The 58,319-nt window shown below is 36.2% G+C and overlaps 6 protein-coding genes and 1 long non-coding RNA gene across 9 annotated transcripts; 3 read left to right on the plus strand and 4 right to left on the minus strand.

The window, feature by feature from the left end:
* Nucleotides 1-6,053: 6,053 nt before the first annotated feature.
* On the minus strand, nucleotides 6,054-10,112 carry LOC130728564 (uncharacterized). The gene is made up of 3 exons (XR_009015705.1): nucleotides 9,399-10,112; nucleotides 7,433-8,334; nucleotides 6,054-7,236 (listed from the first exon to the last, which is right to left on the minus strand). It is a non-coding gene; the product is annotated as an uncharacterized LOC130728564 (long non-coding RNA).
* Nucleotides 10,113-10,184: 72 nt separating this feature from the next.
* On the minus strand, nucleotides 10,185-11,895 carry LOC130728566 (uncharacterized). The gene is made up of 3 exons (XM_057580071.1): nucleotides 11,241-11,895; nucleotides 10,895-11,010; nucleotides 10,185-10,593 (listed from the first exon to the last, which is right to left on the minus strand). Exons 1-3 carry the CDS (start codon nucleotides 11,305-11,307, stop codon nucleotides 10,438-10,440), a joined length of 339 nt encoding a protein of 112 aa, XP_057436054.1. The 5' UTR covers nucleotides 11,308-11,895; the 3' UTR covers nucleotides 10,185-10,437.
* Nucleotides 11,896-12,374: 479 nt separating this feature from the next.
* On the minus strand, nucleotides 12,375-15,018 carry LOC130728565 (protein STABILIZED1-like). Its single transcript, XM_057580070.1, has one exon. It carries the CDS (start codon nucleotides 14,774-14,776, stop codon nucleotides 12,602-12,604), a length of 2,175 nt encoding a protein of 724 aa, XP_057436053.1. The 5' UTR covers nucleotides 14,777-15,018; the 3' UTR covers nucleotides 12,375-12,601.
* A 3,430-nt stretch (nucleotides 15,019-18,448) lies between these two features.
* LOC130728567 (uncharacterized) lies at nucleotides 18,449-22,894 on the plus strand. 2 transcript variants are annotated; one of them, XM_057580072.1, is made up of 12 exons: nucleotides 18,449-18,800; nucleotides 18,921-19,571; nucleotides 20,186-20,287; nucleotides 20,373-20,492; nucleotides 20,589-20,654; nucleotides 21,276-21,430; nucleotides 21,567-21,657; nucleotides 21,747-21,805; nucleotides 21,905-21,953; nucleotides 22,053-22,147; nucleotides 22,264-22,333; nucleotides 22,429-22,894. In XM_057580072.1, exons 1-12 carry the CDS (start codon nucleotides 18,642-18,644, stop codon nucleotides 22,495-22,497), a joined length of 1,686 nt encoding a protein of 561 aa, XP_057436055.1. In that variant the 5' UTR covers nucleotides 18,449-18,641; the 3' UTR covers nucleotides 22,498-22,894. The 2 variants fall into 2 exon arrangements, with proteins under 2 accessions (XP_057436055.1, XP_057436056.1); XM_057580073.1 differs by having other exon boundaries at nucleotides 18,451-18,800; nucleotides 20,592-20,654.
* Nucleotides 22,895-28,330: 5,436 nt separating this feature from the next.
* On the plus strand, nucleotides 28,331-33,956 carry LOC130728568 (uncharacterized). Of its 2 annotated transcripts, none has more exons than XM_057580075.1 (11): nucleotides 28,331-28,510; nucleotides 29,004-29,081; nucleotides 29,195-29,248; nucleotides 29,364-29,471; nucleotides 30,538-30,615; nucleotides 31,048-31,140; nucleotides 31,252-31,338; nucleotides 32,076-32,165; nucleotides 33,151-33,248; nucleotides 33,486-33,549; nucleotides 33,627-33,956. In XM_057580075.1, the coding sequence occupies exons 1-11, from the start codon at nucleotides 28,439-28,441 to the stop codon at nucleotides 33,696-33,698; spliced, it is 894 nt and encodes a 297-aa protein (XP_057436058.1). In that variant the 5' UTR covers nucleotides 28,331-28,438; the 3' UTR covers nucleotides 33,699-33,956. The 2 variants fall into 2 exon arrangements, with proteins under 2 accessions (XP_057436058.1, XP_057436057.1); XM_057580074.1 differs by having other exon boundaries at nucleotides 28,333-28,510; nucleotides 29,186-29,248.
* Nucleotides 33,957-42,225: 8,269 nt separating this feature from the next.
* LOC130728575 (60S ribosomal protein L9-like) lies at nucleotides 42,226-45,078 on the minus strand. The gene is made up of 5 exons (XM_057580082.1): nucleotides 44,778-45,078; nucleotides 44,359-44,481; nucleotides 44,165-44,233; nucleotides 42,857-42,923; nucleotides 42,226-42,689 (listed from the first exon to the last, which is right to left on the minus strand). The coding sequence occupies exons 1-4, from the start codon at nucleotides 45,009-45,011 to the stop codon at nucleotides 42,876-42,878; spliced, it is 474 nt and encodes a 157-aa protein (XP_057436065.1). The 5' UTR covers nucleotides 45,012-45,078; the 3' UTR covers nucleotides 42,226-42,689; nucleotides 42,857-42,875.
* A 1,939-nt stretch (nucleotides 45,079-47,017) lies between these two features.
* Nucleotides 47,018-47,680, plus strand: LOC130715717 (uncharacterized). The gene has a single exon (XM_057565839.1). It carries the CDS (start codon nucleotides 47,018-47,020, stop codon nucleotides 47,678-47,680), a length of 663 nt encoding a protein of 220 aa, XP_057421822.1.
* The last annotated feature ends 10,639 nt before the right edge of the window (nucleotides 47,681-58,319 follow it).

Below are 58,319 nucleotides of genomic sequence, written 5' to 3' on the forward strand. Positions count from 1 at the left end.
CATTTCTAGTTTCATATTCACAGAATCCCAAACAATACAGTATTCAGAACTGCACCAAGGCAAACCATAAAGACTTAAAATTCTATGTTAAAAGTTTCAAAAGCTCAAAGAGTACATTTCTAGTTTCATATTCACAGAATCCCAAACAATACATAGAGTCATTCTCCAATACTGCAGCTCAAATTGGGTAGCTTTCAATATTGCAGGACTCTTCGTGAACTACACTACACCACCTGATAAGATGTCAAAAGTTGTCAGAGATAGAACAATAACTTTAAGCTTCATTTTTCATACCAAAGTGCAGAGAAGTTTATTTTTAACAGCATTTGTTCACAAAAAATTGGATATAGAATAAAGAAAGAGTCAATGCTCAATTTATTGCTTCAGTAATCATATCCGTATGTTGTTGTGGGCTCGTACTATCACATGTGTTTAAGCAACTCTCAATCAATTTTACTCAACCATGAGTTCTTAGTTCTTAGCACTATTCATTTGGTCTCACCAACCACATTATTTATACTTTTTTATTTTCATAAAGTTATAAAACAAAACTCATGAAGTAATAAAACAATTTGGATGAGAGAGAAAAAATATTTTTTTATGCTAAAAGCATCTCCAATGCAAAGTTGCTAGTTGGTTTGCTTAAACACTATTATGGTGGATCCTAATTGCCACATATGATTTAAGCACCTCATGCAGAATTCGCTCCAGCCATGATTGCTTATTTTATTTTTAGTTGAGTCTCAATATATCTCATATATTTATATTATTTTAAGGTTATGACACTATTTAAGTTCATTAATGAAAAGGCTAGCGGCTCACCGGCGACCAAGAGGGCACCTCCGAGCGCGACGGTGAGGAAGCTTTTCCAGGCCAAGACTGGAGCGTGTGAAGATAGCGGCGTGAAGCAACTGAACGACGCGCCGAGAGTCCACCAAGAGAGCTCCTCTCCCCAAGCCATGCAGTGTGCAACAGTGGTGGGTATGAATGAGAAAGAAAAGCCACCAGATGAACCTATGGCCGGTGGAGGTCAGTGATGACGCTGGCCCTCCCCCCTATGTATGTTTCTTACGTTGCCATGATAGAGTACAATGATTTTTCTGTAATGGCTTGGAACATACGGGGAGCAGCGAATGCGTCGGCGAAACGGCACGTTCGGGAGTTGCTAAGAACTAATCACCCAACTCTCATCTTCCTGTTCGAGACGAAGGTACAGTTTAACGTCCTCATGAGCTTTTGGAAAGCGGAGGGGTATGTCCCCGTCCATTTAGAAGAGGCTACGAGTCGATCGGGAGGAATATGGTGCCTTAAACAAGACTCAACACCGTTCTCCTTCTCTGTTGTGGAGGCGAATTCTCGTACAATTACTATCAGGATTGCGACGCTTGCATCCTCGTGGTGTTGTACCGATGTGTACGCGAGTCCCTCTCCGGTGGATAGGCCACGAACCTGGGAGTATTTGAAGGGACTTAGGCGTCGCATTTTGGAGCCTTGGCTCTTAGCTGGTGATTTTAATGAGACACTACTCCCTTCGGATCAGAATCGGGGTGTTTTTTGTGCATCGAGAGCAGAGAAGTTTGCTTCTTTGATTGATGACTGTGAGCTGATGGATATACACCCAACTGGGTATCGGTACACTTGGGCCAGGAAAAGAGATGGTGAGCCTCTCTTATTGAAAAAACTAGATTGGTGTTTCGTGGATATTCAATGGAGGACCTTCTTCAAGGAGGGTGGAGCTACGGTGTTGCCTCGCCACTACTCGGACCACCATCCTTTGCTTATGCGGTGTGCTATTTTGCATAGGGCCAGGGGCCCACGCCCGTTTCGTTTTGAGGCAATGTGGATTTCACATCCCTCATACGAATCCGTTGTGGCTACGGCATGGAGAGATTCTACCCTGATTCATTTGAACCTTGAGCAAGTCCGCCATAAATCCATGGAGTTCAACAAGCAAACCTTCGGGAATGTGTTTCAGCGAAAGAAGGATCTTGAGTACCGCCTTCAAGGTGTTCAACGTGAGCTCGAACGAGTGGATTCTGCATCTTTATTGCGGCCCATGAACCAGATTCAACAAGAGTTGGATACCACCTTGCGACAGGAGGAACTCCTCTGGTACCAAAAGGCTAGGGAGCAGGTGATCAAGTTTGGAGATCACAATACAAGGTTTTTCATTTACAAACAATGGTTCGAAGGAAAAGGAGCAAGGTGTATGCTTTATCCTTGCCATGTGGCGAGTGGTGTGATGATGAGGAGGTTCTAAAGAGAGAAGCTCGAAGCTTCTTTCAGTCGCTCTTTTCCTCCTCTGAGCCCACTCGGGTGGATGCTATTCATTCTTCCTCAGTCACTGGCCTCCCTGAGGTGGCGAGACAGGAGCTTTGTGACCCGGTTACTAAAGAGGAGGTTTGGTCCGCGCTATCTCACATGGGCTCTCTAAAAGCCCCATGACCGGATGGGTTCCAAGCTATTTTCTTCAAACAGTACTGGCATATTGTTGGAGATGACGTGTGGCATATTGTTAGGAATGCCTTCTTGCATGGATCTTTTGACCCTGCCTTGGCCCAGATTCTAGTTGTGCTGATTGCCAAGGTTGATGTACCCACTTCTTTTAAGGAGTTCAAGCCGATTAGCTTGTGTAATGTGATCTATAAGCTCATTACCAAGGTGATGGTCAACCGGCTGCGCCCTTATCTTCAGGAGATCATTGGCCCGCTGCATAATAGTTTTATTCCAGGACGGGGAACCGTGGATAATGCTATCATTCTTCAGGAGATCGTCCACCACATGAGTGGAAAGAAGAACCAGAATATTATCTTTAAGTTGGATTTGGAGAAGGCGTACGATCGTGTTAGTTGGGAGTTCTTGCGAGATACTCTCCAATTTTTTGGGTTTCCTGCCGCCTCAGTTGATCTCATTATGTTCTGTGTTACCTCCTCATCTCTCACTTTGCTTTGGAATGGGATGAAGTTGGATCCCTTCGCTCCCTCCCGTGGCTTGAGGCAAGGGGATCCACTTTCTCCTTATTTGTTTGTTCTTTGCATGGAAAGATTGTCTATTGTTATTCAGGATGCCGTAGAGCAAGGGAGGTGGCGCCCGATATCGATCTCTAATGGGGGCCCGACTATTTCACATCTTTTCTTTGCAGATGACGTCCTTTTGTTCGCAAAGGCTAAGGTCTCACAGATGCAGCTGATCCACAAGATTCTTAGTGATTTTTGCTTAGCTTCGGGCTTGAGGGTCAATGTTGTGAAGTCTAGGGCGTTTGCGGGTGGCGGGGTGGATAGACCTAGGAAGGTGAGAATTCTTAGTGTCACCTCTATCCCTTTTGCGCTCCATCTGGATAAGTACTTGGGATTCCCTATCCTTCGAGGACGTCCGAAAGCGGCTGATTTTGACTTTGTGGTGGATCGGGTGGCCCGGAAGTTGGCTTCTTGGAAAGGTAAGCTCTTGAACAAAGCCGAAAAAATTACTTTGGTTAAGTCTGTCCTTAATAGCATCCCTGTGTATCCCATGCAACTTCTTTGGTTCCCTCAATCTGTCTGTGACCGCCTTGATGGAATGGCGCGTAATTTTATTTGGGCTCATGGTGACCAACGAGGTATGCACATGGTCTCTTGGCGGAAGATGGTGATGCACAAGAAACATGGGGGGCTGGGTGTTCGACAATCTCGCCTATCTAATGTAGCTATGCTAGGGAAGCTTGCTTGGGATTTAATTCATTCAACAGACAAACTTTGGGTTCAACTTTTACATGGCGTCTATTGTCAGCAGGCTAGCTTTCTTCATGTCGCTGCTAAAAGAGGCTCTTTGCTCTGGAATGCTCTGATGAAGATAAGGCCGATGATACATGACGGGTTTGCTTGGCGTATTGGTGCAGGTAACCTCTCATTCTGGTTTGATAACTGGACTGGGTCAGGGCCTCTTGGATTGCAAGTTCCATATGTTCACATATCAGACACCAGCTTGCGTATCAGAAATGTGTTCAGGGATGGTGAGTGCAATCTCCAGTGCCTCGCGACGCCCCTTACAGCTCCTATTTCGCAATGGCTGAGGGATGCGTTTGTCTATACGCACATTGGCCATGATGATCGAGTGGTTTGGAAGGAGTCCACGGATGGTGCCTTCACCGTGTCGAGTTGCTACAGATGGTTGCTCTCGCGCATGCTAGGGGAGGTGCCTACTGTTACGTGGAGTTGGATCTGGAAAATATCGGTCACGGAAAAGGTGTGTGTCTTTGCTTGGCAAGCGCTGCACAATTCCCTCCCTACAGCGGAGGTGCTAGCTCACCGTGGAATTAACATCCCAGTTCGTTGTCGGATTTGCAACGCTTGGTCGGAGTCCCAGCTTCATTGTCTCCGGGACTGTAACGGGTCAAGGAGGGTGTGGAGCAATTTAGCTTTGTCACTTGCTCTTGATTTCTTTGTTGTGACCTCCATGGCTGATTGGATTGCGTCGGTTCCGCGATCAGCTGCTCCGTGTTTGCTTCTCCATGCGTGGTTCATATGGCGGAGGGGCTGCAAGTTTATCTTTGAGGGGGTTCTTGAGCCTTGGCAGCTGGTCCTTCACCATGCTGCATCTATTGCTCGGGTGTTGCAGGATAGCTTGGCGTCGTTACCTCCCCGGGTTGGTCCTCGCTGGGTTGGGTGGCGCGCGCCACCGGATGGGTGGGCAGCGTTAAATGTAGACAGATCTTCTCTTGGGAATCCAGGGCGCGCAGGGGCAGGCGGTGTGGTGCGGGATGCTACGGGTAAGTGGTAGTTTGGTTTTTCGGCGTTTGTGGGGATATCAGAGATTTTACAAGCTGAGCTCCTGGCTATTTTCTTTGGATTGCGCCTCTGTTGGGAACGGGGTGTCCGGCAGGTTGTTGTGTATTCCGACTCGCATCATGCGCTCACCTTCCTCCAGCGGGGTTGTGGGCAATGTCATGTGTATGCGGCAGTGTGTGATTCGATTCAGGAGCTCTTGGATAGCGCTTGGCAGATTAAGTTTGAGCATATTCTCCGAGAAGGGAATGCGGTAGCGGATGTGCTTGCTAAGGCGGGTGCTTCAGGATCTTCTCGGTTTAGCTTTTTGGAGACCCCCCCGGCGGATGCTATCCCCTTGCTGACAGAAGACTATCGAGGCACTCGCTTTCTGAGGCCTTAGGGCAGCTCTTTTGTCTTTTTGTTTTCTTTAAGCAGCTATGTACCAAAAAAAGAAAAAGAAAAAATATGATTTTAGTCAAAAAAAAAAACAAGAAGAGAGAATAAAAGCATCTACATCCATCATACTTACTAAAATATCTACACTTCATTTTTTACAATTTCTCATAATGCAACATCATCTACACCACTTTACTAACTTTTTACTCCAACCCAACAACTCTTAAAAGTTTCTATAGTGGATCCCACTATCAACATCACATTTGTATATTTTATTATTAATATCAATTTTAATATAATTATATTAATTGTAAATGTTTGTAACAAATACAAGCTCACTTTTCAAGTCTAGTGTAGAGTATATATTCTCACATACTCTTCTTTGCCATGTTGGAATTGAATATGTACTTCAATGGTTATAGATACTCATATGAGTATGTATTTAACATTAGATACTACCATTGGAGATGCTCTAAGTAACGTTGCTAAACTTTAAGCAACCAGAACTGTCACGTCATGTTGCTCCAAAATAAGCAACATTGCTTAAGTACTTCAACTGGATTAAGCAACCCACATTGGAGATGCTCTAAAAACCTAACATTGGAGATGTTCAATAAATGCAGAAGAAAAAAAGATGCATATATCTCAATGCATATCTCGTTGCGTGCAATTTGGGACATTTTAATATTCCTTTATATAAGACCCCTACTAAATTTTAGAAAAATTTATTATTCATTACCATATTATCCTTGCATTTATTAATTCCAAAATTTAGACTATCACTGGTAATTAATCCTCTTCAACGCTATTTAATACACTACTTAAATAAACTTTTTTAAAACAATACATTGATTAATACATTACTTAAGCGTAATTGTCTCAACAGATTGTTATTACAAGCAGATGGAGTAACACATAACATGCAGCAATATTAAAAATTCATCAGAAGGTTAAAAGCTAACAAAGCCATATATATATATAGGGAGCGTATCAAGTGAGAGGAGTGGTTTATTGTGAGAGATGAAAGCATTAATTAATAACGATTGGATGAAGATTAACGGTCCAGATTTAATTTTAATTTAAAGAGTTCCCTTGAACTCACTCACACCCAATCTAGGAACAAAACACAGCTTCCACCAGCAGCTCTCATCCAATGGTGGCGCTTCCCCTAAACCCCATGTCCTCTTCCGCCACAACCATCGCCTTCTCCTCCACCGTTAATCTCGAGGAGCACGATCTTCATCCACTCTCGCTCTCTCCTTGATCATGCTCTCCCTGAGATCCACTCGCAGGCTCTACAACTTCTCCTCCGCCGCCACAACCGCCGTAACCACCACCGCCAAAAAGCCCTTAGAACCACCTGCTCTCGATAAGCTCAAAGCAGAGCGGGATCCACACAAGCTCTTCCTCCTCTTCAAAGCCAATGCCACCAACCGCCTCCTCATTGAGAATCGCTTCGCCTTCGACGACACCGTTTCCCGGCTCGCCGCTTCGACTACATCGAGCAGGTTGTCAAGCACCAAAAGAAACTCCTGCAGGCTCGCCGTGAAGGCTTCATCGTGATTTGAGTTACAATTTCAATTATTGTAAATTTTAATTAAAGATCTTGATTATTGCTTCTAGGTTATGGCCATCTCAGACTCTTTTCCCCTTTCACCTTTATTTCTTCAATATGCGACAATGTGGTTATATATGGCTCCTTTGGTTCTGCAGCATGAGTGTTTAGCATGGTGGACTCAGGGAAATCAGAAACGAAAACGATGACTGAAAAGAACGCGAATGGGGATACGAAATGAGGAGCAGGAGATAATGAAGCGTGACTATTCTGATTAAAATTAAATCCGAGCCGCTAATGTTAATTCAATGGTTATGATTAAATCCTCTCATCTCTCACAATAAACCACTCCTCTCACTTGATACGCTCCCTCCCTATATATGTGTGTGTGTGTACACAAGTCCACAACAACCTTCCTCTTCCCTAGTATTACCATATCTGACTTGGAGGGTAGAGGCTCTGAAACACATGTGACATTCATAGAGTTCTGTTATATTGTGACATTCATAGATTTCGGTTGAGGTCTCACGCCTTCATTCCTTACTGCAATGTTAAAGAGGGTAAAGGGTCAAAAGCACATATCTGCACCACCTGCTGGCTAAATCATGTTATTATATAGCTGAAATAAAAATGAAAATTTTGGTTTCAATTTTGGCTATCTGTCATCTAATGTGACTTGAAGGGTACAGGGTCAAAACAACATATTCGTGAAATTCAGAGTTATGTTGATGGCACACACCTTCATTCCTAACGTCATGGTGGTTGCCTTTGAAGGTGGCATCACTTTTAGAGCACTCCTCCTACTTTTGCTTTGTCCTGTACTTTGAACTGTAGACCATGAGCTAAAGCTCAGGGTCATGACCTTCATTAACTTTTCTGGTTTGACATGGAAAATATTCAAAAAGTGTCAAATGAACTCAAAGAACATCCATCTTTACTTTTATGATGTACATACACGAACGAAGAAGAAAACCATTGGGTGGGGTGGGGTGACCACCAATTAAATCATGGAGAAAGAAAGATCTCCATCCTTAGCATACTTCTGGAGGAAAATTAAGGAACGATACGTTGCAAATGAGGATCAAACTCTATACATCTACAATAGAGAAACAAATCTTATCTCTATTTCTATGAGATAAGACTAAGAACAGACTCAATCTTAATAAGAGATATTCAAAAACCTCAATTGCAAGAAACATCAAAAAAAGAAACTATCAAGAATACTTATCAGCCAAAGAAAATCAAAAGCTCAACTAATCAAGAATATCTATAGGAAGGAAAAGCAAAGGTGCAAGTCATTATTTTTCCTTTTGATCAGAGACATGTTAGATGAAGCAATGCCTGAAAACTGCCACAGGCCAGACTAACAACAACAGTTTAATCATTAGATCATATGCACACATATAATCAACAATAATAAAATAGCTATGAGAAGCTGATTTCTATATTAGGCCCTACAGTCGGCATTAGCACCAGAGATGCAGACAATTACACATGAAAGAAATATAAATTTAAGGTAATGTTAGATTCACAACATCCCAAGAGTGTAGTTCCAAGTCCCTTTTAAAAGCCTTGTATGCATTCTTTCTTGCTAATTGTTTGTAAAGCATGCCAGATACCTCTATAGTAGGTAAAATTTGTCTGCAAAATTGTAACATACTAATTGTTAAGTATAACACAAATGCAAGAATATTTAACCACCGACTGTGCATACAGAATTCATCAAATTTATGCAAAGATCTCTTGCAGATGATCTCATTTCAAAATAGGACAATTTCAGGGTCAGAGTCATGCTATGTTCCAAGCATCTAAAATACTCAAACCACTCAGAAGATAAATTATACAACTAATAAAAGTCAGTAGAGACAACATCAAAATTAATTGGATAGCAACTCCACATAAAACGTTAGAACACGATTTGACATTAATCGTTATGGATTGGTACCACGATCTAGTCCCAGGCAAGCAGACCTAATTTTAACAGCGGGCACCATAGCCATGAAAATGGCTCCTTCTTTAGTTCGATTATATGAACAAATGCCCGAACCAAAATGTGTCATTGCTATGGGACTGATGGAGAGAAGAACCTATGATTAGCTTTTTGGGAAATTTCCAAACGAACAATTTCAATGAAATCTTTTATAACTTCTTGAAGTATTTCCCATACAATCGGTTCTTTTTCCCGAATTTTACTCTTAGCAACTCCTAGGTTCGAAGCAAAGTGTTTTCGAATTGCTATTTCATGGGGCAATCCACATCGATGTAATGAAATTGATGGACCTACAACAATGGATACGGTGCTTTGCCCGTAGACGCTTCTCCTCTCGCAAGAATTGTATAGGAGTTGTTAGGAAGGTTAATCAGAATGGGCTTTTGGCACAAGATGACGCAGGGCCCAGGGTATGGAAGGTGTATTCTAGAAGGGGACAAAAGGAATCTACTGATAACTAACTTTCTTACTAACAGAATTAGCAATAGGCAGAGAGAGAGAAAGGGGGCCAAGGATTGTATTTAGATTGGGTATAAGAAGGTAGTTAGAGGAGGGTTGAGGGGTATCTTATTTTGATAGCTGTATTCTATAATGGATAGGGAGCAATAGCTTCCTATAAGGAGCCACGCTCTGGTCAGAAAGAGACCCTTTCCTCTTCTCTGTAATTCTCCAAAGTTCAATAATAAACAATCAAATCGAGTCTCTGCTTATTTACCTTAATTTCTGAGCTGTTTCATTGTTGGGCAAATTGTTTCCTAACAGGAGTCGTCCTCGGAGGGACTTCCCGAATGACCGTACCAAGGAATTCTACCGTACTCCGTGCAGCTATTGTTGTTGATCCTGCAGACGATGAGGGATAAGCTTCATCGAGAGGGAAACAGCCCGAACAACATTCATAATTGCAGGCATCGCTGATTGATGAAACGGAAGTTAAGCAAAAGAACCATGAAATAGCCATCTCCCTTCCACCTCTGCTCGTATGGGCGAAACTCACCCCTGCCATGAAAGCCCTGAATGAGTTGGCATCGCTACAACTTGTGTCTCAGGAATCAGGACTAATATAGTATAAATAGATAAATAGACGCCTTTCAGATCTGAATCCCCAACAAATATGTCTACATTTAAGTGAATTCATATAGTAGTCACTCTGCAACTTATATTTCTCATTTGAAACTGTAACTTGATTTGCTAATCGGAAAGCAACAGCTTTACAAATGGCTACAATATATACGGTATTTGGAGGGACCCTGCTAAATCTTGGTCTCACTTTGAGTAGCCAAGGCAATCAAGGTTTTGCAAATGGGTCATTCCTCGCTGCAGATTGGCTTTTCTATCTTATAGATTTTCTCAGAATATTGTCTAATCATGTTCAGTTTTACTTCTTTACATACAGCTTATCTCTATTTTCTTATTCACAGTCATTGGTCTTCAAAATTCACATACACATCACATATAAAGGAGTAAATGTGAGGTTTATTGACAAAGGAGATACACTAATAAACACTAATAAACTGTGCATACCAGTTGTTGCCATTGGAATGCAGCAATTAATAAATTAAAAGACAACAATCGATTAATAATTAAGAATAAAGTAGTGATGCATACAGGACCATCCACTCTAAGTTCAATGTGTCACGTGCTTCATTGATAGTTCAGTGACCAATTTTCTGAAATTAAATTTAAAAAAAAAGTAATAAGTAGATTAGCTTTCTATGTACAATCAGTGCATCAAAGATTCCAAAAATACCACAATTCTATGTGATAAATTTGCTCTCTATCACAAGGTCTGCATCATCACAATCACCTCTGATCATATGATGCTCCACCAGACGACAACCACGTGTTACACTGGCATCATCCATGATGATCCGGCAAGAGCTTTCTCTTTCTTCCTCCAATCCTAGTAGAAACTATTTTAGCCGGAACACCAGTACAAGTCAGGACATAGATTAGCTATTGTTTTAAATCATCAATTCTTGCTATGACCTAGTACATAGACACATGATGGTAAAAGAAAAAACATTGAAGGGGATCAAGAAATTTTTTTGTTTTGTTTTGAAGTTACATTATTTACCATTAGGTCTATTATGCACAACTAGAACAGAACTCACAAATCCATTAATGTGTTTCTCATGGAATCCATAAAAGCTCAGTGTAACAGGGAAATGGAGCTCAATGTTAAAGGGAAATGGATATATGACATTTCCTTACCTTGACAGGATCAGATGGTAGTGTAGCTTTGATCAGTATTATGTTGGCAGTCTTTATCTTTATCTTCATCTTCTTCAACATCCCAAAGGAATTATGCATAAGAAGCCAGGACATAGCTGACATGACATTGATTAAGGTTTGTACATTAGATTTCACTAATCATATGACATATAGTTGGAAAAATGTAAAAGCAAGCAACTTCATGTGATGTCTATTTAAACCCAAGTCACCTAAAATTCTACTACAAAAGAACCGAACGACACATTGAATAAATGAACCTGGTGGGTCCTACAATTAACGAGGAGAAAGTATGCAAAACAGAAAAGCCATAAACCATTTATCTTACCAAAAACCTGGGGCACTTTTAACAGCTTGATCAAAATAGCATTTCTGATTTCTTCTCCTTTTGCCATATTAAATCTGCATAGAGTGACAAAACATTAGCAATGCCTTAATGGCCAAAACATAGCATGACTTAATGGTGGCCATTGTCATGATTGCTATGCCGCCTTCCAACATTGTATGTTTGTGTTCCAAAAGCATTTTCATGACGAGCATGTCAGGCAAAGCACAAAGAGCTCAAAGATGCTAGTCACTTAGCCATGGAACCATCAATCACAGGACTATCACTGCATTCTCTTCTGACAAAAGGATGCCAAACTTGTTCAGAACAGCCATGGAAGGCCCCAAGAAGGAAAGCATCAAGCAATCATGGACTTCAGGTTCCATAATATCAGTCACACAATTTATAGCAACAGCATCTATAAACAAAGCTTGCAAAGACATGTAAGCTACCACGTGCTTCTATGATCAGAGACTGATTTTTCTTAAATCAAATAAACAAAGCAAAAGCAATCAGTAGAATTTAGGAGCAAAATTTATAAAACAAAACCAAATAAAAATGAGGCGCAAAAGAAAAAGGAAAAGCTAAATTACATTTGAAAATATTACAAAATCCTTTTTTTATCATTAGTTCGGTGATAATAACAATGCCAGTTTATAAACACTCAAACAGTATCAAAACATAAGGCTTACTTTTGGGGTGAAAATCCAAGTTGTCATCTTTCATAATCAGGTGACCAGGAGAGAAAATACTTGGTCTATGCAGCACAAGGCCTGGCGTGATCTCCATGGTAGCTGTGGGTTAGAAAATGTAAAGCAAGCAAAATAAACTCTCAACTGAAACGTCGCTGTGAAATTTGGGGTCCTACGCACCACGACTTGTGAAATTAGAGCATTGGAATAACATGAGGTTGTACACGTTGGATTTTTGGTGAGGTGAACTATATGTGGCAAAAAAATTGCTAAGTGGCATTTAATTGTTTGTGTGCTCAGGATTAATATTGGTGAAATCATAGGCAGTAAAGTCAAAATCAAGAAAACGATTAGATGACAGAAGCCTAATTAACAAAATACATAAGCTATTCGGGCTAAAGGAAAGGAGAACATACAAGTATATAAGTTCCTTCAAAACACTGCATGTCAGATATACTCATTCAATTATCCAAACTGACTAAACATAATGCAGCACAAAAATAGAAAAGATGCTATATTCTTGGTAAATCAATGTTTACTATTCTCAGCTGCATACTATAAAAGTTTCTTCAAAACTCAACATCAACATGTCAAATATAACCATTCCATTAGTCATAACTATCCGATTCTTTCTTCAAGACTAACTAATCATGCGCAAAAAGAAAAAAGATGTTATGTTCTATTCTTAGCTGCATTCTCCTTCTTCCCAAGTGCATCCTCCACTTTCTTCAAGATGAATTCTGTCGGTTGGTGAGCGTTCTCAACTGCCTTTGAGATTGCCTGCCATATCTCTCCATATTTTGGTTTAGCAGCAACACATCTCTTCAATACATCCTCCCGGTTCTCCTCAGTTCCATGATGCATTTCAAATTGGTAGCACAACGCCCAGAAATCCCCAATATCAGGAGCTAGTGTTACAAGCCTATTCAGCCAAGTCCTGGCTATGTCCACTTTCCCATCATGGCAAAACAATTTGGCCACAGCAGCGATAACATGGGGATCATCATCACATTTCTTAAGGGCATCCATACTCTTGGTTTTACGAAGGGGATGAGGAACCATCTCAATAGAAGCTGCCCACAGAATACCACTGTTGGGACACTCCTGCAATGCTTTTGCCATCAAAATATCAGCTTCTTCCTGATGTCCATGCTTGGATTCTAATCTAACAGCAGCCAGCAATAGTTCAGGATTTTTAGGGTTCTTTTCTTGAGCCATTTTGAGAACTTCACGGGCCTTTGTCTCCTCTTCAAGATTAGCACGAGAGAGCCAAAGTGGTACACAATTAACACATTCTTTCAGTCCAGAATCATATGCGTTTCTGGCTTCCTTCAAGTGATCAAAATACTTCTCAGGCTGAGCAGCAGCAAGCCGTTCCTCAAGTTGGCCAAGCATCAGCCACAATTTAAAGAATGAAGGGAATTGCACCAATCCTTCCTTTAACAATGTGTTCTCGCTTTCAATGTTTCCCAATTCTCTCTCAACAATGGCTGATTTCATCCACACTCTTTCTGTATTTACTTCAGTTCTAGCTTGAGACAACAACAATCTAGCTGCCTCGTGTTCATTATTTTCAAATTCAAGCTTTGCAGCAGCAAGCCATATATCCTCAGAATCAGGAATGGCAGCCCGAGCTAGTCCGATAATAGCACGAGCTGAAGGTACATCTCCAGCAAGCCACTTCTCTTTACCTCCCATAAGCCAAGGAACTTCAGCCCTTGGTCTATACAAAACTGCTTTACGTAGTAAAACTTCAAGAGATTCTGTGGTGCCATGACTCTTTTCAAGATACGCGGCTTTGACCCATACACTCTTCTTACTCATCAAGAATGTTAGAGCATGAGCATATATGGCTCTGGCAGTGTTAACTGAACCACGCTTCTTGCATTCTTCTGCCTCGGAAACCCATGTCCTCTTCCTGTCGGCTTCTTCAACCCCAATTCCAATAGTATGACGGATTATTTCCTTGCAAGTTTCAACGTATCCACCACGTTCTGCTGCCTCTGCTTCCCGCATCCAAGCTTCTCTATCAAACATCTCACGTTCCCTCTTCACCCAAGCTTCTCTATATTCTATACCACGCAGCATCCAATATTCTGTATCACTGACCAGACCTTCACACCTCAAAGCAAATTGTATTATGACACCAATTTTTGAACTATCTCCATTAGCTTCTTCCAATTCAGCATCTAATATCCATAAGGCCCGTTCATGCGGCAGCCTCTCCCTTGCCCGGATAAGAACCGCTTTAGCACCTGCATAGGTTTCTAACTTAGCGAGCGCAAGCCACAGTTCTACCTCCAAAGGACAATCATCCACAGCTGAATGGAGTAAACATCTAGCATTATATTTATCAGCAACCTCCACAGCAGACTTCCACAGCCTGAAAGAATCACGCACGTATTGCAACCCTTTGCTCAACAACCTACGTTTTTCCTTTTTATCAGGTGCTAATTTCGCAGCAAGCAGCCACACATGATCATTTCTTGGACACTTTTCACAGCCCTTTTTGATCAGTTCCCTTGCTTCACCAAGCTTGCCATCCAACTTCGCCTGCTTAGCAGCAGCAACCCAACTGAGAGCATGTTGAGGATTTGTCTTCTCAACAATAGTCTCCAACTTAGGGCGTTTTGCCCCAGGAGCCTTCTCAAAGAAAGGATGATCCTCATCCCCCTCCTCATCTTCACCCTCATCCTTATCCTTATCCTTAACCTTAGGCAAAAAACTCTGAATAAGCTTCTCCTCCTTGTACCAAGGACAAACCTCGCTTGCAATCGTTCTCTTTTTCGATGGCGGCTTGGAGTGGACAAAATCGAAACGGGGAACGGGAAGCTTTGGAAGCTGCATGTCTCCGGTCAGGGTTGGCCGTCGGAAGGAAGAAGAGGTAGCGGTAGCGGTAGCGGTAGCGGTAGGGATTCAGAATTGAGAATACGCAGTGCAGTTGTGTATTGAGGTAGCGGTAGGGCGTTTTCTTTAGGATTAAGTTGCAGTAGCATCACAGAGAAACAACAAAACAAGGAAAATAAAGAAATAGAGTTCGAATGGGTTCTGAGATTAAAAAATGCGATCAAATGGAAATGGATTCTGTTTGAACTTTTAAGGATTGAATCCTATAGAATATAGATATAAAAATAGCCAATACTGTCATTTACCCATTTTTAATTTAAATCTGACGGCAGGAATTTGCTAGTGTAAAATTACACTAGTTTTTTGCATATTCATCTTTAGTTCTCTTCAATAATCTCTCAAAAAAAAATACTTCTCTTCAAAAATTTAGAATTTCGGGTTCTTAGTTTGTCAAGTTATTTAGATAAGCATGCTTTAAACTTTCATTCAAAAAAAAAGCATGCTTTAAACTTAATTTCTTATCTAGTTATGCGTTGTAGCATCACTTCTAGAAATTTGAATCTCACTTATGTAAGTATTGCTGGGCAATCTTTGAATATTAATGTTAGCATCTTTGATAAGAAATAAAAAGTATCAATGCAAAAAGTTAACCTTGCAAAATTTTTTTTACTTTGACAAATGGAAATATTAGATCATAAAATCGGTGAGTTAGCCCCACGCAAGCACCATAGCCTTATAAGGTTTTCTGTTCACCTCCCCCACCCACCCACTTTGTAGTGAGCTAGCTGGGGCAAAAATTAAGATAGGGCTGTGAGCATCACAAAAAGAAAAGGAGAAAATTTTCACTACAGGAAGCTAGGCTCACACTATTCAAATAGTCATAAGCAGAGGTTGTAGTGTAGATATCAGAATTGTGATGCCTCCAACTCCAAGCCCAAACATCTGATAACCTGGCGTCAATAATAACAGGAATAGCAACCAACGCGTCCACATAATATAAGTAATAGGTAGGGGCGGCCCTGGGCCTGTGCAAGCAGGTCCACAGCCCAAGACCTCCAAAAAGAAAGGGCCCTAAAAAAATTCAATTTTTTTACAGCAGTTGTCCTTAAAAAACCGTTGTATAGTCTTTTACAATGGCGAGCTCTACAGCGGGTCCGAACCGCTTTAAAAGGCAAAATTTAACTGTTGTAAAAGTTTTTTTTTTTTTTGCATAGTGTACCCATTAAACTTTCTCCAAAAACAATTTAGGGGTCAATTTTTAATATTTACCCAAGGCCTCCAAAATGTCGGGATCGACTCTGGTAATACTAGGGATGGCAATGGGTCTCGGACCCATTGGGTACCCGCTCAAAATACCCACAATGGGTAGGGTAAAAACCCGCTAGACGGGTATGGGTAATTACCCACAAAAATTAGTGGGTACGGGTGCGGGTATGGGTAGTATAGTACCCAACCGCCCCATACCCGCACACACTTTATTAACTATTTTTATTATATATACACACTTTGAAATATATATATCAACAAGCTAAATTAAAGTTATAAGTTTCTAAGTTACTCTTTTAAAAATGAATGGTTTTACATATTAAATATTTGGATAGTCTTTTGTATTTTTAATTAATGCTCTTTATTTTATAATAGTAGTTATATATTATTTTCTCTTGGAGAATGAAAATTATATTTTTCATTAACTAAATTATGGGTAATGGGCACGGGTACGGGCAAATAGGTACCCAGAGGGTACGGGGACGTGCATTTAAATTGCTATCCACGCGAGTATAGGGACGAGTATGAGTATCTTTTGAAAACGTGAGTACGGAGATGGGTACTATAGTACCCTACCCAGACCCTACCCATTGTCATCCCTAGGTAATAGGGACGTTAGTATACAAAGAGGAGAAGCTCCAACTTCCAAGCACAAATAAGTCCTTCAAGCAAATCCCAGTATCACTAATGTGAACATAAGGAACAACCTGACCCACAACTCCCTGGCCACTCCAATATGAGAACCAAAACGTGGTCTCACTATCTCCCAGCTTAAACATAAAGCTATCTTGAAGCATATATATCGCCTTCAAGAACCCTTTAATTTCCACCTAGGTGATGCTCTTGGAGAAGTGTGGACCCGAAAAAATATTAGACTGATACAAGTATTTATGAGAAAGCACTTGCACCCATAATTTGTCTCTAAATTTCATGATTTATATATTATTATAAATAAGGATTATTAGCACTTTTGGTCCTTAGGATTAACAAATATGAAAATAACATTTAGTAGGGGTATAATCGGACCGGATTGGTCCGAATTTAGGGTGATAAAATGTCTGAATCAATCAAACATGTTCGGTTTGGGTTGGTTCGGATTTCATGATTTTTACTTCTAAATCGGATTGGTTCGGTTCGGATGGTCGGATTTGAAATAAAAACATATTATTTGGAAATATGCACGAAAATTATTCTAAAAATGTGAAAAATTATAAATAATATATAAAAATTCAACATTTTTAAAGAACGAAACATTTGATAATGATATAATCCATATAATCTAAATAAAACTAACATCTCTAAAACAAATATCAATATGTAATGTAACGGGGTGAAATTGTTTGAGCTGAATGTAAAAAAATTCTCAATTCATTGGGTTGGTTTAGATTGATCGGTTTTTCAATCCCTAAATTCGATACCCGAACCAATGGTGATCAGATACAATAAAAAAAATCCGAACCGAACCAATGATCTAATCCAACCCACCATAATGTGTTCGGTTCAAATTGGTTTAATCGGATTCACGGATCAGACCATACCCGCTTACACCCCTAACATTTAGCCTCCCCACATTAGTATCTTTCAACAGTTTTAGTCTATCGCCAATTTTCCATTAAAAAACTAATGTTTTTTTGCCGACGTTGATTTTTTTTAATGATGTGGACACCCATTACAAGAGAGGGGACCTCATTAGGCTCACCCATTTGATGTGCACATGCCCCCTCTTCTTCATCACTACCTAGAAATATTCATCTTTTCAAAAAAAAACTTATGATCTTCATCTTCTTCCTCTATCATTTTCATCATCTTAACCTAGAAAACAATACTCATTTAAAAGGAAAAAAAATCCATTTCTCTATTCCTTCCCTTCATCGTTTCCATCATCGTCATCACCATACCTTCATTAGCCACCACTACTGATTCTCTCCTATGAACCAACACCTTCAAATACCCTTCTCAAAAGCCTCAACCACCGCTGATTCCTTCTCTGAACCTACAATTGTGGAATCTCTTCCTTTGAACCCACAACCGTCTTCCGAACCTGTCTAGTTGACTAATTTTGCATTAAATTGATTATTTTTTTGAGTTAATGAGATTTTTAATCAATTTAATTGAGCCTAAAAATAACGTGAATAAATTTTCACATAATTACAACATATTAAAACATGCTATTAAAAACTTATTAATTAAAAAACTGCTATTTAACACCTACTAGTACTAGTATTTATTATGAGAATAAAAGTATAATAAATTGCTTTCTAAGATCGCTCCTATATATGTTCCTAAAATAGCTATCTACAATAAAAGATATAGTAAGCCTAAAAAAACAATAAAAGATATAGTACCGATACATATTTAAAAATAAAATAAAGATACTAATCTGTCTTTCTTCCTTCCTTTCCAAGTTATTATCATGAAAGATATGATCTGATTACAGAAATCATGTGATATGTTTCATATTTAGCTTAATAGCCCTAGTTATATATATATATATTTGGGATTATGATTCTTTTTTTTTCTTGACAGTCGGGATTAGGATTCTTATCCCACTCGCTGCTGTTTATTCGAAAACCCTGAGATTTCACAAAATCCTTCAACGATGATGACGGAGACGCTCCCCCACCAGAACTCTAATTCTTCCACCGCCACCGTGAAGAGTGAGCAACGCCGCCGTAAGCAGAAGAAGATCAACAAAGCATCTCAAGAGGCGAGACCTAAAACCGCTAAAGATAATAATGAGAACACTGATCCAAAGCAGGTAATTCTCTTCCTTCATTCATTAACGGAGATTGATTCTGAATGTCTATAGCTGCGTCATTGTTGAGTGTTTTTGTGATTATTTTGCCATTAGAACGCAAATTGATGTCTTGAATTGTAGGTTGCTGAACAAGTTGAGTATGTATGGGAGAAGTCCGAGTTAGATGAAGGCATGGATGAACAATTTAGAAGAATCATTGAGAAATTCAGTTTCATCGCAGGTTCTGAGGATACTTATAAGAACGATACGTCGGCTTCGGCTGCGGCTGCTACTGATGATTCTGAAGAAGAAAATGATAAAGAGCTAATAAAAAAGAAAGGCATCTCAAACAAGAAGAAAAAGCTTCAACAGAGGATGAAAATTGCTCAACTGAAACAAATTTGCTCAAGACCTGATGTTGTTGAGGTGTGGGATGCTACTGCATTAGACCCAAAGTTGCTTGTGTTTTTCAAATCTTATAGGAATACTGTACCAGTGCCTAGGCATTGGAGTCAGAAGAGAAATTTTTTGCAAGGGAAACGAGGTATTCAGAAACAACCCTTTCAGCTTCCTCATTTCATTGCTGCCACTGGAATTGAGAAAATCAGACAGGCTTATATTGACAAAGAGGACGGTAAAAAGCTCAAACAAAAACAGAGGGAACGCATGCAACCAAAAATGGGGAAAATGGACATAGACTATTGGGTTCTTCATGATGCATTTTTCAAGTACCAGACAAAGCCAAAACTGACTTCTCTCGGGGAGCTGTATCATGAAGGAAGAGAATTTGAGGTATTACCCATGCTATAGTATTTCAGATGATTTCATATTCTGCAAACTTCTACTTATATGATAGCTTATTTTTCTGTTATCAAGTTATGTCTCAGGACAGTATAAAAACCCTGTTCTTGGCATTTCACTAGTTAGTGGATCTTTAATATGGAGCAATAGACTAAATAATTGAGTTGGCTGACATTTTGAGTTTGTAATTATTTAGGACAGAGATATCCATGTAAAATCTCTCCTCCGTCGTAGATAAAAGTATAGAATGTTTCTCATTATTGGAACTTAAAAGCTATAAAATCATTAAGTGGCGTTTTTGGATGAAATTGATTTATATCGTAAATGAATTTTCCACCTTGTTAGTAGTATTTTGTTTCCCTGCTGAGTGGGGAAAAGGCTTTGGTGGTGGTGGTATTTCATTTGCAGTATTTTGTCCTTGAGTTGTTGGAATTCTCACTACTTTCATATTGAACTTTTATAGGGTTTTAATTTAAAGTTCCAGTGGCAGTGTTTGTGTGCTTCTTTTTAGATTATTGATCTAAGAATCATGTTATTTATCCTTTAGGTTTTAATTTGGTTCTTAGAAGGGTCTTATTGTATCTAATACATTTGTTTTTGTGCAGGTAAAGTTGAGGGAGATGAAACCTGGCATGTTATCACATGAATTGAAAGAAGCTCTTGGTATGCCTGAGGGTGCCCCTTCTCCATGGCTTATTAATATGCAGGTAATATGAAAGTCCTGTTTGACCAATTTTAATATGATTCTATTATTGGCTCCTTGATGACATTAAATGCGTTTTGTTTTTTCAGAGATATGGCCCTCCACCATCATACCCTTCCCTGAAGATTCCTGGACTGAATTCTCCCATCCCCCCTGGGGCTAGCTTTGGTTATCATGCTGGTGGATGGGGCAAGCCTCCAGTTGATGAGGTATATTTTTTTATGTATCCACTTTTTGTTTTATCATTTGTTCTTTTGAATTCCCCTTTTTGTCTCATTGACCAGTTTACTTCTATTCATCTAAAGCAGTATGGGCGTGCATTATATGGAGATGTTTTTGGTGTTCAACAACAAGAGCATCCTAACTATGAGGTTTGATTTAATTAGAAGTTTTATGTGATTAAAATTGTAAATTCTTTTCAACAAAGCTGCCTTTTTTCAACTTCAGTGCCAGACTTTAATCTTAACTTGTTTTGAAGCTTATGAATCTCTAGTGTCTGTGCATGCCTGTAGTTTTGTTCTTGTTTTCTTATCCATTGTGCTTTTGATGTAGCAAACATTTTAGCAATGAAAATGAGAGAAATGAAAAGGTAAAAGTGAAATTAGCATTAAAACCACAAATATATGGCTTATCACTACTCTTCCTCATGATAAAAAGTATATTCCTTCTCTTTTTGTTCCTCCTTTTGTTCTCATTCCTCCTATCAGTCCTGTCATTTATTCAATAACAAACCAAAGCTTTTTCTTACTAGGTCGTGTCAGCTTCGTAGATCAAATCTTGCCATAATGTCCTATCATAGATCATGTTTAATGAGTAATCATAAAACAAAAATAATTCCTTCCATTGATTGAAAGCAAAAATTTCTTTGGGTCAGAAATAAAAATAAGTAATTTTACTTAGGATCCCCTTACCATATCAACTAAAAAATGGTTAATAATTTCATAGTGGTATTCGTTTTTAGGATTTTGATTAATGTTCTCGTAATAATGCAGGAAGAGCCAGTTGATAAGACCAAACACTGGGGTGATTTGGAGGAGGTGGAGGAAGAAGAAGAAGAAGAAGAGGAAGAGGAGGAGGAGGAGGAAGAAGAAGAAATGCAGGGGGAGGAACTTGAAGCTGGTATTCAGTCTGTTGATAGTATCTCAAGGTATTGTTATTTCAGCATTTTATTTTCGTGTTTATGTAATGTGGAGGCTTATAGTGCATTTTTTTAAGGTTGGTTGTATTTAGATTTCTTACCATACCGTTCTTTGACCTCGTTTGCTTTGTGTTATTCATTTCAGCGCACCCACTGGGGTAGAGACACCTGATGTTATTGACCTACGGAAGCAACAGAGGAAGGAGCCTAAGGAGCCTGAGAGACCTCTTTATCTGGTGAGTCTTTTCTGTTGCTGTTTTTCCATCAGCTTTGACTTCTGTTTTCACTAGTTATACCAATATTTTTTTTGTCATTTTCATTGCAGGTGCTTGAAGAGAAGGAAGAAAAAATTGCTCCAGGAACTTTCCTTGGAACCACTCACACGTATGCAATACTTGCTCAACTTTATTTTTTCTTATTGTGTTTGTGTTGCATTTTTTTTTCCTTCACAAGTTCTGATGTTCCTTTTTCTCCTTTCTGCAGTTATGCGGTTGGCACTGGCGGCACCCAGGACAAGTCAGGTGCTAAAAGGGTAATGGTTTTCTCCCTTTTGTATTTGGTGGGTGGGGGTTACTTCATGATGATATTTCTTTTAAAAGCGTACCATGGCTTCTGGCTTTGGCACTTGCAGGTTGATTTGCTTAAAGGACAGAAGTCAGATAAAGTGGACGTTACAATACAGCCGGAAGAGTTGGAAACAATGGATAATGATGCTTTGCATGCCAAGTATGATTTATTTAGCTTTTCTAATAATTTTTAATAGTTCCTGAGTTGTGTTGTGACATTGTTGGGCAATAATTTCTTAATTTCTAATCCAAGTTACATATGGTGGAACTATACAGATATGTAGAGGCAAGGGAGGAAGAGAATTCGCGTAGTCATCATGAAGATTTTAGTCAAATGGTTGCAGAGGTAAGTAAATTCACCCGTAAAATCATATGCTTTAAGATTTTCTATCGTACTATCATATCATGATTTGTATTTAATTTTGTTGTTATCTGGTTCAGAATGAGAAGAAGAGAAAAAGAAAGATGCAAGAAAAGGAGGGCAAGAGGAGGAAGAAGGACTTCTTTTAGGGGGGCAGGCGGGCGCCATTTACCTTTTCCTTTGCTTGCAAATGGCCATGGAGCGTGCTAACCTTTATTGATATTAGTTGGAATTAGTTAAAGGAGATGACTTATTGAGATTCAGTTATTTAATTAGCTCTCAATACACGTAATATTAATATTGTATTCTGTTGAAGATTAATACAACTTTCACATTCATTCACTTGATAACCTTTGCCCCCCTCGTGCAATTCTCTACTTCCCATGAATAGAAAATTTGATTGAACGCAGGTGGGAACTAGTAAGAATGTAAGATATCCATGCAATTGCACCAGTTGCTGTCGGTGGGTCGCGGTTGATTTTACCTATATTATTAACAATTTGTATATAAATAATGAATTATTTATTAAATAAAATTTAATGAAAATCAGATAAGTGAAGTTATTCTCACTAGTGCTCTCGAATATTTGTCCTTTTCTATTTTCTATTTAAATGACTGTCTATTTTTTTGTACCGTAGGATAAAATCTTTTGGTTCACGAGAGCGATAAGAACATACAAATTGTTAGTTTTTAATTTTTCATAACCACCAGTACTAGTTTTTGTGATACTTCAATACTTCATAGTACCTTCACTTTGTTTTCTGTTTTAAAGTTATGAATAGGAAAATATGAAAAGAAAATCAAATAGATTTTAGTTTCTTGGTTGTTTAAGCAAATCGAGTGACTACCTTTTCCTTGTTTGCGATTCATGATTTTAAGTTCAGTCTTCACTAACTCCTCCCTGGTTTTCAACAATATTGAAGAAATTAAGAATACTGAAATGAACTTTTAATTAAATAACTATTTAGAAAAGGGACGCGATTGGGATTGGATGGCTTCTCATCATTTTCTAAGATGTATCACTATCAATACCTCCGAACTACTCTCATGAATAAAAATTGTGGACCAACTCCAATCGAAACCCTTTTCTATATGCTTTACTGTGATATAGTCATATTCATGTCATACCAAGGTTTCTTTGACCTGTAGTATGGAACGTTGGCACTTGGCACCCTTGGCTTTACCAAGAATTTGTGAAAGGTCTCTAGTCTTATGGCGGCAGAATTATGGGCAATCTTCATTGCGTTTGAAACAGCTTGGGAGAAAAATATTAACACAGTATGGGTGAAGATAGTGGCAGTTTCAGCAACCCTCCAGCCCAGCCTTGCCCCCACAAAATTTCTGTGCTGCCATAATCAATATGATCCAAAACCTTATGAGTAAGGATTTACGTGTCAAAATCTCCCATACGTGGAGAGAGGAGAATCGAGTCGCAGACTCTTTAGCTAACCTTGCTCATTCTAATGCGAATGAAGTGCAGTTGTTGGATTATCCACCTATGAAATATTGAAATGTATTAGTCATCTCTATGATATATGTGGGACTCTTTTTCCTAAGGGTTTTGTTAGTTAGTTTTGGGCTTTTAGCCCTCTTGTAACAAAAAAACAATGTTTATTATTGGTTTTGGCCTTTGGCCTTTTGAAAATGCAAATATAGATGTATATGGTTACGTGAGGTTTGTGCACTTTTGGCGGATTGCTTCTCCTTTTCACTTGGAAACAAAATGCTCAATCGCAAGGTCAGAAACCATTTTTCATGTGCTATTGTTCTAGTTTTGTGCATTTTGAAAGTTATTCATACTTATTGAGTGCATTCTAAACAGTATGGCTGATATCATTTCCTCAAAGTTTATTTTCCATTCTTTCCCCAAGGTTGTTTTTGTTAGATCATCTGGCTCTAATTCTCTTGTTTCATCTATAAGCATCAATCTCTTGGCCTATATTTTTTGCTGATGAGCTAAGTTTGTATGTCTACAAACTTTTACCAAGAGATATATATAAAAATGCATCTAAGTATTACACGTCCAACTTGTGCATGTTTTCCACCTCCTTGATTACATGTTTTTCACATGTCCCCGAAGGATAGCTCAAGTGGTAAGAGCTAGGGACATAAGGGTTAGGTGGGATGAAGGGCAGGGCCGGCCCTGGGCCTGTGCAAGCAGGCCCACAGCCCAGGGTCTCCAAAAAGAAGGGGCCTCATAAAAAAAATTCACATTAAACTTTCCCCTAAAATAAAATTTAGTTATAATAATTAATGTTCAAGATGTTAATAATGACTTGAGTTGGTTTAGTGTTTAGTAACTGTGTATGTTACCTTTATGTATTGGGTTCGAATCCCACCTTTTGACTTTTGACATGTTATTTGTTAATTAATTTGAATTGAAAAAATTCAAAAATTAAAGCAAATGGTTGCATTGCTTGGATTCGAACACGCGACCCCTGGGGGTTGCAAGAGGCTAGTTGCCAACGAACCAACATAATGATTTTGATGAAATTTTGAACGTTAAAATTATTAGAGGTTAATTTTTATTATTTGTCCAGGGCCTCCAAAATGTCGGGACCGGCCCTGATGAAGGGTAAATGGTCTATGGTTCGAACCCCGATAATAACTAATTTACTAACAACTAATATTTACCTATAAAAAAATATGTTTCTCACATTGCACCTCATGGTTGTTGCGTGATTCACACCTCATGGTTTATTGCATGTTTCTCTCGGCCTTATAGCTCCTTACTTTGGTGCATGTAAGATAGCCGACTTTGATTTACTTCATTGTTAAGTATTTGATTGGTTGATATATCCATAATCCATAATATATCCATAATATAAGAAATATGAATTGTTCAAGATGCCACTAATCCAGGTGGCATTTCAATACCTACTCTAAATCATAATCCATGTGGCATCTTTTCAGAGCATTTTCCATTTTCCATTTTCCATTTTCCATTTTCTTTTTTCGTTTTCTCTCTTCAATTTTTAAGTTTCACGTTTCAGGATTTCTTCACACTATGATTTCTCTCTCAACTCCTTTTGCGGCTAGATCTTAGCGACATGGGAAACGAGAGTAGCAACGTTCAGTTCCTATTTCGTCATCGTCAATCGCTGCTATGCAATCCATATCATAGGGCTTCATCCCGATTTCTTCTTCATCCTGTTCTTTCAGCATGGCCAGGGTCGTCATCTTCTCAGAGCAATCATAGACACCCAGGTATGAAGACTTGATTTAGGGATTTTGTTTATCATGACATAATTTAGGGATTTTGCTATATGGGTATTTTAATTTATGATGCATTTTTGTATCCAAGCAAAATTGAAGACCAAACAGAATAGCCAGAAGCTTAGCCTTCAGAATCCAAGACACTCCAACATGCTATGAAAACCCAAACATCCACCACCCTTTATCATCTCGAAGAACACCCCAACCCCTGCTGGCCCCGAATTCCCAAGAGAAGAACCATCAGGGCCCGTTTGGTGGTCAAGATAAGATACGATAGGATATGATATGTGAGCAAGATAGCAACATGATAGGATAAGAGCAGGATAGACTCTTATCTTATCATGTGTTTGAGGTGCAAATGATAATGACATGATATGATAAGGAAAAATGTTATATTTGAATTCAAAAATACATTTAAAAATTGATCATTCTACTAAATTTAATTTTTTTACATTTTCATGTATGAGTCTATATTTTAAAATAACTAAAATTAATTTAAATTTTATTAATTAGTCTATTTTATTGTTTTGAAGATAGCCTATATTTTAAATAAAATTATGCTACTAACCAATTGATTTTCACTTAGTTGTGACATGTGACAATTAACAATAAAAGTTAACTAAATTAAAAATATTATTATTTAAAAAGTAATTTATATTTAAATTATAAATTATTATATAAGTAGATAAAAAAAATTTAAATAATAGGAGATGAAAATAGAAAATTAGTCCATTACTATTAAAAAATAATATTTATAATTAATTGGTTTTCACTTAGTTGTGACACGTGATAAATAATAAAAATTAACTAGATAAAAAATATTATTATTTAAAAAATACTTTATATTTATATTATTAATAATTTTTAAATAATAGGAGATGAAAAATATTAAATTAGTCTATTACTATTAATACATCAATATTTGTAGTCTATTTTACTATTTATGAATAATAATTTATTTTATTTTATTTAAATTAATATTTTTATATTTATTAATGAATATTATTTAAAATTATATAATATTAAATTAATTTAATTTGAAGTTAGGATATAGAAAGAAAATATATAACTGATATCCTATCATGTTCTATCCTAACTCCCCCCTCAGGATAACTTTTACACATGATGGGCAGGATAGGATAGGAGACATGATAACGTTATCCTATCCTGCTGGTGCAACAAACAACATATTATTACAGGATATGATTACTATCTTGTCCTATCCTATCATGCCCTGGCCACCAAACGAGCCCTCAGTGTTCAAAGTTATCCACCCTGACGATGGCAAACGCCAAACAACCCAACACGGCTTGGCAAGCTGACGCCCTGCTGACCCTTCACCAGAAATCACTCGCACAACCTCCCCCATCATGATGCAAAACAAGTTGCCACGACTAGCGGGTACCCTGAAACACAAGACTACAACGCTGACGCCACAAGAACCAAGCATGAATTAAGAAACTACTCGTTGTTGTCCGCGGGGCAGACTCTAGCCAACTAGAGAACGACTAGGTGGTAAAGAAGCCTGGTGACAAAGACAACCCAAGGTTATGCCACACCTGGGAGGATGAAGCACAATCCCGCAAACAATGGAGCTACGTCTCATCACCAGCATCACAAAAGTGACAGTCAACCCGCAAAGGGACACCCTGACGATGTTGAATAGTAGTTGTGGGGGGAGATGGAGCTTCTGCCATGCAAAGACCCTCACCTTCTCTGGCACATTGATACGCCACACCCAAGCCTAGGAAACCACCTAAGACATCTCAACCTTACGCTCCAACAACCAACCATAGCAACTGCGCACCGAATAAACCCCCGTCAACGGAGTGCGACCACACAAGCAAGTCCTCACTAGTGGGGTCAAAACAACACAGGACGTGCATATTAAAGTGCTGTTATTAGTTCATGAGTATATATATATATATATATATATATATATATATATATATATATATATATATATGAGTTTGTTAACTTACTCCCACTTGTTTTTTAGAAGGAGTAAGTTAACATTCAACACATTTTCTGATGGACAATAAACTCCACCAATTTATTCTTAAAGATAACTAACTTCAGGGCTATTTATGTAATTCAATTTTATTAAATTTTAAAAATAACAATTTCTCTCTCCTCATTAATTTCAAATTAAATATCTTCTTTTTCCTCTTTTTTCTCTCCTCCGTTTTTCATCTCTGCAACTATTTAAAAAAAAAAAAAAACCTTAAAATTTCTCGCAGAAAGTTCTCTAGGCCAATATGTTACGTGATCACTTTCTTGAGATGTCATCTTGATCATAGTTCAAAGTTGATTTATTCATGAGCAAAAGTATAACTACAAACGAAAAATGATAAACACACGTACAAATTGTATAATGTTATAAACAATTATATGATGAAAAAAAGACCAATCAGCAAGAGGAATTCACATATTTCTATCCTTTTCATGTGATTCTCCAGAAAATTAGGCATAGGCGAGAGGGTACCACTTTGATACTGGTTGAAGATAGTGAAACGGAATAGGGAACGAACAGATGCAAGCAGTTAGGGGAGGTTGCAGAAAAAAAGTGAAAACCAATTTACAATTATACCCCGTACGTTTGTTATTTTAAAATTAAACAATTTGGTTTTTTAGTCATAGAAAAAAGGTGTAGCTTGTTAACTTACTCCTTCTAAAATCCAAGTGAGTGTAAATTAACAGCCTCATATATATATATATATATATATATTTAAATCAAGTTTTTTTTCCTACCCTAATATTTATTGCTCGCTAACTACGTTTCTTAATTGAATATAGTTGGGATCCTAAACCCAAGCACGAAACGAATCCCTACTGTGAGTGTGAATCCCTCAAATTTCACAAAATCCTTCAACAATGGTGGCGGAGACGCTCCCTCATCAGAACAAAGATAATGACGACGCTAAGGATAACACTGATCCAAAGCAGGTAATTCTCTTCCTTCATTCATTCATATCTTACTTTTTTTGCAATCGACAATAATAGCTTTTTGTCCATGGAATTCGATTCTGAACCTTCAATAGGCCTTTCTGTAGAGGACGTGTTAGTAAGTGAGAGAAGCTCTAGGGCATAGTTTGTTAAAGTTAAGATGTATCTATTTGGAATAAACCGTGTATAGTTTATGAGAAGTTCACATTAATTAGAGATATGACAGAGATAGTCTTTATATATGAGAAAACAATTTTGGGTTAACTAAGACCACTCGTATATGGTCACCAACGGATGTTCATTCCTTCATATTACACACACTAGATGTAAGCTAGATGAAGGCATGTATGAAGACTGTAGAAGAATGTTTGAAAAATATGTAGCTTGTTCTGAGGTAATGAGCAGGTCTTGATTTTCTATTTCTCATTGCATATTCTTTCTTTATTGTTTGACTAAAGGTTTGCTATTATTTAATGCTTCTACTAATATGAAGGGTGATTCTGATTCCGAAGATGAAGAAGAAAATGATGATGAGCTAAAAAAGAAAGGAACCTCAAACAAGAAGAAAAAGGTGTAGTGATATGTAGCATGCTTATTTTATTTTTGCTGCTTATCCAATTTTTACTGTTGTCTTCATTTTGAGAACTGTACTGAAAAAGTTTAATTTGTTTTTAGCTTCAACAGAGGATGAAAATTGCTGAACTGAAACATATTTGCTCAAGGCCTTATGTTGTTGAGGTATGAATATTTTGTGTAGCATACTTGGTTTTATATATTTAGCCTTCCCCTTCTTTCTATTAGTTTGGTGTCATGGCCATTTTGAAAATGAGGTAATTTCTTTTTCATTTTCCAGGCGTGGGATGCTACTGCATCAGACCCAAAGTTGCTGGTGTTTTTGAAATCTTATAGGAATACTGTACCTGTGCCTAGACATTGGAGTCAGAAGAGAAAGTTTTTGCAGGTTAGTCATCATTCTTATCTAGCAACCAATTATCCCAAAAACTTAAGCTATTGGGTAAGGGCTAAGTGAATGGTTTTATATTATATTCTAACACGCCCCTCATGCAAGAGCCCTTTGGGCTTGAAGCGTGCATAAATGCACAAGCCCACCTACCATGTGCTTAAATTCCACTTTTTTTTTAATTAGAAAGTGAGGGGAGCAAGGATCGAACTCTAGACATCTAAGTCATAGATACTCTGATACCATGTCAAACAACCGATTATCCGAAAAGTTTAAGCTATTGGGTAAAGGCCACGTGAATGGTTATATATTATATTCTAACACGCCCCTTACACAATAACCCTTTGGGCTTGAAGCGTGGATAAATGCACAGGTCCACCTACCATGTGCTTAAATTCCACTTTTTAATTAGAAAGTGAGGGGAGCAAGGATCGAACTCTGGACCGCAAGCATGATAATTATGGGTTAATGTTGCAAGCATGTCTGATGGTTGTGTGTTGCATGAGGGAGGGATGTAGGGACAGAACAGTGTAATCAAATATCTGTCATGGCGGACTGGCCGATATCCTGCCATAATTTGCCATTATTATTTGTCAAATATGGCGGATTTTTGGCTCTCCACCATCCGCCATTAACAACATTGGGATAGAGTGTGGACGATAATGTCGATAAGGCTTCTCTTATTAATATGTATGTGGTGCTTCCAAGGGAGCGGCTGTGGCAATCACCAAGCCTGGACTGTAGGTGTTTAGCAATGGGCATCCTTTAGTTATTTGTCTTTTGTTATCTGTTATATTGAACAAGCATATTATGTTATATAATAAGGATTTGTAATCAAGTGATATTTTTGCATATTATTAATGCGCATTGATTTATGACAAAGGTGCTAATAGTTCTGCTTTGAATTTTCATTCGCCTTTCCATAGTGCTTAATGCTCGGGCTAAATTCCTCTTATCTTCAAATTTTTTAATGTTGATGTTACTTAGCGGACTTATCCCAAATACATAGTCTATGTCCTCCTAAACTACTTATATCTCATTAAAAGTTGTGTTATTGTTTTGGCAGGGGGAACGAGGTGTCGAGAAACAACCCTTTCAGCTTCCTGATTTCATTGCTGCCACTGGAATTGAGAAAATCAGACAGGTATGTGATCTTATCTGTTCTCTTAAGTTTTAAAATAAAAAACTCATCTGTTATGACTCGTTGAAAAAGTTAAATATTCAGTGATTTAAAAATTTTATTTGCTACGTGTAACTTGGAACTGCATTTTAGATGGATGCATTGTCGGTTTTAATGAGCTGTACACAATAAAAGTGTTGGTGGCCTGTCATCAAATCAATTTATTATTGCGTATTGACTCATTCAAGTATTGATCTGTAGTCTTGGGATTGTTCATGGAATCACAATGTGTTTGATATTATATATGCATCTCCATTCATATTCGTTGTTGAATTTTCTTTTTCTTATGTTCATGTGAGTGTTTCTTACGTGTGTGTTTGTGTGTCCTACTATCCTTAAATCAGTTGACCTAACTGTTGTCTTTTATTTATCTTATTCTTATGTTGTCTGATGCAGGCTTATATTGAGAAAGAGGATGGTAAAAGGCTGAAACAAAAACAAAGGGAACACTTGCAACCAAAAATGGGGAAAATGGACATAGACTATCAGGTTTTATTTGTTCTTTACACCATTTGATTGCTTGCTATTTTCCGTTTATTCAGATGTGAGGAGTGAGGACTACTGTCATAATTCCTAATAGCCATGGTTCTTGGTTGCTAGATTCTTCATGATGCATTTTTCAAGTACCAGACAAAGCCAAAGCTGACTTCTCTTGGGGAGCTGTATCATGAAGGAAAAGAATTTGAGGTATTACCCTTGCTATATAGTATTGTCAGATGATTTTAAATTCTGCAACCTACTTATATGGTGCTTATTTTTCTGTTGTGACATTTTTATTTTTATTGCAGTATGAGGTTATGTTTTAGGACAGTATAAGAACCTTGTTCTTGTCATTTCAGTAGGAGGTGAGTCTTTAATATGGAGCAATAGACTAAATAATTGATTTGACTGGCATTTAGAGTATGTAATTAATTAGGACAGAGATATCCATGTAAAATCTCTCCTCTCTCTTAGGTGAAAGTGTAGAATGTTTCTCATTACTGGATCTGGTAAGCTAAAATAAAATCATTAAGTGGCATATGTCTGTGAAATTGGTTTATATCGTAAATTTATTTTTCACCTTGTTAGTGGTATTTTGTTCCCTTGCTGAGTGGGGAAAAGGCTTTGGTGGTGGTGGTATTTCATTTGCAGTATTTTGTCCTTGCATTGTTGGATTTTTTACTCGTTGATTTTGAACTTCTATAGGGTTTTAGTTTAAAGTTCCAGTGGCAGAGTTTGAGTATTTCTCTTTAGATTATTGATTTAAGAATTGTGTTATATATCCTTGTGGTGGGTTCTTTGATCTGGTTGAGAGCCAGAGTTCCTGTGAGCTTCACAAGTTTTAATTTGGTTCTTAGATTGTATATATTGATTTATTGATAGATTAGATGGATAGAGAGACATAGAAGGATCTTATTGTATTTAATACATTGGTCGGTATGCAGGTAAAGTTGAGGGAGATGAAACCTGACATGTTATCACATGAATTGAAAGAAGCTCCTGGTATGCCTGAGGGTGCCCCTTCTAACTATGAGGTTTGGTTTAATTAGAAGTTCTATGTGATTAGAATCGTAAATTCTTTTTTAATATCACTTTACAAAGCTGCCTTTTTCCAACTTGAGTGTCTGACTTCAATCTTAACATGTTTTGAAGCTTATGAAACTCTCTTGTTTCTGTGCATGTCTGTAGCTTTGTTTTTGTTGTCTTGTTCACTGTGCTTTAATATGGCATACATTTTTGTGAAGAAAATGAGAGTAATGGAAAGGTATGAGTGAAATTAGCATTATATTAGGTCATCTTGCATATCCAAAACCACAAATATATGGCTTATCACCACTCTTCCTCGTGATAAAAAGTATATTCCTTTTCTTTTTTTTTCCTTCTTTTTTCTTCATTCCTCCTAAGAGGCTGTCCTGTCATTGATTCAATAACAAACCAAAGCTTTTTGCTGCTAGGCTGCGTCAGCTTCATTGGTCAAATCTCGCCATAATGTCCTATCATGGATCATGTTTAATGAGTAATAATAAACAAAAATGCTTAAATGTTTTTTGTCCCTACAAAATAGGGGTTCTTTGGTATTAGTCCATAAATTTCAAAACGTGGGAGTTAGATTTGGCACCCCCATCACCCGATTTCGCACCCCGTTAATATTCCAGAATTTAAATCTTGGAAGTAAAAATTTCCAGGATTTTAAATCTTGGAAGCAAAAAGTCTCGGATTTTGGGATACGAGAACTGACGGCAGGGACTAAAGTCACCTATTTTATGAAGTAGGGGATCGAATCGGCATGTTTTGAAATGTAAAGACTAATACCAAAGGACCCCTATTTTGTAGGAACCAAAAATATATTTAATCCTAAACAAAAATTCCTTTCATGGAGTGAAAGAAAAAAATTCTTTGAATAAGAAATAAAAATAAGTAATTATACTTAGGATCCCCTTACCATATCATCTAAAACATGGTTACTAATTTCATGGTGGTATTCCTTTTCAGATTTTGATTAATATTCTCATAATGCAGGAGGAGCCAGTTTTTAATACCAAACACTGGGGTGATCTGGAGGAGAAGGACGAAGAAGAGGAACTTGAAGCTGGTACTTATGTTTTTAATCTCTCAAGGTAGTGTTATTTCAGCATTTTATTTTCCTATTGATGTAATGTGGAGGCTTAAAGTGCATGTTTCATAAAATTTCTCAGTTTAAAAATGGAAGCAATGGAAAATGTTTTGCCTGCGAAGTATGATTCATTTAGCTTTTCTAATAATTTTTAATAGTTCCTGAGTTGTGTTGTGAGTTGTGAGTTGTGCCATTTTGGGCAATAATTCTTATCCAAGTTACATCTGCTGGAACTATACAGGTATGAAAAGCCAAGGCCAGAAGAGAAGTTGCGTAGTCAGCGCTTTAGTGACACGGTTGCAGAGGTATTTAATTTTGTTGTTATCATATGGGCATGCCTTTAATCATGATTTGTATTTAATTTTGTTGTTATCTAATTCAGAATGAGAAGAAGAGAAAAAGAACCATGCAAGAAAAGGAGGTTGGCAAGTGGAGGAAGAAGGACTTCTTTTAGGGGTGGCAGTCGCCAATTACCTTTTCCTTTGTTTGCAAATGGCCATGGAGGGTGCAATTCTCTGCTTCCCATGAATAGAAATTTTAATTTAAACGAGCTGTCTGGTCGCGGTTCTATATAAATAAATATTTTATTTTTGAATTTATCCTATATTTCATGTACTCTAGTAAAATGTTTCGTTAAGAATTTCCTCCTGTAAAAAAAAAGTGTTTCGTTAAGCTTTTTGAAAGCTAATGACCACCTAAAAATTTTAGTTTATTTTCACAAGTTTATCCAATTGATATGAAAATATATTGAGGAGCATGCAGAAGCGCCCAAGGCACAACTTTCAAAGAAGAAAGCAACTACAACATTGGCCGTTGTGAGAGGAGCAGGAAGAAGCACCCAAGGCACAACTTTCTTCACAGGCACAAGCAAGGAGAGGGACCACTTCATTTACTTTTCCTCATAATTAACCAGGACACGCAGTGCAGATAAATTAATGTATATCATACTATAATAATGAACTTCATTTTACTCATAAATCAATAATTTTCATATCATTTATAGCATCAATGAGTAAATAAACAACAATCATACAATTTGGAGTTAATTAAACATAAAGATTTGACTACTTTTGTGATTAACAAATCAGTCATACTATTACGCCAAAATATAAATACTTTAATAAAATGTAATCATACAATTTGTAATTAAACAAACATAGTCCATCATCTCCTTGACTCGAAAGTGTATTCAGCAGGAGTCGACGGTGACATTGGGCCATACTTTGCGGGAAGGAAATCGTGTGACGGATTTTCTAGCGAAGGAGGGTGCTCATGTGGTTAGCCGATTGGTGGTTCATGATTTCCCTTTGCCTGGTCTTGGTCCTCTGGTCTCTGATGATTAGGGGCTTTGTGTTCTTGAGAAGCTAGCTTCCTTGCTTCTGTTTTTTGCTTGTTTCTTTAGGCTTTCAATTACCAAAAAAAAACATAGAAATTTGACCACTTTGGTGGTTAACAAATCTACCATACTATTATAATTCCAAAAAAAACATTTTAAATGAAATATAATCATACAATTTGGAATCAAACAATTATATAGATTTAATCAGGGTCGGAGCCACCGCGGTGACTCACCGGTGCCACAGCGCCCCGCATCTTTCTGATTTTCTTCCCCATACTATGTACATTTTTCTTATAGCCCCGATGATAAACTACATATATATTATCAGGCAAATCATATCATTTGTCACATGGTGGTGTAGTGGTCAGCATTTGGAAAAGTTTCCATGTTCAAAACTCATTAACAGAGGAGTCGAACCTACTCCACTAGAGATATCTTCATAATAACTTACCACTAAGCCAGGTCACAGGTATTTGATATCATTGACGATTTATTTTAAGTGTCGTTTTAACATAAAGTTTTCCAATCAAGATAATGAATTGTTAGAGTTTTTTTTTCCTATTCTACCCTCTCACATCCCAATCATAAAGTCATAAAGCTATCCAACCAAGATAGTGGATTGTTAAAGTTTTTTTTCCTATTCTACCCTCTCACATCCTAATCATAAAGTCATAAAGCTCTCAATCAAGATAGTTGATTGTTAGTTTTTTTCCACTCTCTCATATCATTAAATTATTTTCCACTCTCACTCAATCATAAAGTCATAAAGCTCTTCATAGTTATTTAGAAAGGAGAATTTTATGGAAAATGTGAAGTGAAGTTATTGAAAAAGCAAGGGTATAATTGACAAATTGTAACCTTAAAACATCAAAATGACAGTTAAATAGGAACAAAAAATTTCTTCTAAAACGACACTTAAAAATGACCGAAGAGAGTTCTTTTTAAGAAGGCAAACATATTTTGGATTTTGTTTATTCTAATTTTTTGTTTTTTGACAAACTTATGAGTTGGTTAGTATATCTTATACTTAAACTCGAACTAATATATATTATGCTTATAAAAAGTATTAATTACATTAATTGATTTACACATGTAAAGTCATTTGGGGATTAGTGTACAGTAAAATCATGTTTTTTTAAGGTACGATAAAATTATGTTTGATATAATGAAGTTTGATAAAATGAAAGATAAAAGATTGAATATATACATAGAAATTATATAAAAGTAAGATAAAAAAATGAATTTTGTTAAAATAAAAGAAAGTAAAATTAATTTTTTATTTGATATTTGGCCACCTTTAAGTCAAAATCTTGGCTACGCCCATGGATTTAATCTTGGCTATGTTTGGCACGTTTAGCTGATAAGCTAGCTGAAAGCTGAAAAGCTAGCTGATAGCTGAAAAGCTAGCTGAAAGCTGAAAGCTGATAAGCTAGCTGAAAGCTGATAGCTGATAGCTGAAAAGCTACGTAATTTGAACAAAAGTGTTTGGTAAAACTAGTTGTTGAACAAGCTGAAATTGTCAAATGACATAAAAGGACATACTTGTATAATTTCTTTTTATATTTAACATTACTTTATTTTCACATTAATACCTATATGATATTAATATTAAAATTATTATAATTTTTTTAATTTCACTCAAATTATTTATCATCTTAAAAATATAATATTAATTTTTACTTATTTACTTTTCTATATTTTTATTAAATTAAATAGAATAAAACAAATAATTTGTAATTTGTAATATAAAATTATTTATTTTATTCTGAAGTAGTAATTATTTCTGTGCGGGAACGATGTACATATGAGACAAGTGTGATAACTGATAAATAAGTAATTTTTTTTTTGGTACATCGGAAAATGAGTAGGTAAATAGGTTTAGTAGAAAACATATAAGGCTAAAGGTGAAATTTTGATAAAATAGTAAGGATAAAAATGAGAATATATTTAATAAGCTATAAGCTTTAAGCTTTAAGCTACCTGAGATAGCTTATAGCTTAAAGCTTTAAGCTACTGAAATAAGCTCCTTCACCAAACATTTTTATAGAGCTTTTAAGCTAGTCAAATAAGCTTTAAGCTAGTCAAATAAGCTATAAGCTAGCTGAAATGACATGCCAAACATAGCCCTTGTCTCCGCCCATGGATATTAACAAATCTACCCTAATATAATTTGAAATATATCGCAGATATTAAAGGATATAAAGTTCAATGTCAATCGGGAATGACATAACGGTTGGTGCAGTGGTAACAGTCCACCCATATAACTCTCTAGGGCCGAGTTTGAATCTTGCACCTTTCATTTGAATTTTTTATTTTTTGAACTCTTTCATTTTTTCCATAATTAATATATTGAACATATTTCCTGTTCTATAGTTATTCTCACTGATGTATCTATAGAAAAAATAACTCGTCGTGCAACGCACGGGTAAAAACACTAGTTTTTTTTAAAGAGTAAACTAGTGTTTTTTACCCGCGCGTTGCACGGGGAATTTGTCTATTGTATTTGAAACATCAATCAATATTTTAAATTATAAAAAATTTAAGATATACTAAAAATGTAAGAACAATCATAATAAAGATGTAGATATTTAAAGAGCATAAATTCAGACACTCAATTCTACTGCTCTGTAAGCATATACTGAATTAACTAATATAAAGTGGCCAAAAAGATAAACTATCATTAAGACTTATTTTGGCTTCCAGATTTTGCATAGAAATTATATCAAAACTTATTTCTCTATGCTCGTTCCCCTCGTATGAACTTTTAATTCTTTAAACATAAATAAATATAAATTATATATGTACTAATGTTTTCAAATCTCCGCAAATTTTTTTTATCATCAAATTGAGAGTTGCCCAAAAATAAAAACATGATATTGTGTTGTATAATATAAATATTATATCAAAACTTATTTCTCTATTAAATTTTTCATGCTTGTTCCCCTTGTATGAACTTTTAATTCTTTAAACATAATAAATATAAATTATATCTGTACTAATATTTTCTAATCTCCGCACAAATATTTTTATCATCAAATTATCAAATAGTTAATTATATTTACATCTAAAGTTGGTTTTAAAAAATAAAAAAATACTGAAATGATATTAAAATTAATTTTTATGTTAGTTTTAACATGGAATTATTTGTATGCGAATAGATTAATAGTTCTCTAGTCGTTGTATGACACATAATTTTAAATGTTACACTGAGATTAGTTTATGGAGCATAAGCCATAAATTACATACATGGAAGTGAAGAGAGATTTTTCATGACATAATTCACTTTCAAGTAGTGGCGGAGTCACAGGGGTGACTTGTCCATGCTTAGTCACCCCTGAATTTTTGGAATGTCTCAAGAAAAAAATTTGAAGCAGTGTGAGACTTGAGAAGGAGAGGAAGGAGGGGAAGGTTGAGCTGAGAGGAAGAGGTGATCTCTATGTTGTTTGCGTTTCTCTTTCAGATTCAGTAGACATTCTTTTGAACTTCTGTGTTATCCACTAACAATTGAAATTAGAAATAGATATTAGGATTTTGTTACATATGGGCCTTTTTTATTAGACGTGAAAGCTATTGAGCTGCACTTTTTTTGACATTATAGTTGCACTTTTTTTCAACATAGTAATAAAAAATATAAAAGAATAGTTTTAACTTATATGAAGCATATGATAGCATTTTTTTGTGTTAATTTTTAAACAATTCTCTAAAACTATTTGAAATCAATTTGAATCTGTGATATTTAAGGTAAATATAAATTTAATTTCTCAGTTAAAATTTGGTAATTATTTAATATCAATTTTTGTAATCTACTATATAATTTTTTTAAATGATATATTTAATTTATAGCGGCTATACCGGTCAGACCACAATTCAACTACGATTGATCCAATGAACGGTGAACCAATTCCCTTACCGATTTGATCAACGGTCCAGTTTTAATAACCTTGTTAATCGGTTTGATTATATGAGATTAAATTTGTGGTTTTTGTGTTTTGCTTGTAAAAAAAAGTTATAAAAATTATGCACATCAACTGTTAGTAAAATGTCCCCTTTAAGTTTTGGCCTTCAACAAATGAGTTTTTTCTTAGGTTGGGCTGCTACTTCATTCTTGTTTTTTTTTTTCACATTCTTTAGTTGATAAAAATTGAAATTTTCTTACAAATTATGTTCCTTTATATCTTAGTCCCCCCTTTCTAAAATTCATGTCTCTGCCCCTGCTTTCAAGTCAAATAATATATACCACTAAGCTACCATTTAATAGTTAGATTGTCCTATTATTATGATACATCACTGACTAATAAATTTGGAAGAAGAGAGCAAAGTTATTCTGACACAAAAACACAGTTCACTTAAAATTTGTCTTTTAATCAAAAAGCCTGGATTAAATATAAAATATGATACTAAACCTTCTATATTCTACAACTAAAAGAAACTACTCACTACAAATACCATAACAAATTTTCTTTGGACTTTGAGATGGGATCAATCCCTCATCTCCCAAAACTTTCTTGCACCAGAAAAATAAAGTTTGCAGACCAAAGATCCAACCCAAGGACAATGATGATGATAGCATTTAAAAATTATCACAATACTTGACCAGACTCAACTTCCTTAATGCAAATCAACCGCAATTGAGGAGACAACCTCATAGAATGAAGCATAATTATCTCATAACAATAAATAAAAACCTGATACACAAATGAAAAGAAAAACTTATAAGAAAATAAGCATAAACAATGACAGGTAAGTTCAACCTGTCAATGAAACTGAAATCTAGTGAAGAAAGGATTTGAATTTCATCATTTAAGCGTTCTCATCTTATCTCGGCTAGCAAATTAACTCAAAAGAGAAGGAACATCAATTAATTAGCCTTCATGCATCATAACCAACTTGAAAAGAAATATAATGAATGATTAAACATAAAAGAGATCTTTGATACCAAATATCTGAGTTGAAGCCATAGGGAAAATCAGCAAGCAGCTCCGAGCACCTGTAACTTGGGGTCTCCACAATCTAGCATGAATCTCACCAATGATGTAATCATAATCTAGAGGGGAAAAGCTTATAAAACATTCTCACATCGAACCTGAATCAGAAACTCACCACTCACACGAACTTAGATTCTTCTTTCTTCTCTTGTCAATTATTGGGTTCCTATAGTTTCTTCTCCTTAGGATTCTCTTCATCCTACTCAGAAAAGAACAAAGAAATAGAATGAAAACAGAAAATAAGAACCCAAATAAATATTGATAATCCAAAGCAAGAAAAGAAAGAGTAGAGAACTGAATACCTTGAAACGCGAGATGATGAACAAATATATCAAAAGAGGATGAGGAAAATAATCTAATTACTCAACAACATTTATGTCAAACACTTACACAACTATCACATTACACAATTATCAGCACCACATGAAGCAGTTGCATACTTAAGTAATCTTCCTCATTTTTCCTCCATGTCAACCGGTTCACTGTAGAGGCATATAGGGGAGGAGATGAATGAGTAAAATTGTAATATTAAATAATTAAGGCAAATCTTTTAAAATTGTAAAATTTTATGAAAAAATTTATCAGATTTAAAATTACCTTTAAAAAATCGGTTTCAAGATTTGTTATGGAAATAAATACTATCAAAATCTAGATAATCACAATAAAAACTCATAAAATCCGGAATTAATTAAAATCCGAAAATTCAATAAAAATACCATAAAAATTAATTAATACTCTAAAAATAAATCAAAAATAAATTAAGATAAAATCAAGAAATAAACAACCTAAATCCTAATCAAATCTAAAATTTTAAAATGTATTTTTTTATGAGAATTAACTTGAGAATGACACGTGAATCTTTTTTATGAGAATTAACGTGAGAATGACACGTCACTAAGAATTAACGTGAGAATGACACGTCACCAAATCAGTCTGATAGAAAGTTCTTCTTTTCTAATATATATTGATATTGATATTGATGAGAAAGTTATAAATTTAAATTTATAATTTAGTTATGTTGATATAGTCATATGGTTGTATGTTAATAATTTACTTATTTCAAAATAAGTGGAGTAAATTAACAACAGTGAATATAATTTATTTTGATAATGGTATATAATGTAAAGACATCACTTATGGACTTATTTTTAAGAAAAAGGAAGTTGAAAAATTTATAACTTTGATTAAGTTCGTTAAAATACTACAAGTGTGCATATATATAACAAAAACTAATTAATAGAGTGTATGTGAGTATGGGCGGATTGATCACTATAGTACCCACACCTGTACGGGTACTCACTAATTTTTGTAGGTATTAATTTATTCATATCAAATCTCATACCCATTTAAGGGGTTTCTACCCTACTCATTGTGGGTAATTTTAGCGAGTACCTAATGGGTTCGAGACCCATTACTAACCCTAATCACTTAGGACTCGGATCTATAGTAGGTTTCACCTACCTTAATATCTTTCAATTCTCATTGTTCTATTTTCATCTCTCATTATTTAGAATAATTGATATGAAGATATATTTTTTGCATGTTTAAGGTGGACGGCTAAAATTAATGTCTGCCACGGACCACTATGTGAATTTGATAGTTTTGTAAAATTTAGGATCATGACGGACCACCTAAAAACACAAATTTACTAAATCATCCCTAATCATCCCTTGCTTCAACTCAAACTACATCCCTCAATTTCTTTCATCGCGCGGGAACCACCGCACTATACTACTGCCATTGCCATGCATCTGAGGCCATGCCGCCACTACCATAGAGTTTCTTCTTCCTCTACATTCTAGACATCTTTCTCTTGGTTTTTGTCCCTCACAGCGGAGCCACTGCTGTCGTAGTGGTCCCATTGTCATCTTCGTAGTTCTCATGTTTTGGAGGAACACGGAACAATCGAAGCTTTCAATTCACATATTGGTAAGTAGTTGAAGAAGATATATACTAATGTACCTTCTTTATAATCTGAGAACACAGCAAACGGAAACAAGAAAAGAGAGTTCGAGTTCTGCAAGATAAATCACTCTTCCTTTACCTTTTTCCAATCTCGCTCTTTTGTTTTCTCTACTTCCTTCCAAACAGTTTCTCTTTAGATCTAAAATCGTTTTTTTCTTCTGATATTGGTTCTTCCTTTCCTACGTACCCACTTGCCTTCTGATGAGAAAACCTAATAGATTAATTACTCGTCGGGCTGAAATCTCTGTCTTGAGCTCTCGGTTGTGCCTCCTTACTCTCTAGGTTGACTGTGGTGTTGTTATGGTGTGAGGGGTATGATCATGTATATATTTTTTATAACACATTGGATAAGGAATTAGTCACATTAGTGAAGGAGACCACATCTTTAGCCAAAAATCCTAAATAGGTGTATGAGTCTTTTTACTTATTATATATTTTTCACTCTCCTCTTTATTCAATGTAACACATTTTTATTTTTTATTTTTCTTATTTCTCACACTTAAAAATCTCAACATGTGGTTGGTGGTCAGAAGGTGGTCCAAGCAAGTTAGACCTGATGGGTGATATTGAGTATGGGTAGAATTCACTACTACAAAAAGTACTTTTCACATCGGGCGAAAAGTACTTTTCACATCGGGTATACAACCGATGTAAGCAAAGGTGATGTGGTATGTCCACACCTTTTCACATCGGGTACACAGCCGATGTGAAAACTACACATTTCACATCGGTTTATGCCGCAACCGATGTTAAAAGTATGTTTAGTAATTTCTTTTTCAAATCTGCACGTGTATTTCACATCGGTGGAATCAAATACCCGATGTGAAAACTACACATTTCACATCGGTTTATGCCGCAACCGATGTGAAAAGTCTGTTTAGTAATTTCTTTTTTAAATCTGTACGTGTATTTCACATCGGTGGAATCAAATACCCGATGTGAAAACTACACATTTCACATCGGTTTATTCCAAAACCGATGTGAAAAGTCTTTTTTTTTAAAAAAAAAAAAAAACAAAACCAGTTATGTTTGGAATCAATTAAAAAGTCATACCTAGCACATTTTCCATTCAGAAATAGCTCATATAATTAGGTCATAACTAATTTAACTTTCCAAAGTTCCAGTTACAGAAAGTGAAGTAGCACACACTGTTAACCTAACATAGAAGGAAATGAGAGAAAGTGGATGAATATTATTTTCATTAGCTAACCCTTCATTAGTACATTGCACTAACTATCTCTCAACCAGTATAACTAGCTCATTCATTACATAATGAATCTGATGCACAAAAACTGCAAGTATAGATATTAGATAAACACATACCCTTAATTTAGACTTTCTACTAAATACATGCTCCAATCTTTTTCCCCATAACGATCTTTTTCACCACCTACATATGGAAGAATATAAGAATAAAGATGAGGGAGAAATAGAGAACTAAATCAACAAACTTCAGCTTTCTCATTTATTTACATTGATCCATTGCAAACTTAACTTTTCTACATAGATGCAGGTTAAACAATTGAAAATTAAAAACAGGAGTTAAATCAGGATGGCTAAAAGAGAATAAAAAATTGAAAAGCAAGAAGCAGCTAACACTGAAATTGTTAAATGACAGAAAAATGAAAAGCCAAATACAAAATGATGTAGGTAAACAGTTAAGGAGTGAGGGATGTGAATTTCTAAAATGACAATTGAGGCCTGCAACAATAAAAAAACTCAGATCATGCTTTTATGGACATGGATGAGGCTCTGTGAATTTTATGAGCAAACGATGATTATGAAACTTTGGTAATCAGAATTAGCAGCATGAAGGAGTGCTTGTTTTTACAAATAAAAAAAAAAGAGAAAAGATTTGGGTAAATGTGAGACCTCATAAAATAATCTGGCCAGAGACAGTCACCGATGTGGGAGAGGAATCAATATCAATATAGCTAAACGAGTGGCAGTAGAAATAGCTAAACGAATTCCATCAAGTCCAGCTGCAATAGTACTGATAACATAATTTCTATACAAAGAATGCTAAAATTCATGTATCAACTCTCAATTACCAGTGTCTTTGTGAGCATGATTACGAGAAAAAGCTTGAGCATCTCTCAGGCTTCCTATAATCTCCACATCAATGGGTTCTCCAAAGGTTTCTTTTTAAGCCAACGGGTGAGTATATCACATAAACGCTTGAGTATCTTTCAGGCTTCCTAACAGGCAAGCACAACATACACATTACTCTTCTTAACTTTATCAACAAGTATCAAGTACTATATAGAATCAAATATACAGATACATGTCTCAGAAAAGCATAGGGATGCCTTTACACCAGCCTACCCTTCCAGCAACAAATCCAGAATTTGTTCAGATCATACACATGTTTTCCAGCTAAATGAAACTAGCCATGATTCTTAACAGTTCTAGAAATAACTCTCACACACAACTCTTTTCAAATAACCACCACTTTTATCTCTCTTCAAAAAATCATTCTCTAGCTAGGAAAAAAGCAAGGAATTCAAAATGAGCAGTTAAACAAACAAGCAAATTAGAAATTAAGATCACTGAAAATGAATATTACTATCTATCATATATTACAATCTTTACATAAATCATCAATGAACTTAAAAGGTGATAAAAAAGTACCTTCTTTATTAATGCGGTCCCCTTCTCACTAACATAAATACCATCAAGAAACTTCCTGATATCCTTGTTCTTAACATGGCATTTATGTAACAAAAACAACAAAATAACCAAAATTAAAATCCAAGTAAGACAAAAATTAGACAACAACAAAGTCAGGCATTAGCATGTATCCATAGAATGAAAAAAAACTGTACCTGATTGATAAGGGCACATGACCTAGAAACAAGCTCAATGTCATTTCCATCGAAAACCAACTCATCCTTCACCTTCTCAGATTGCACAATGGAAACTCCATCAAGCATATCCACTTTCCTCACCTAATCGCACAATGACAAAATCCATAGTTCAATTAATCAACAAGAAAAATCAGACTTGAATTACCCAACTAAACGAACAAACGAATGCAAAATTAAATTACTTGAAAAAAAGCACATTATTGACACAAATGCACAGTTCAAAGTTAATAAAAAATAAAAAATGATCAGCACTTAACCAGTTAAACAAGCAAGCAAATGAGAAACTAAGATGACTGAAAATGAACATTGTTATCTGACCCATATACCAATCTTAACGGAAATCATCAAAGGAGTTGAACATAGGGTTTAGGGTGAACGAAAAGTAGAAAGCTATGGATCTTGATGCCCTTGTTGTGATTAGTGATGCTAGCATTGATGGGAAAATGGGCATAGATGAGCCTCATCTTGTGGGTACCGAACCAGGCCTCGATCTTGAGCTTCTTCTTGCCGTTCTCATCGGTGATGAGCTGGAAATCCCCACGAGGGCCTTCAACCTTGATGCTCACGCCGTCGGGGATGTCCATGGTCTCTGATGAAAAGATCTTCTTCATTCTCTGATGAAAGGATTTCAAACATAAGGCCAAAATGAAACAGCACAGGTACAAATTGAACTATTATGACTCAGCAGTTTTACCCTACACTAAGTTGTCGAATAATGATTATATTACTATGTATTGCAATCACATGGACATTAAAACACTGAATCGTTCCAATCAACTTCAGCAGGTGTAGCAATGGAAGCCATGGCCTGCAAAATCACCGCATACCCATTACACGCAACACACATAAACAACAAAAGGGAATCGATTTTGCGAGGTGAATGGGAAAAGGGTATTGTTGGATTGAATGAAAGGTACCTTTTGAACGCGAGTGGAATCGACCTGGCGATCCTCGACGCCCTCAGTGAGCTTGTCGAAGGCTTTGCTCTGTTGTTGCATGTCCTTGGAATCCAGCATCATCTCCACTCCTTCTTCTGCTCCCTCCATTCTTCTTCTCTTTCGCTCGCTTCCACCACCACTGTGAACAAGATGCCCTAGCTTCTATAGCCCCAGATCCTCGACGCGGTCAGTGAGCTCTTGACAAACCTTTGAAATTGTTGAGCGAGGGAGAGGCGGTCGACGGCGGAGAGGAGGGAGAAGAGGGGTTTGGATTAGGGCAGCAACCCTCTGAATCAGAACTCGTTCGCGTCATCGGTGCCGGTGTGGCCAACGATCGCGGGCCACTCGGGCGGATTAGGCGAGGATTAGAGGAGGATTCATGGGAAGGCGAGGACGACGGCGATGGAGAGCTTCAGAGAATCGGTGGTCTGAAAGTGAGGCCGTGGAAGGAAGGAAGGAGAGCTTCAGAGAATTGGTGTTTAGGTCGTGAAAGCAAATTAGGGATTCAGTGTTTGTTTGTGAATTTGTGATATCTTGAAAGACTTTTCCCAACGGTTATACTACCACTGATGTTAAATATATTTCATCAAAATTTCAAAAATGCCACCGTGTTTAGCTTTCACATCGGTTATTATATTCACCGTTGTAAAAAAGTCTTTACTAATTATTTTCCACATCAGACATATTCCCAACTGATGTGAAAACTATCAAAAAAGTTCACTATAATTTCAATATTGCCACCGCGTTATCTTTCACATCAGGTATTTCTTCCACCGTTGTGAAAACCCTGATGTGAAAAGTCCTTTTTCTAGTAGTGATTGATATGAAGATATATTTTTCCTCTTTCAAAGAAGAAAGCAAATGCAACATTGGTCGCTGTGAGGGGAGCAGGTACGTAGAAGCACACAAGGCACAACTTTCTTGAGGCACAAGCACAAAGGGGAACCACTCCATTTTCCTTTTCCTCCTAAATTTTTTTTGACAGTACTTTTCCTCATAATTAACCAGGACACAATGCAGATAAATTAATGAACATCAAGGCTGGCACATGCCGAGTTGATATCGACGCCAAACAAAAACAGGAATAGGGGCAGCCAATGTAAGAATCCAAAAATGGAAAATCATCATCGAAAGGTGTATTTACTCTGAGTCAGACTGACCTGCAACTTCTGAAAAGCTAATAACATTGTACTTTTAATTTAAAATACTAGTACTACGTTTTACTCACACAATTATCTCATTTTACTCGGGTTAGGTGTATATGTTTTAACCATATGTGGACAAAGCAGTGCTAAGGAACCACTATCCGGGTAAATAACTATAACTTAACCGCGAATAATTAACCAGGGTTAAAAACCAAGTCGTTAAAATGGATTCACCACCTCTCTTTTACCCAACCTCATTTCAAAAGAAAAAAACCCAACCCAAACCACACCTTTCTCCCTGTTTGAGCTTCTCGATCTGCTTCTTCTTCTTCCTCCTGCTTCATCTTCTGCTTTCAAACACCAGTCTTTCTTTCAACATGAACAACTACACGTGCCATCGAGTATGATGTGATGGAGAGGGATAAAGAGACCAACTCATAGCTCTTATTCACTCATCCCCTCCCATTCTTATTCACTTTTCAGCTCCCCGTCACAAAATCATTCCCCTCACTTCTTCCGGCCGGGCTTTTCACTATGGATAACCCCGGAAACGCTCCACCAGCAGTAATGGCCATAGAGGAGCTGCAGTTCAACAACAACCTTGCCAACTTGGGGAGGTTATTTGATGTAACATTGGATGTACACACCATCCGAACAACTCTCACCTCCTCGCCTCAACTCGTGGCCGCATGGCTCATCCATACACTCGACCTCAACCGCGACCACTACCCCAGCCTTCTCGTCGGCCTTGCCATCGAGTCCAGCGGCAACACCAACAACCGTGTTGACATCCTCCAGCTCTGTGCCGGCCATAGCTGTCTCATCTTCCAAATAAGCCGTGCCCCCTACCTCCCCAGCTCCCTCGTCACCTTCCTCTCCAACCCCAACATCAGCTTCGTCGGTATCGGCATACAGGATGATGTGACAGCGCTCTTGAACAGGTACTCCCTACGGGTGACAAACACGGTGGACCTCCGCATCTTCGGGGCAGATGTGCTCCGCGACAACACAATGAGGCACGTCAACTGTAGGAGGCTAGCACAGCGTGTTATGGATATCGATGTTGAGTGGCCGCAGAGTTACATCAGACGGGAGTGGCACTTCGATGGGGACAACCTATCTCTGGAGCAGGTTCAGTTTGTTACCGTTGCAGCTTTCCTCCGCTACAAAATTGCATACCGTCTCACCTGGCAATGAATTTTATTGTTTTTACACATGAAAACGTGTTTTAGTACTAGTTATAAGTGTAATATCATGTTTTAGTGTTTTGTATTTGGGTTGTATGAAATTATGGATTTGGAGTTGAGGTTCTTGGTTGCTTTGTACGAAGATATTGGAGTTGAGGTTCTTGGTTGTGTTGTACGAAGATTATTGGATTGTATTTTCTTAGGTTATGAATTGGACTTGTGCATATTATGCCCCTTGTTTGTATATGAATTGGATTAGATGCTTAGTAACAAAATCAATTTTAAAATTCAATCTAACGAAGTAAGCTTTTAATATTTTGGAAAGTGAAAATCTATAAGCAATAGCGGATGCATGCAGATCTTTTACTCATTTCAGAATATGAGACTGAAAAAGTCGATTACTTAAGACTGGTCCCACAATTGAGAGGGCTACTGGGTTGCCAAAACCTGCTAATGTGTATTGTGTTCTTTGATCTTACCGTTATAATACACAGTTATATCATTATATTAAAACATTTAAAAAGAAGAGAATACACATGCATGAAAATTGCCACTGCCTTGGTCAATAACTGATTGGCGTCCTCGAATGGACTCTATTGCAGATTTTAGAGTCTGCTGAGATACTTGAAATTCTCTAAATAACTGCTTCCCAAGTCGTTGATCTTGGGAAAACCCAAGAACCAATTGCTCAACTGACACAAATGAATCCCCATACTCTTCCCTGGCTCTCTGAAATCACGCCCCAACATTGAACCACCAGATTCCCCTATAACCTATATTATAAAACAAGAGTTAAACTACTGGTATGTGTGTGTTCTAACAGTTATTACAAACATGGTTGATTTCTTGAGTTTAGGATCCGTAGGTTAACTTGCATTTGTAAGTAACTATAATGCGTTCAGGTGAACGAGTTAGTATTTATCGCATAAACGCTTATTTATAAGCTAATTTGAAAAGTTCATTGAAATAAGCTCAAAATAGGTAATAGGTAGGTATAAGCTCTTACTCATAAGTTAATATGAATAATTTATGAAAATAAGGAGAAAACAGTTTATTGGTACGTTATAAAGCTCTTCCATACACTTGCATAGTCGTTTTTGTAAAATTTATATATTGAACATGATAATATATATAATTAAACTTATGATTTATTTTGGTCTGGCTGGGGTTATCAAAACACATTTCACATTATAGCCTTTTTTTTCTATTTCATTTTGTTATGTTATCCATTTTGTCATGTTTGGTTCCTTAACAATCACAATCATTACCTAAGTGTAACCAATATGACTTGGTGTAGACATAAAAAAAAATTAAAAAGACTTGTGTGGTGTGGTTTTGCATCTCACTTTCTTGGGGCATTTGTTTGGGGTATAGAAGCACATTTTTGGAAATGTTAAGGTTAGGAATGGAGATTTCCACATTTGTTACAAGGTTAAAACTTTAGATTATGGGTATTAATTATTCTCAGAGATGAAATTACCGTCAACTTTCATATTATTTCAACCCATCAAATAGGTTGGGGAAAATAAATTTTTAAGACATAACTACCCACTTTCACCACATTTTATCATATTTTTCTATTTTTAAATTGTTTAAATTAAACAAAATTTAACAACATTTATGGGAATATTAAAAATTTATCCAACATATTTATTATATTTACCCGCGAATAACATTCTTATTAATCATAGTCCTTGGAATGTAATTGCAAACCTTTAAACAAACTCCCCGTTTGGTTTTTTTCCCTCTTCTATGATTTTTTTTTTGGTACATCGGAAAGATAAATTACATTCTTCATGAATTGATCTATAGACCTCCTCCTCCCAACCCATATGTCATCAACTCTTCCCACTTAAGTTAGAATAAAGTTTAGTACACATCTAAAGGGTGTAGACCACTAGAGAGAGATAGAAAGAGATGAAAGATAAGTGATAAGTATGATATATAATGTGATGTGGCGGGAAGAAAGACATAGAGAGAAAAAAAACGGGTCTCCAAACTATTTGGTGGTTTATGACTTAAGCCTTCCGGGACTATATTATTAGAATTAAATTAATGATAGGTTATTTAGTCTTTTAATACTTTAATCTCCTAATTTTATTCCTTATCAGTAATTAAATATTTGGTTTGAATGTGATGTATTTATATTAGATAAAAAATAATTTAAAAATTGATATGCTGTTATTTATTCTTTTTTGAAATTAATATGCTGTTATTAAAATACAAGAACATAAAAAGATAGGTTTATATAAACTTTTAGTCCCTGTAAAATACACCATTTTTGTTTTTCGTCCCCGGAAAATAATTTTTTTGTTTAACATCCTCCCAAAATTAATTTCTTTTAGGTCCTTATCATCATATTTTTCATCCAAACTAAGCAAAATTACACATTATAATAAAAATTACACATTAAGATCATACTCATAATAGTGAAAATATTTAGTTATAGCTACTTAGTTAACATTATTTTTATTAATATTATAATATAAATAAATAAAATTATTATTCACTTGCAGTGAAATAACTACTCACTTATAAATATTGATTTACTAGTATCCCTCGCCCCACGGTCAGCGCACTAAGCGGTAGGGGGCTGACCAAGGAGTTTTTTCAATTCGCAAGAGTTGAGATTCGAACCCCCAACCACTTGCTTAAAGGATGAAGTGCTGAACCACTACACCAACCCACTTGGTTATTTTATATTATCAGTTGCTCTTATTTAAAACTATTTCTCTAATATAATAATTTATAGTTTAAGTATACAGTAATTTTGAAAAATAATAATCTTAATAAGATATTTTAAATTTAATTAATTTAACTTTTATTTTTATTACTTATCACTACTACTAAGTCAAAACCAATTGGTTAAATATATAGTTTTTACTTTTAATTAAAAAAATTAAAATATGCTAATTAATAAAAGTTAATTAAATTTTAGTTAATTTAAAACATAGACTTATTTATAAAAATATAAAAAAATTAAATTTAATAGAATAATCATTTAAAAAAATAATTTAGAAACCTAATTTTAAAAAAATATTACGTGTTTTTTTTATTATCAATATATATTAGAAAAGAAGAACTTCCATAGTGACGTGTCAGCACCAGATTAATTCTCATAAAAATTATTCCACGTGTCAATTTGTTAGAGGGTATAATTTTCAATTTGTTAGAAGGTAAAATTTTAGATTTGATTAGGATTTAGGTTGTTTATTTCTTGATTTTATCTTAATTTATTTTTGATTTATTTTTAGAGTATTAATTAATTTTTATGGTATTTTTATTGAATTTTCGGATTTTTAATTAATTCAGAATTTTATGTGTTTTTATTGTGATTTGCTAGATTTTGATAGTTTTTATCTATATTTATTTAGTACCTTTTAAAATTTTAGATTTGATTAGGATTTAGGTTGTTTATTTCATGATTTTTATCGTAATTTATCTTATTATTTATTTTTAGAGAATTAATTAAATTTTATGGTATTTTTATTGAATTTTCGGTTTTTTAATTAATTCAGGATTTATGAGTTTTTATTGTGATTTTCTAGATTTTGGTAGTTTTTATATATCTTTAATTAGTACCTTCTTAAATTTTAGAATTGATTAGGAATAAATTGTATATGTAAATAATTTCATATTAAAATTAACTAAAAAAAGTCAATATATTATAAAAACTCAAGCAAAATAATACCTCATTCTTGTGAGTTCATCCACCTCCCTTGTGTCACATCCATGAGCACAGCTAGAGAAGGCCAACATGTCCATCTCATATTGAGGATGAAGAACAAGGAAAGGTTCCCTTTCCCCCAAAATCCTCACTATCTTTCTACCGAGTTCCTCTATTTGTGGAGTAAACCGCAAAGCTTCAAAATTTTCTTTACATCTCAGCTTTTGAATCTCAAAAGGTAGTCCAATCTTCGCGAGGCGAGCATCAGTTCTATTCAGGTGCATGACCTTGTGTTTAAGCAATAGAGGAAGGATCTGTGATAAACAAGAATGTGAATTAGTTGAAGTTACTCAAGAAAAACAAAAAACAAATAAGTGAAAGATATATATCATGTAAACCGAATAAAGACCTGTTTTTCATAGTATATATGTAATATCAGACCAGCTAATTGGTGGCAAGTAGGATAGTCCTAATTCAACTCTTCTCTTGAGCCTAGGTGGTACTTGCTTCAAAATTCTAACCTCATATCTCAAGAAGGCAATGAATTTATCTACATAAAAAATCCTTGGAACTCACTGCCACATCAAGGAAACAGAAATGAGGATACTTCAATCAAAAAATTACGATGATAATCATAAAAGGAGATGCCACCTGAACTATAATTATCATACAGAAAATAGTAATGTGCAAACCTTGGATCGGCCCATAAAGATGTCTATTCATAGGATCATCAATGCTGGCCACCTCACATTCTTTTCTGGCCCGAGAGTCCACTCTTTCCAACCCTGCAAAATCACGCATCATCCACAAGTTCAAAATATTCTTAAATATCTTAAGAATTTTGACTACCATATATGTTAAGAATGATTAACCAAAAAAATTCAAATCAGGAATTACATATATTACTTACTTACTAATATTAATTACATATATTACTTTTTATTAAAAATAATAATTTTTTATCATTATTCTCTAACCATATCATTATTCTCTATCCATGCATTACTTTTATATTTTTCTAAGGCCCGGAAAAGTTAGAATCAAATTGGAGATTTTTATATTTATTACCATTTGACCAGAAAAATAGATTTATTACTCTTAAGAATAAACAAATATTTATTACCGTATGCTGCACCAAAGTTATTAGAACCTTTAATTTCTCTATTGTACTTACAGAATTATTTTCTAGATCCTGAATATTTTTAATTTTTTATACATTTAATTATGATGATATTTTAACTAAAAATAATATATATATATATATATATATATTTTATATTAATCTCCATGTAACAGATTGCCTAAGATGGGCTTCTTTTGTGACAACGTATTATCATTGTCATATATATAGAACTATGATTCATTATCACTTATATTATTTTTCATCTACATTTTATTTTTTCTTTTTCAATCAATTCACTCATTAATTTTTTACGTTTCTTATTTTTTTCATATCAATCGATATCAATATATCAACATCAATATCATCATCAATATCAATCAATATATATTAGAAAAGAACAAGGGTTATGATAGCAAATTGGTGACGTATTAACTCCTAATGCATTTTATTCCACGTGTCAAGACAAGGTTAATTAGTTAATATACTAGAATGGATCCGTCCTATTTGTGTGCCAAATATATGTTTGTTTCTCAAGGTGTAAAGGGCTTGATGAAAACAACTATTCCGTTCTACTTTTGCTTAGGTCCATTTTTGTATTCATATTTAGTTAATATACTAGAATGGTAGTCCTATTTGTGTGCAAGATATATTTTTGTTTCTCAAGGAGTAAAGGGTTTGATGCTAACAAACTCTTGATTTCATTGTTTTTTCTTTTGACAATTAGTTTCATTGTTATTATTGGGTATATTATTAGATAAATCATGATTTATATTTCTAATTCTATCATGCAAATTTTAATTAAAAATGTTGTGAGACAATTAACAATGGATGTTTATCAAGTATTATTTGCAATGGGTTCATTAAACTTCTGTTATGTGAATGTAAATTTTGGTTAGATCTTTATAAGTTTACATGTTCTTTTATAAAGTTGTAAGCAACAAGATTTTCTATTTATTTAAGAATACCATCGAATCCTGTGGAAAACCTTTGCCCTAATTATCTAAGATTTACCTAGATTACTCTTTACTAAAATTTCCAAACTTTTATTGCAGAGGCAATCTTGGCTAATTTGAAAATTTTAAATTAGAGAAACTTTTAACATTAAAATTTTAAAAGATTATCCCTAATTATCTTAGATTTACCTAGATTATTCCTTACTAAATTGACCTGACTTTTATTGCAGAGACAATCTTGACAAATTTAAAATTTTTAAATCTGAGAAACTTTTATCATTAAAATTTTAAAAGATTATCCCTAATTATCTAAGATTTACCGAGATTACTCCTTACTAAATTGACCCGACTTTTATTGCAGAGCCAGAGACAATCTTGACTAATTTGATATTTTTAAATCTTGAAATCGTTTTCATCATCTCTTCAAATTAAGAAAAGTCTCAAGCCTAATTTACTGCATATTTACAGGAATCCCCTGATTTCTCATTTTATTCTTTCTCATGATCTACAATATAAAAATAAAAGATGTCGTGCTCAATCTAGGATTTTCCAGATTTAAGATTAGTCAACCAACCTTCCCAAATAGTCCCGTTGGTTCCCAATTATTTACAAGTCCTCCATCTAACCTCACTTCAGATCATAGTACTCCAAATAGCTCGACCGAAGCACGGCTGAAAAGAAAATCTATTATGAAACAGAAAAGATCTTCAGCCAAATCTTCAATTAATATTTATGTTAGGCCGTTTGTAATAGAATACGAAAATGTCCAAAATCCCTTGAAAAATATGTCGAGCCAACCATCAGATAAACAAAGAAAGTTTGCACAAGCTCGAGCGAATAGTAAGCCGATTTTGAAGCGCAACAGAAAGCATAGGGAAAACCAGAACATGAAAAATATACAACCCGATAGTCCACCAATAGACTCTATTTGTGAAGTTGGTGCCCTCAGCAACGATGAGTACACTAAGGGTTTGTTCGGTTGGAGAGGGGAAAGTGGGAGGAAAGAAAACACAGAAACCGAGGAATGAATTTAGATTAAGGTGTAGTCCAAATTCATTTCTCGAGAACAAACGAGTTTCTGTTGATCTCAATCAGGCTCAGAAGAGAAGTCTTTTTGTCCACTTTGCTTACGATTTCAGACTCTTCTATTTCATCTGTTGTTTAATATATTTTTAATAATCAAGGTATTAATTGATGTATCAAATACGTACAATACACATATTCCCCGTGCAACGCACGGGTAAAGAAACACTAGTAATTTAGAATTCCTCTGACTATTCTTCAATCTCTTGATTTCTGGTTTGGCTGGGCCTCTGTTATTATTCTGATGATGCATTATGCTTTCTAGTGTTTTGAGCTTAACATATACTAGATGTAGCATTAACACATGAGGTTAAGATTTTCTGTTTTTGAATATTATTATATGATTTTGTAGGTTTGAATCAAAGTTGAGGGAGACAACTCTAAGGCTTGAGCAACAAATTGCAGAAGAGAAAGCTGCAAGACTCTTTAAGTAATAGATATCTAATCGATCAACACCCAGTCGATCGATTAGGTATCTATTACTACTCTTTGGCCTACTTGATGCTTACATACAAGTTTCTTTAAGTAATAACATGTTTCGATCAGCTTATTTTTCCTTAGAATCAATTCTGTCACCCATAAGTTTCTCCCACAACTGGTTTTGGCTTTGTGATAAATAGTAGAATGATTTGCAAACATACTATAAGTGACATGTCAAAACCGTGCTTTAGTTATTTTCTGAAAGTGAGTGATTTTCTATTGAATGCAGCTTATGGTTGTTGTGACATTGGTTTTATTATGTACTGGACCTTTGGCTGTTGATGTTTTTGGACAAGCACCCTGGCTACTGACTCTCCCTTCGATTGCCATATTGGTAGAGAGGTAATGCAAGTTAACTTATTGCATCTTTGATTTCTATGACATGCATTACTTACAAGGTATTGCTCATAGGGAACCTTACAAAGGGTCCTGTACATCGTCACCAAAATCATGCATCTTCATTGTTATGGATTCCTTATCCCTTCTCTTTGCTGTTATTTATTCTTTTTTTTTTAAAGCAAAAGTTAAATATATATATATATATATATATATATATAAGGTCGATAGTACAAATAGTCATCTAGTGCTACAGAGCAGAAATTAAAACTGCTACCCAGTGATCATGAGAACAAACTCAGATCAAAAACCTACGAGACAGACATCCGTTGGGGACCCAAATTGTGACAAAAGTCACACAACCCAATAAAAACGAAGCCGCATCTCGGCACTAGAAAAGCAACAACGCACGAACTATCGACCATAGCACCTCAGAACTAAGCCCAAGAGATCAAATCACCACCGATGGCTCAAGCTGCATCATGACCACCAACCTAGTATGCATCGAGACTTCAGAATAACTCAACCGCGCAACACCTCAAAAGCAGGACAGAAGAAGCTCCTCAACTGCCGCCGGCATCAAAGTTGCAAAACGGTGAAGGATAGAACATCAATAAACACTCTGAAAGGATCAAATCTGAGAAAGGACGCCGAATTCGACAGATTTGAGGAGCCACGAGCAGTGATCAGAAAAACAGGGTGGAACTCCGAGCGAAACAGGGGCGCCGTCGACGCACTACACCGCCACCACAGACTCGTATCTGGCCTCAATAGGCTAGCACATATCAAGGAAAGCAACGAGGCTCACCAACTACGACATGATTGCAAGGCGCACTAGCAACGGAGGTGTCAAAGGCGAGGCTCCGAACCGAACCAAAACCACAACGCAGCAAAACGACCTCTGATTGAACACAACAGTGGCAATGTCACCAAGGGGGAAGGAGGAGGACGCCGCCGCATACAAGGCCACCACGCTCCCAGATCTGGCCTCAGCAGGAAATCACAGATCAGGCAAGCCAAAGACTTACCGGCGACACTCGCTACGGAGAAGAGCAGCGATGTCGCCTACGGCGAGGGGGAGGCCAAGCAAGCGTCAGAACGCCTACACCAACAGGAGCTGAAAAAGGCTGAGGATCCCAGATCCGCCGTCGAGAACCTGGAACTGCAAAGCCAGCCCAGAACCACCATCGCCGACCTCTGACGGCACACCAAAGCCCAGAACCCGATCAACCAGACGCGTTGCAACGCACGACCACCCATCCATACCCTGCGAGCCAGAAGGGGGCGGCGCACCAAGGAGGAAAGTGGAAGCAAGAACGAGCCGCGCACAGACTGAGCGGACGAAACCGGATCCGATTATTTTCACACAGGAAGAAACCAGAGCATGAAACATGAGAAAGAGAAGAGAGAACAAAGCTGAAAACAAAAACAGGAGAAGGAGAAAAAGGCCACGAGAAGAAGAAAGTAACGCCGGGAAACAGGAGTGGGAGGCGCCACTTCCGTGAAGGAGGGGAGGCGGCGCCGCCGTTGAAGGCTTGGAAAGGAAAACCCTAGCAGAGGGGTTTTAGCAGAAGGCTCGTTTTCACATTCGACCAATAACTGCTGTTATTTATTCTATGATTTTCAATTTGTAATGTGTCAATTGGCTCTTATTCTAGGTTAAAAATGTTCCTAGAATAAACTCTGGTAGCCAAGGGAGGTTTAAATAAAGCTGTAAATAATCTCTTGAATTTAAGGGAGGTTGAAAACTCCCGTTAAAAAAAGCTTACGGATAAGGGAGGTTTAAAACTCCCCTTAAATGCATAATGCATGTACCAGGATTTGCTGAAAAACGCAGTTAATAATTTGTGGCGAGTGTAACTTCAGGATTTTTCAAAACCCCGCTAAGTAACTCGCGGGGGTTGAAAACCCCCACTAATTGCAAAAAACAACTGCCGCTAATTGACATATTTTTTGTAGTGAGAAGAGAAAGCTGCAAGACTTGAGGCATAAGAGAATGGAAATTTAGCTTGAGTGAGATCAGATAAGGAAATACGTGATCTCAGACAACATCTTGAGATGACACATGAAAAACTCGGCAATGGTGTTGATTTTCGTCCTTATTAATTGTTTCAATTGTTTCATTTGGTACAAGGATAATGATAGACAATGATATTTGATTCTGTGGGGCATAATGCATTATGAGATTGGAGATGTGTTCTAATTATCTATAGCTTTCTCACCTCGAGTCATTTAGTATGAAACTGAATGATTTCTGCTAAATCTTAATGTGCCTTTCATCAATGATATTTACTTTTTCTCATGTGGATAAATTAAATAAGCTTTTTTATTTTTATTTGGTAGTAATAGTTAGTAGTGATTAGGAATGGGAATGGAGATCCTCCCCTGCTGTTAATAAGGGGAGGTCTGTTATGAATATGGAAAAAAGATAACAAGGAAATTGTGCAGGGGATGGAGATTTTACTTGTTCTTGAAAATTAAAATACCATAATCATACAATTATTTTTTGCATATTAAAAACTAGATTAAAATAATTTTGAAATGAACTAAAAAAACATTTCAGCTACTTTTGTTTACAAGGTTTCGTTTTTAAATTATTGAAAACTCGCAACTATGCTGAATGGTTTAAACCCTTGAAAATGGGGGCTGATCAGGATTTCTTGTTGTGCTCTATTGTTATATCCTTAAAGATGGGTTTGGATGGGATCAGGATTTTGTACTTTATCACATGAGAGTGATGATCTCATATTTTTATTAAATCAAATCTTTGTTTTGTTTAAAAAATTATTTAAAACCTTATTCCTTTCATGTAGGCATGTAGCTTGAAAAAACAAAATCCTAAAGTTTTCTTTTAATAAACGAAACTATTGACATGAAAACAATAAATTAAACACTATTAACACAATAACGTGAATCCACCACAAGAAGAAGTTGATTCAACTTGTTCCGCTATGGAACTAGAGAACACACAGAGCTGAATTTTCCACCCCAACTATTAGATTTCACA

Source organism: Lotus japonicus, chromosome 1 (assembly GCF_012489685.1).
Source record: "Lotus japonicus ecotype B-129 chromosome 1, LjGifu_v1.2".
NCBI classification, from domain to species: domain Eukaryota; kingdom Viridiplantae; phylum Streptophyta; class Magnoliopsida; order Fabales; family Fabaceae; genus Lotus; species Lotus japonicus.

Coding starts and splice junctions, on each gene's coding strand:
- LOC130728566 (XM_057580071.1), bottom strand. CDS start 11,307: ATGGCAAAAGGAGAAGAAATCAGAAATGCTATTTTGATCAAGCTGTTA. Junction 11,011..11,240: donor AAAAGTGCCCCAGGTTTTTG/GTAAGATAAATG, acceptor ATGTCATGTCAG/CTATGTCCTGGCTTCTTATG. Junction 10,594..10,894: donor TACCATCTGATCCTGTCAAG/GTAAGGAAATGT, acceptor CGGCTAAAATAG/TTTCTACTAGGATTGGAGGA.
- LOC130728565 (XM_057580070.1), bottom strand. CDS start 14,776: ATGCAGCTTCCAAAGCTTCCCGTTCCCCGTTTCGATTTTGTCCACTCC.
- LOC130728567 (XM_057580072.1), top strand. CDS start 18,642: ATGATGACGGAGACGCTCCCCCACCAGAACTCTAATTCTTCCACCGCC. Junction 20,493..20,588: donor GCAAGCCTCCAGTTGATGAG/GTATATTTTTTT, acceptor ATTCATCTAAAG/CAGTATGGGCGTGCATTATA. Junction 22,148..22,263: donor AATGATGCTTTGCATGCCAA/GTATGATTTATT, acceptor GGAACTATACAG/ATATGTAGAGGCAAGGGAGG.
- LOC130728568 (XM_057580074.1), top strand. CDS start 28,439: ATGGTGGCGGAGACGCTCCCTCATCAGAACAAAGATAATGACGACGCT. Junction 29,082..29,185: donor CCTCAAACAAGAAGAAAAAG/GTGTAGTGATAT, acceptor ATTTGTTTTTAG/CTTCAACAGAGGATGAAAAT. Junction 32,166..33,150: donor GTGCCCCTTCTAACTATGAG/GTTTGGTTTAAT, acceptor CTCATAATGCAG/GAGGAGCCAGTTTTTAATAC.
- LOC130728575 (XM_057580082.1), bottom strand. CDS start 45,011: ATGAAGAAGATCTTTTCATCAGAGACCATGGACATCCCCGACGGCGTG. Junction 44,234..44,358: donor CATGTGCCCTTATCAATCAG/GTACAGTTTTTT, acceptor TGCCATGTTAAG/AACAAGGATATCAGGAAGTT. Junction 42,924..44,164: donor GGACCGCATTAATAAAGAAG/GTACTTTTTTAT, acceptor TTCCATATGTAG/GTGGTGAAAAAGATCGTTAT.
- LOC130715717 (XM_057565839.1), top strand. CDS start 47,018: ATGGATAACCCCGGAAACGCTCCACCAGCAGTAATGGCCATAGAGGAG.